The sequence below is a fragment of the Somniosus microcephalus genome, chromosome 4, assembly GCF_052327205.1.
Source record: "Somniosus microcephalus isolate GS21.2 chromosome 4, FLI_Smic_1.0, whole genome shotgun sequence".
NCBI classification, from domain to species: Eukaryota; Metazoa; Chordata; class Chondrichthyes; order Squaliformes; family Somniosidae; genus Somniosus; species Somniosus microcephalus.
In genome coordinates this window covers 51,565,566-51,637,452 of record NC_140990.1, presented here as the reverse complement: position 1 = coordinate 51,637,452, position 71,887 = coordinate 51,565,566, and the positions used below count along the sequence as shown (strand labels likewise).

The window sequence follows — 71,887 nt, the reverse complement described above, 5'->3', positions numbered from 1 at the left end:
TCCTGGGACTGTACATGGGGATTCTAACCCTGGGACTGTACATGGGGATTCTAATCCAGGGACTGTACATGGGGATTCTAACCCTGGAACTGTACATGGGGATTCTAATCCTGGGACAGTACATGGGGATTCTAATACTGGGACTGTACATGGGGATTCTAACCCTGGAACTGTACATGGGGATTCTAACCCTGGGACTGTACATGGGGATTCTAACCCTGGGGCTGTACATGGGGATTCTAACCCTGGGACTGTACATGGGGATTCTAATCCTGGGACTGTACATGTGGATTCTAACCCTGGGACTGTACATGGGGATTCTAACACTGGAACTGTACATGGGGATTCTAATCCTGGGACTGTACATGGGGATTCTAACCCTGGGACTGTACATTGGGATTCTAACCCTGGGACTGTACATGGGGGCGCAGCTCTGAAAGAACAAAAGATTTGCAGTTCTATGGCACCATTCACAACCTTGGACGTCCTAAAGCGATTTATAGCCAATGAAGTACTTTTTGACGTGTAGTCACTGTTCAGTATAGGACAGGCGACAGCCAGTTTGTGCACAGCAAGCTCCCACAAACAGCAATGCACTTCCCCTTCTCCCTTCTCCAAAGTGGATAACCTTGCAGTTATCCACATTATATTGCATCTGCCATGCTTCTGCCCAATCACCCAATCTGTCCAAATCATACTGCAGTTTCTCGGCATCCTCCTCACAGCGCACACGCCCACCCAGCTTTGTGTCGTCTGCAAACTTGGAGATATTACATCTAGTTCCCTCATCCAGATCATTAATATATATTGTGAATAGCTGGGGCCCAAGGACCGATCCCTGTGGTACCCCACTAGTCACTGCCTGCCACTCGGAAAAAGAATCGTTTATTCCAACTCTTTGCTTTCTGTCTGCCAACCAGTTCTCTATCCAAGTCAATACCTTTCCCCCAATCCCATGTGCCTTAACTTTACATGCTAATCTCTTATGCGTGACCTTATCGAAAGCCTTCTGAAAGTCCAAGTACACCACATCCACTGTGTTAAGTCTGTGTGTCCCAGTTATGCTTATTATAAATCACTGGACACAGACCACAAGAATAACTTTTAACAGGTCTTTACTATTCGGAGGTCAGGGCTGAACTGCCCAGTAAATCACTACACAACGCTTATATACCGGTGTGGTCACCACCGGTACTACAGTATACAGCAGCCAAGAGAAAGTAGTACATCTCTTAAGGTAGTTCTCTTAATGTGGAACAGGTTACATACACCACAATTCTCCCTTTTTAGCTTAACAGTTATATCCCCATTTAACATAACATAATAACATATAGATATATATATATACAACTTCATGCAAAACAGTTCAAAGATTCAGTCTCTGAGGAGGCCTCCTGATTCGAGTTGGATAACGCCTTTCAGGGGTCTCTGATTCTCGTTGCTGGGGTGACTCATCTAGTTGATCTCTTATGGATTGGACATCATCCTCAGGTACATTCACTTCTGAGGTAGATGCTTCAGGTTCACTAACTTCTTCCACGGTTGTCTCTGCCGTAACCCTGGGTTCGACCCTTGTTCTCGATTCTACCAGTTGGTCAGCATGACGCCGTATTACATTTTCACCAATATCTACCGTGTACATCAGGGGTCCTTGTCTGGCCCGAATTGTTCCAGATTGCCATTTCTCGTTTTTATAGTCCCGGGCTAACACTGGTTGTCCTATTTCGAAACTCCGAGTGGTCTTGTTATTTATATGCTGGAACTGTTTGTTTTCAACTTCCCTCCGCACATTTGGTTTTAACAAGTCTGTTTAACCTGGACCGCAACCTCCTGTTATAGAACATCATGGCAGGACTTTGGTTTGTCACTGCATGAGTGGCGTTTCGATATGCCAGCAGGAATTTGTCCACCTTGTGTTGCAGTGGAATCTGATCTTCGCTCATGGCCTTTATTGCTTTTTTGAATGTTTGTACAAATCTCTCAGCCAACCCGTTTGTAGCCGGATGATATGGGGCAGGGGTATAATGTTTCACCCCATTCTTCTTCATGAATTTCTGGAATTCTTCTGACACAAACTGCGGTCCGTTGTCTGAACATATTTGTTCTGGCAATCCATTTCTTGCAAATATCGTTCTTAGCACCGCGATCGTCTTTTCCGAGGTAGTGGTAGTCATCTTAATCACTTCTGGCCATTTAGAATGTGCGTCCACCGCAATTAAAAATATGGAGTCCATGAATGGACCAGCAAAGTCAATATGTACACGTTGCCATGGGGTTGAAGGCCATTCCCATGGATGCAGCGGTGCAATCGGAGGTGCATTTTGCACTTTTTGGCACCCTGAGCAGCTTTTCATCAGATCCTCTATCTGTTGGTCGATACCCGGCCACCACACATAAGCCCTAGCAAGGCTTTTCATCTTGACTCCCCCCAGATGATCTTCATGCAGTTCCTTTAGAACTCTCTCTCTTAACTTAGGAGGAATAATCACCCTTGTTCCATACATCAATGTTCCTTGACAGACGGACAGCTGTTCTCGTCTTGCTGAGAATGCCGGTAACAGTGGATCACCATGTGCTGGCCATCCCTTCACTGTCACTTCGTAGACCCGGGACAGTGTCGGGTCGTTCCTGGTTTCTCTTTCAATACTTGCATTGGTGACTGGTAAACATTCGATGATGGTCGAGTGAAATAACTCAACAGGGTCAACCATCGGTGCCTCCTCCTCTGTAGGTGGTGGCAGGCGCGACAGCCCATCAGCGTTACCATGCTGCTTTGTACCTTTGAATTCAATCTGATATTGATGTGCCCCTAGGAAAAGGGACCATCTCTGGAGTCTCTGTGCCGTCATCACCGAAACACCCTTCTTAGTGTTAAAAATGGATACCAACAGCTGGTGGTCTGTCAGAAGCGTAAACTTTTGGCCCTGCAGGTAATGATTAAACTTCTTTACTCCCCACACAAGGCTGAGAGCCTCCCTATCTATCTGAGCATAGTTGCGCTCAGCGGAGGTCAATGATCTGGATGCGAATGCAACTGGCCTCTCCAGGCCATTTGGCAACTTGTGTGAGAGTACTGCCCCAATACCATATGGAGAAGCATCACAAGCCAAACGAATAGGCAGCGTTGGGTTGAAGTGAGCCAACACTTCCTATGAGGTGATCAATGCCTTGCTTCTGTGAAAGGCTCTCTTACAATCCTCGTTCCACTTCCATGGTACTCCCTTCTGCAAAAGAGTGTTCAGCGGGTGCAGCACCATGGATAAATTTGGCAGAAACTTATGGTAATAGTTAATCAACCCTAGGAACGACCTCAACTGGGATACATCATCCGGAGCGGGAGCCTTCACAACAGCTTCGATCTTGTCAGGAGACTTATGAAGCCCCTCCTGGTCAATAACATGACCACAGTACGAGATCCGCTTCTGAAAGAACTCGAAGTCCATATTCTTTCAATCTGGTGAGCACCAGTTCCAAATTTGCAAGGTGTTCCTCGTCATCATCTCCTGTAATCAGAATATCGTCCAGGTAACATTGTGTGCCTGGAATTCCCTGTAATACCTGCTCCATGGCCCTCTGCCAAATTGCTGGAGCCGATGCCACTCCAAAAACCAGTCTATTATACTGGTACAAGCCTCTATGCGTGTTGATCGTGAGATACTGGCGTGACTCTTCCTCAACTTCCATCTGTAAGTACGCCTGCGCCAGGTCTATCTTGGTGAAGTGTTTCCCGCCAGACAACGAAGCGAAGATATCCTCAATCCGCGGAAGCGGATACTGCACCGTGTGAAGCATCGGATTAACAGTGATCTTGAAATCTCCACAGATGCGAACCTTCCCCGGTTCCCCTGGCTTGTTGCTCGATGAACGCTTCATGACGGGAACAATGGGCGTGGCCCACTCACTCCAGTCTACCTTAGACAGTACTCCTGAATGTTCTAGCCCTTCCAGCTCAGCTTCCACAGCAGGTCGTATTGCATAAGGTACCGGTCTGGCTTTGAAAAATTTCGTGTTTGCATGTTCTTCAACCTTGATGTTTGCCGTAATTCCTCTCAGTGTTCCCAGTCCCTGTTGGAACACCTCTTTAGCATCGTCCAATATTCTGGACAATCGTTTAGGTTTGACATCTTTTTTACCGGAATCTACCGTTAGTGCTTTTAAGGAATGCCAGTCCATATTTATTTTCCTAATCCACTCCCGTCCCAGTAGTGGTGGACCTCCCTCAGGTAGCACATATAAGTCCATTCCTCGGCTTTCTTTGCCCTTGTGGACCACCTTTACCTCTATCTTCCCGATGGGGTATACTCTTTGCCCCGTGTATGTTTTCAATACAATCTCCGTATCCCGTAGGGGAATATGTGGGAATAACCTTTTGTAATCTTGCTTATTCATGACCGTCAATGCCGATCCAGTGTCCAATTCCATCTTCACTTGGACTCCTGCTATCTGAAGTGTGACCCAGATTGTTTGGAGGTCTGCTTCATTACCAACATTGTGTACTCTTAGACTACCCAGTTCATTACTGCTGGAGTCTGAATTTGGCTTCTGTTCGTTCGAACTGTTCTCTGTCACCTTGTGTACCTTTCTGTACTTTTCCTGCGGTGACTTTTTGTTGCTGGTCTTCTTTCCTGACCGGCATACTTTAGCTATGTGACCAAGCCTGCCACATTTTCTGCATTCCTGATTTTTGAACCAGCACTGGTTCTGATCGTGCGTTGTCTTTCCACAATGATAACATTTTACTGTACCCAAGACCATTTGATTGGTGCTGAGTTCCGGTGACCGTAGCTGCATTTCCACAGTGCCTCTCGCTGCGGCTTCGTACGATGCTGCAATAGTGACAGCTTTATCAAGCGTAAGATCATTCTCTTCAAGCAGTCGCTTTTGTGTTCCTTCTTTTAACAATCCACACACAAATTTATCTCTCAGCGCATCTGCTAGTCCTGTTCCAAACTGACAGTACTTTGATAGCTTACGCAGTTCAATTAAAAATTCAGCATTGCTTTCGTCTTTCAGCTGCGTTCTTCTGTAAAATTTAAATTGTTCCGCTATCATCAGCGGCGTGGGGTTTAAATGATTTTTCAGGACAGTGACAATATTCGCGAAAGTCTGATCCGTCGGTTTATCTGGTGATAGAAGGTGCTTCAATAGCCTGTATGGCTTCGCACCCATTGAGCTTAATAAGGTTAGTGCTTTCTCATCATCTGGTACCTTATTTGCTTTACAATAAACTTCCATGCGTTCTACATACGTGGTCCAATCTTCGATATCGCTATCAAAGGTATTAATGTTCCCGTGTTTAGGCATCCTTGCAAGTTTTTAAAATTTTTCTTTCTCAAAATGGCGGCTTCCCGCGCTTGTCTTCTTCCCCCGCCTACTAAAATGGTGGCTTCCCGCGCTTGGCAGTCTTTCCCGCGCTCGTCTTCTTCCCCCGCCGACTACAATGGCGGATTCCCGCGTTTGCCTTCTTCCCCCATTGGCTGCAATGGCGATTGCCGTGCTGCTGCCGTTCTTGCCTCCCCAGCGGTTCTCAATTCCCCGACGCTGCTTTTACTCCCCCGCGGGTCCCGTGGGCATTCACGCTTCCCCTGCTGTTGCGCCTCTCAGCCCCGCATGCAGCCCGGTCCTTTACACCGGCTGCGTTTGAGTTCTCCGCGGCTCTCGTGCCTTAAGCTGCCCCAGTCGCTGCGCCTCTCGGCCTCAATTGCAGCCCGGCCCTTTTCACCGGCCGTGGTCGAGTTCTCCGCCCTTTTTCCTCCGTTTTCCCTCCCCCACTCCACAGTCAACGCGGCCGACTTTCTGCTTGTGTCGCTGATTGGCTTACCCACCACCGTGGTAGAAGGGATGATCACTGCCTGTCGCTGATGGAGGGCTTCGTGGTCAGAATTTTTCTTTTTAACCCGGGCTCTCGATGCCTCCCGTGTGATGGTGCTCAGCAGGATGATGAGGGCGGATGCCTCTTCTCGACGCCCGTTCTGAGGACGAAGCTGCCTTGGATGTAAAACTGCCGCAGGGTAAGATCGGACTCGTCGCCACTGTTAAGTCTGTGTGTCCCAGTTATGCTTATTATAAATCACTGGACACAGACCACAAGAATAACTTTTAACAGGTCTTTACTATTCGGAGGTCAGGGCTGAACTGCCCAGTAAATCACTACACAACGCTTATATACCGGTGTGGTCACCACCGGTACTACAGTATACAGCAGCCAAGAGAAAGTAGTACATCTCTTAAGGTAGTTCTCTTAAGGTGGAACAGGTTACATACACCACACACTGGTTCTCCCTTATCTATTTTACCAGTTACTTCCTCAAAAAATTCCAGTAGATTAGTCAGGCATGATTTACCTTTTGTAAATCCATGTTGACTTTGTCCAATCCTGTCACTGTTTTCCAAGTGCTCTGCTATTATATCTTTTATAATGGACTCTAGCATTTTCCCCACTACCGATGTCAGGATTACCGGTCTGTAATTCCCCGTTTTCTCTCTGCCACCTTTTTTGAATAGTGAGGTAACATTAGCTACCCTCCAATCCATGGGTACTGTTCCAGATTCTATCGAATGTTGGAAGATGATCAGCAATGCATCTACTATTTCTAGGGCCTCTTCCTTAAGTACCCTAGGATGTCGATTATTAGGCCCTGGGGATTTATCGGCCTTCAATCCCGTTAATTTCCCTAACACCATTTCCCTACAAATACTGATTTCTTTCAGTTCCTCCCTTTCATCAGACCCTATATTCCCCGACATCTCTGGGAGGTTATTTGTGTCCTCCTTCATGAAGACAGAACCAAAATATGTATTTAATTGGTCAGCCATTTCCCTGATTCTGACTGCAAGGAACCTACGCTTGACTTAACCAATATTTTTCTCTTCACATATCTATAAAAGCTTTTACAGTCAGTTTTTATGTTCCCTGCAAGCTTACTCTCATACTCTATTTTCCCCTTCTTAATTAATCCCTTTGTCCCCCTTTATTGAATCCGAAACTGCTCCCAATCCTCAGGTTTACTGCTTTTTCTGGCCAATTTATATTTCCTCTCCTTGGATCTTATGCTATCCCTAGTTAGCCACGGTTGAGTCACCTTTTTTGTTTTATTTTTATGCCAAACTGGGATGAACAAATTCTGTAGTTCATCCATGCGGTCTTTGAATGTTTGCCATTGCCTATCCACCGTCAACCCTTTGAGTGACATTCCCCAATCAATCCTACCCAACTCGCGCCTCATACCATGTAGTTTCCTTTATTTAAATTCAGGACCCTAGTCTCTGAGTCAACTACTTCACTCTCCATCTTAATGAAGAATTCTGTCATATTATGATCGCTCCGACCCAAGGGGCCTCGCACAACAAGATTGCTAATGAATCCTTTCTCATTACATAATACCCAGTCTAAGATGGCCTGATCTGCAGTTGGTTCCTCGACATATTGGTCCAGGAAACCATCCCGTATGCACTCCAGGAATTCCTGCTTCACAGTATTGTTACTAATTTGGTTAGCCCAATCTATATGTAGATTAAAGTCACCCATGATAACTGCTGTGCCCTTATTGCACGCTTCTCTAATTTCCCTTTTAATGCCATCCCCAACCTCCGCATTACTGTTTGGAGGTCTATATACCACTCCCACTAATATTTTCTGCCCCTTGGTATTTCTCAGTTCTACCCATACAGATGCCACATCATCAGAGCTAATATCCTTCCTTACAATTGTGTTAATCCCCTCTTTAACCAGCAATGCTACACCACCTCTTTTTCCTTTTTGCCTATCTTTCCTGAATATTGAATATCCCTGGATGTTGAGTTCCCAGCCTTGGCCACCCTGGAGCTATGTTTCCGTAATCCCAATCAAATCATATTTGTTTACCTCTATTTGCACAGCTAATTCATCCATCTTATTATGAATGCTCCTCGCATTAAGACACAAAGCCTTCAGGCTTGTTTTTTTAACGCTCTTAGACCTTTTAGAATTATTATTTACTGTGGCCATGTTTAATTTAAACCGTTGATTTCTCTGACTGCCACTTTTGTTTTTCTCCTTCCTATTTTTTGCTTTTATCCTTGTTTCCCTTTCCTCTGTCTCCCTGCTCAGGTTCCCAACCGCCTGCCATTTTAGTTTACACCCTCCCCCAGAGCACTAGCAAACACTCCCCCAGGACATCGGTCCCGGCCCTGCCCAGGTGCAAACCGTCCGGTTTTTGCTTGTTACCAGAAACAATGTAAGGAGTTGAAACAGAAGGGAGAGGGGGAAAGGGAAGAGAAAGAAGTAACAACTCCCAAACCAAGAGGGAAGGGACACCCCGGTGGCGGCGGCCAGCTCCAGCAGTACGCCCGTATACCCAAAACTACCAGAAGAAGGTAATATAGATGGGGGTGGGTTAGAAAAGGAAACAGCAGGAGACAGTAAGGAGAGGGACTGGCCGGAGCCACCACCCTGGCCAGAAGAAAATAATCTCCCACCACCCTATAATCCGGTGTACCGCGCGGTAAAAACAGCCCCGGTAAAAACTGAAGTAATCCCAGGACACCCAGAGATCCCCGGTACCGCCATGGTCCCCACGGCAGGAGGAAACCCGGAAATCCCAGCATTCCCCACAGTTCCGGCAAGACCCCAGATAATTCGAACCACCGACCAGCCCTTCAAACCCTTAGAGAGACAAATGCTGGTGGATAAATGACCCCAGCTGCAACATCGAGGGAATAACTACCCATTTTGGCAAAAGATGAGGGAATTGAGGATCAGTCATAATTTACACAATAAAGATATAAACCAGTTGGTGCGAGCAAAAATTTCGGATGACCGTTGGGACCAATTACCCTTGAATTTCAGGGACGGAACTTGGTGCCTAGCGTATAATCCCGCCCCACAACAGTCAGACCAAAACTACGAGGCCTTCAAGTGAGCAGTAGAGGAGGTTATGGGACAGGCCCCAGTAAATTGGGCAGCTATAACCAATATAACTCAGGATAAGGGGGAATCTGCTGTAGACTATAGTAAACGGAAATGGGAAAGGTTTGTGGGATGTTCTGGCATCCTAAACCCCACTACAGAGAACCAATGTTTCCTGCAATCATGTAAAGCCGGACTCGGTCCCGCACATCAGGCAGCCATACGATGAGGAGTTGTTACAATGAACAACTATGAGGATTTAATTAGGTGGGTGACCGAAGTGGATAACATTCAAAAGGCTAAGATAGCTGCTGCAGAGGAGTTGGGGGAACAAGAGGAAGCAGTGGGGATAGCAAGCTGTTATGCTTGTGGTGAAGAGGGACATTTCGCTAAAGAATGCAAACAGACACAGAGAAGAGATGTCCGACCAGCATCGGACCCAAAACCAACTTGTTATAATTGTAACAAGCCAGGACATAAGAAATCAGACTGTTGGAAGAAAGGGGGAGGAAGGGAAGGTCAGGGGCCAAAACAAAGGGGGGGGTCCCCAAAGAGGACAGCCCGGAGGAAATGGGGGAAGGGAGGATTTTAAAAGATGGATGAGGGAAGAAAAAGAGGAACAGGAGGAAAGGGAGAGACAGAGATAGAGATAGGGAGAGACAGCGATGAAGGGATAGGGAAGAAAGGGAGCTTAGGGAATATAGTAACTGGACAAATACCCGGGGTGAGAGGCGATATGGGTCTGATTCAGAGGACGGGGAAGAGAAAGGAGAGCAGGAGGATAGAGATAGAGAGAGGCAATACCAGAGGGAGTATAGGGAATATAGTAACTGGACAAATACCCGGGGTGAGAGACGATGTGGGTCTGATTCAGAGACGGGGAAGAAGGCGATGTATGCACTACGAGGCAAATGAGAGACATGATGAAGAAGTTGAATATTAAATAAAAGGTAGCGGCCCTCGGGGAGAATGGTGAGGAGGATCCAAGGATGTTTGTTAACGTATTGGTAGGGGGACGGCAGTGCAAAATGTTAATAGACACCGGAGCCTCAATCTCGCTGACAGATTTACCCTTGCCTCGAACTAAACTTTCGCTTAATGTGGCGGTAATAGGGGGAAGGCGACTTAAGGCTTATAAGAGCGAAACAATTCTATTAGAAATTGGATGTATAATAATACCTACACATTTGTGGGTATGCGAAAATACTGAAGGAACAATCCTAGGGATAGACTTACTGCGGGAAGTAGGAGATTTAATCGACCCTAAAGCGAATAAAGTGATCTGGCCACCGGATCATAAGTCAAACAAACAAACAGCCCCGGGAAACAAAACAGATCGGGTAGGAGCAATTAAGATTATAGACCCGGAATGGGATAAGAAGGGACTATGGGTGATCCCATGCAGAGAGTATATTGGGGTGTGGGCAACACATAAACAAGATTGTGGATTAGTCCAAACCCCCCCGGTAAAAATACCGGGACCACTGCATCGCCCACATAAACAATATCCTTTAAAGGAGGAAGACAAAGCAGCAGTACGGGACACAGTGTTGGAATTAACCAAACAGGGAATCTTACGAGAAACTATATCCGAAACTAATTCCCCGGTATGGCCAGTAAGGAAACCAGATGCATCATATCGACTGACAATAGATTATACGGCACTAAATAAGGTGACCCCAAAGGAATACCCGATAGTGACAAGCCCTGCTACAATTTTTAATGGGCTAAAACCCGAACACAACATTTTTACAGTCCTAGATATTGCAAACGGATTCTGGTCCATAGCATTGGACAACGAATCGCAAGAGAAATTTGCCTTCGCACTAGATGGGAAACAATATACTTGGACGAGGGTCCCTCAAGGGTTCCATAATAGTCCAGCTATATTCCACCGACACATGGCCAAGGCCCTGGAGGAAGTAGAATTAGAGGAGGACGGCAGGACGGTGTTGCAGTATGTCGACGATCTACTGATAGCCTCCAAGATCACCCAGGGGCATGTTAAAGCATTGTCCAAAATTCTGAAAGCACTCGGGATGCAGGATTTAAAGTAAACCCCATCAAAGCTCAAGTAGGGAAATCAGAGGTAACCTCTCTGGGCTATAATATCAGCATGGGCAAGAGAGCCATGCCAGAGGGTCGGAATGCGCCATAAACGATAGGCCCAAACCTGTAACTGTAAGGGGAGTGCGACAACTCCTGGGACTATTCAATTATAGCAGAAATGTTATTGAAGGATTCTCACAACTAGCTGCGCCTTTGTATGAATTGACCAAAGGGGGAAAAGCTGCAGAGGAACCCACTGAATGGACAGAGTTACAGGCGGAAGCCTTCACTAAATTAAAACAAGCACTGACTGCCGCACCAGCCTTGGGATTACCCGATATGGGGAGGCCATATCATATCTCCTGTCACAATCACGGGGGACATTATAGTGCAGTTGTAGCACAAAAGCATGGGGATTACATGAGACCCGTAGCCTACTATTCGACACGAAGATCCCCAATAGGGGCCGGTATGCCAAGATGTGTCGCCGCGATTGATTGTGCACGGTGGGCAGTCAAAGTGAGTGAAGCTGTAGTAATGACGGGGGAGATAGTGTTACATACACAACACACCTTAGTGGAATTGTTAAACACCAGATGATTAAAAACCGTCTCAAATGGCCGGAAGGCTGCTTGGGAGGCTGTCCTGTTGCCTAAAGATAAATCTATACAGATAGTTAGAGACATGAGCCAGAACCCCGCAGCTATGATGGGAATGGAAGGAGAGGAACACTGTTGCACCAGTGAAGAGGAATTAGAGCATGTAGACAAGGTCAGGGAATTACCTTTGACAGAGGCAGACCTAGAGCTATATGTGGACGGGTCCCGTAAATATATTAACGGAACACCATGAACAGGTTGGGCTGTGGTGACGGGAGACGGCACCGTCCAGAGGGAAGGAAGATTACCAGGGGGTAGTTCAGCACAGGTTGGGCTGTGGTGATGGGAGACGGCACCGTCCAGAGGGAAGGAAGATTACCCGGGGGTAGTTCAGCACAGGTTGGGCTGTGGTGACGGGAGACGGCACCGTCCAGAGGGAAGGAAGATTACCAGGGGATAGTTCAGCAATGGTTGCCGAGTTAACAGCATTGACAGAGGCATTAAAATTGGCAGAAGGAAAACAGGTGAATATCTATACCGATAGCCGCTATGCTTTTGGCATAGTACATGATTATATGGCAGCCTGGAGTAGAAGGGGGTACATCGCCTCAGGGGGCAAACCCATACAGCATGAGGACTTAGTAAAGAAATTGATAGCTGCCTCAGGGTTACCCACTGAAACAGCGGTAATAAAGGTAAAAGCCCATCAGCGAGGGAATTCCCCCACAGAAAAAGGAAATAGAGCCGCGGATCGTGCAGCCAGAAAGGTGGTAGAGCAACAGACTGCAGCGGTAAACAAGATCAAAATACAACCAGAAACGCAGATAGACATAGCTGCTATAACTGCATTACCAGAGGATAGAGACATATCCAAATTACATAAGGAAGTCTCCCAGGAGGAGAAGCAGCTATAGGAATGAAGGGGTGCAAGAGAAAGGGCGGGAGGAATATGGAGGAAAGAGCAGCAAATATGTACACCAAGCTGTATACAACAAGAATTAATGAAAATGTACCATGGTAGACAACACACAGGTATATCCAATATGTTGAACAACCTCCAGCGATGCTGGTGGTGACCCGGAATGAAACAAGCTGTGGACAGATTCTGTAGACGCTGCCCCATATGTGCGCAGTATAACATAGGGAAACCTGTCAAGGTAAAGTGGGGACATCAGCCGAGACCAAGAGGCCCATGGGAGAAGTTGCAGATAGACTTTACTGGACCTCTACCGAAATCAAAGGGAAGAATGTACTGTTTGGTAATAATAGATCAATTTACTAGATGGGTTGAAGCATTCGCCACTAGAGATTGTACGGCAACAACAGTAGCACGAATAATGGCAGAGGAGGTTGTACCACGATGGGGGGTCCCGCTGCAGATTGATTCAGACCAGGGAACACACTTTACAGGGAAGGTTATAAAGGAAACATGCACATTATTAGGTATCAGACAAAGGTTCCACATACCATACCACCCTCAGAGTTCAGGGATGGTGGAAAGGATGAACCGGACTTTGAAATTATCCTGAGCTAAAGCAATAGAAGACACAGGGAAGGGATGGGCAGAGTTACTCCCGAGTATACTGATGAGACTTAGAGCGACTCCGAATAGAACTACGGGGCCGACACCTTTCGAACTAATGACCGGACGAGCAATGACACTGCCGGAAGGAGTCACTACCGGGGGTGAGGATGTCGGGCCCCTGAAGGATAGAACTAGGAGATTTATTAAACAATTGTGTACACAATTACACGTTCTCAGACATGAGGCCAAAGACCAACAGGTTATACGGGATCTAGAACAGGATACACGGGATGACCAGAAGGAGGTCCCAGCAATAGGTAGTAAGGTGATGGCAAAAATAATACCAGCTAAACCAGGGCTAGCACCCAGATGGTCAGGACCATACGAGGTATTGATGAACAGTGACACATGCGCTTGTATAGATGAGTCCGGAACGGGTAAAGGAAGGTGGAAGCACTGGACTCAGTTAAAGATATATAACAAGGACAATGAGTAAGCCAGAGATGGTGCCTTTTGAGGAGAGTGAGGAGTATGCTCGAAGGTATAAAGAATGGGAAGGGGAGTTTCTACATATATCAATGATAGGGCTGTGCGTGATGTTAATATTATACACCGTGGTCTGCATCTTCAAGTATATCTGGAAACAGAGCCACAGACCAAGAAACGAACAAGATGTACAACATCTTGAATTGATAGAACAAATAAGAATAGAATAATTCTAACCGGCTGGTGATGACTGGCCCCTTTATCTATCTTTACAGGAACAATAAACTCGTAGAAAGATGAAGTGGAGCATCGTTCGCGCTCTCATCGGGATTATATGGCTAAGTATAAGCACTGAGTCTAGTGGGAGACGCGAGCAACTCGGGATTTTATGGTTAAGTATACGCCCTGAGTCTGTTGGGAATAAAGAGGGAGAGAGGTGCTGTCCAGCAGAATTTACAGTATGTAGTAACGAAATCTGTACATACGATGAGAGTGGTAGGGGGATCAGATACGGTGATGGATCACGCAGGCTACCACTGGAGTGTGTGGTTAAGATGATCCCCGGACAATGGGGCGCGTGTTTAAATGGCACCTTCTGTGTGGAAGACATAACAAGTACAACAACCATCCCGCCACCATCCACAACCCACTAACGTGCCCGTCAATGGAGAAAGGAGCAGGAGGGGGTTTAATAACAAGAAACACAGGGTGAGGTGTATCTCAGTGTAACACAGGGTGAGGTGTATCTCAGTGTAACACAGGGTGAGGTGTATCTCAGTGTAACACAGGGTGAGGTGTATCTCAGTGTAACACAGGGTGAGGTGTATCTCAGTGTAACACAGGGTGAGGTGTATCTCAGTGTAACACAGGGTGAGGTGTATCTCAGTGTAACACAGGGTGAGGTGTATCTCAGTGTAACACAGGGTGAGGTGTATCTCAGTGTAACACAGGGTGAGGTGTATCTCAGTGTAACACAGGGTGAGGTGTATCTCAGTGTAACACAGGGTGAGGTGTATCTCAGTGTAACACAGGGTGAGGTGTATCTCAGTGTAACACAGGGTGAGGTGTATCTCAGTGTAACACAGGGTGAGGTGTATCTCAGTGTAACACAGGGTGAGGTGTATCTCAGTGTAACACAGGGTGAGGTGTATCTCAGTGTAACACAGGGTGAGGTGTATCTCAGTGTAACACAGGGTGAGGTGTATCTCAGTGTAACACAGGGTGAGGTGTATCTCAGTGTAACACAGGGTGAGGTGTATCTCAGTGTAACACAGGGTGAGGTGTACCTCAGTGTAACACAGGGTGAGGTGTATCTCAGTGTAACACAGGGTGAGGTGTATCTCAGTGTAACACAGGGTGAGGTGTATCTCAGTGTAACACAGGGTGAGGTGTATCTCAGTGTAACACAGGGTGAGGTGTATCTCAGTGTAACACAGGGTGAGGTGTATCTCAGTGTAACACAGGGTGAGGTGTATCTCAGTGTAACACAGAATGAGGTGTATCTCAGTGTAACACAGGGTGAGGTGTATCTCAGTGTAACACAGGGTGAGGTGTATCTCAGTGTAACACAGGGTGAGGTGTATCTCAGTGTAACACAGAATGAGGTGTATCTCAGTGTAACACAGGGTGAGGTGTATCTCAGTGTAACACAGAGTGAGGTGTATCTCAGTGTAACACAGAATGAGGTGTATCTCAGTGTAACACAGGGTGAGGTGTATCTCAGTGTAACACAGGGTGAGGTGTATCTCAGTGTAACACAGGGTGAGGTGTATCTCAGTGTAACACAGGGTGAGGTGTATCTCAGTGTAACACAGGGTGAGGTGTATCTCAGTGTAACACAGGGTGAGGTGTATCTCAGTGTAACACAGGGTGAGGTGTATCTCAGTGTAACACAGAGTGAGGTGTATCTCAGTGTAACACAGAGTGAGGTGTATCTCAGTGTAACACAGGGTGAGGTGTATCTCAGTGTAACACAGGGTGAGGTGTATCTCAGTGTAACACAGGGTGAGGTGTATCTCAGTGTAACACAGGGTGAGGTGTATCTCAGTGTAACACAGGGTGAGGTGTACCTCAGTGTAACACAGGGTGAGGTGTATCTCAGTGTAACACAGGGTGAGGTGTATCTCAGTGTAACACAGAGTGAGGTGTATCTCAGTGTAACACAGGGTGAGGTGTATCTCAGTGTAACACAGAGTGAGGTGTATCTCAGTGTAACACAGGGTGAGGTGTATCTCAGTGTAACACAGGGTGAGGTGTATCTCAGTGTAACACAGAGTGAGGTGTATCTCAGTGTAACACAGGGTGAGGTGTATCTCAGTGTAACACAGGATGAGGTGTATCTCAGTGTAACACAGGGTGAGGTGTATCTCAGTGTAACACAGGGTGAGGTGTACCTCAGTGTAACACAGGGTGAGATGTATCTCAGTGTAACACAGAGTGAGGTGTATCTCATTGTAACACAGGGTGAGGTGTATCTCAGTGTAACACAGAGTGAGGTGTATCTCAGTGTAACACAGGGTGAGGTGTATCTCAGTGTAACACAGAATGAGGTGTATCTCAGTGTAACACAGAGTGAGGTGTATCTCAGTGTAACACAGGGTGAGGTGTATCTCAGTGTAACACAGAGTGAGGTGTATCTCAATGTAACACAGGCTGAGGTGTATCTCAGTGTAACACAGGGTGAGGTGTATCTCAGTGTAACACAGAGTGAGGTGTATCTCAGTGTAACACAGGGTGAGGTGTATCTCAGTGTAACACAGAATGAGGTGTATCTCAGTGTAACACAGGGTGAGGTGTATCTCAGTGTAACACAGGGTGAGGTGTACCTCAGTGTAACACAGGGTGAGATGTATCTCAGTGTAACACAGAGTGAGGTGTATCTCAGTGTAACACAGGGTGAGGTGTACCTCAGTGTAACACAGGGTGAGATGTATCTCAGTGTAACACAGGGTGAGGTGTATCTCAGTGTAACACAGGGTGAGGTGTACCTCAGTGTAACACAGGGTGAGATGTATCTCAGTGTAACACAGAGTGAGGTGTATCTCATTGTAACACAGGGTGAGGTGTATCTCAGTGTAACACAGGGTGAGGTGTACCTCAGTGTAACACAGGGTGAGATGTATCTCAGTGTAACACAGAGTGAGATGTATCTCAGTGTAACACAGAGTGAGGTGTATCTCAGTGTAACACAGAGTTAGTGAGCTCGCTGTTAATAGGAGTACTTTTGAAATGCCCGCGATGTGTAACAATCATACAAAACAATTATGGGACTCCCTGTGGGTAAAACAATTAGAGGGTCCACAGGGAAAATCTATCTTACAAAGATGTAAGAAACGGGGAGTATTGGAAATGGCCGGAGCAGGGTAGGCGGCTGGGTTAGCAACAGTTAATAGCCTGGACACAGAAGGAGTAAACGAAGGAGAAGAAGAACTACAAGCAAAGATAGAGAAGTTACTAAAACAAGCCACTGGAAATAGCCAGCAATTGGCACTGGCAGGAAAACAAACAATAATGCAATTGTTGGGACTGGAAGAGATAGTAGCCCCCCATACAGAAACAATCAATACAATTATTGATTGACTTAAAAATGCTTCTCGCCAAACTCATAAGGAATTAGTATGTGCCATGTATGGCTCATGGCTATTGTCAAATGCTCAACATAACATGAGGCAAATAGATAATGGACAAATCCCTGATTGGATTACTAATGAGGATCTGGAACCTTGGATTGACACAAATAAAAGCCTATGTACGGGGTGTAAAATGGGACAAGTATACCGGGCAGGCGATTGTCTGACCCCATGGACTAAGGTGAGTGGCTTTGTACTGGCCATCCCGCAACTCCCAGGAGAGGGACAGCCCCTATACGATGTGATTAATATAGGAGAGGTACAAAGGGAGAGCTGGGTTAAATATCACGATGTCCCCACCAAGGCACTTTGGGAAAGGGATGAAGATAATAAACAGAAGAATGGAATCTTAAGGGGGGTGGCAATGGACGGGTGCCACCACAAGGGAAGGACATGGGTGTGCACACCCCCCCCCCACCGAGGGAGACACAGCCGAGTGTGGATTTACAAAATCCACCAATTGCACCCTTGAGGTACACCCAAGGGGAATACACCGGACAAGGGTAGCACCGAGGAACAACGGGACATTTTGTGTCACCACAACTGAACAGAAATATGAATATCAAGATCTGACTTGTCCCATTCCCCAACCAAACTTTTGTTTTTATCCAAAGATATCTACACAGATAGGGCACCAATATATACACCCACCAAGACCACAGGAAGAGAAAACCTGGTCACTTCATAATATGGGACTTAATAAAGAGGTTGAAACTTATGTCATACCGGAGCCCAAGGCAATTCCTAAGTTAGAGGAAGAGAAAGCTTGGAAGAAATTACAGCAGAAAATGAAGGAAATTTTAAGTACATTATCATAAAATAGAAGAAGACTCAAAGAAACAACAAAAAGACATTAGTACAACATTAGCAGAAACTCCTTGGTACAATAAGATCTGGAACTGGGGGCTAAATGTCAATATACTCCCCTGGATAAGGATCATATCACACGTGTTGGTAGTTGTGCAAGGCGCCGTATTAATGATCCTTTTGTTATTACTTTGTGGATATTGCCGGTGGCGGAAGAACCAAACCCTTGCACAAGCCGTAACCAAACAAATAAAGAAGGAGAGAAAGAAAGACTGTTGCTAACCATTAACAAACAAGGGGTAGGGTGTGAGAGGAATTATGATGAAAACTGTGTTTAGGATTGTGGAAGTATGAGCACTAGACACCCTGGGCTGGTACCACCAGGGCGACGGGAACTCATAGCAAACAATCTTAAACTGTAGCATATTGGCCATATTGGGTCAAGGTGACCAATGGGCCACAAGGGGGGACAGCACTAACCAAATTAATATCATACTTTAGTTTATGTTAGAATATGTATAATGTAGCACCAGTGTACAGGGTGGAGGTAGTGAATTAATTCATACCCTGAGTTAAACGGTATATAGGTCTGTATTTATTGTACTTATCCAGCTAAGCTCTAAAAACATGATTAATTGACTGAGAGGCTCGTGGGAAGATTGGGGAGGATGTCTGTTCAGCCAGGCAAGGCAGCACGTATACAAGATAACATACATAAGAATTGAGTAACAAGGCGGCCTTCGCTTGTTTGTGAAGCTACAACATGGTTGTCTAAAAGACAAAATGGCTTACATCAAAGTCTGGTGGAACTAATTACAAATATGCTTGCCTTGCAGAAGTAACATGAGCAGGTTGCAAGGTCAGAATCTGTGCTTTGCAGATAGTTCGGACCAGTAGGCCGATTGAACAAGAACTGTTATCTTGTGAAAACATGTTACTGAGCCGGACCATCTGGCAGATACAATGGACGACTGTGGCTCCAGGCTACAAGAGTAGATAAGAAGAAGGCCATGGTGATAGAGGAGTTGGAATAAGTCAAACAAGCAAAAAACATGATTAACTGCGGGATATGGGGAGAATTATTTAAACTTATAAAATTGTAGCAGGACTAGACAGACTAGATGCAGGAAGGATGTTCCCAATGGTGGGGGAGTCCAGGGGTCACAGTCTAAGGATAAGGGGTAAGCCATTTTGGACAGAGATGAAGAGGAATTTCTTCACCCAGACAGTGGTGAACCTGTGGAATTTTCTACCACAGAAGGCTGTAGAGGCCAATTCATTTAATATATTCAAGAAGGAGTTAGATATATTTCTTAAGGCTAAAGGAATCAAGGGATATGGGGAGAAAGCAGGGACAGGGTACTGAATTTGGATGATCAGCCATGATCTCATTGAATGGCAGAGCAGGCTCGAGGGGCCGTATGGCCTACTTCTGCTCCTATCTTCTATGTTTCGATGTCTATGAAGCATAAAAATATCACGCGGTAGAAGCAATGGATATAATGGAATACTAGAGACTATGATTGATAGATTTGTACCCACCCATAGGGCAGGATATGACTGATAAGATTATGTATAAGAATATAACTAACTAAACTTTCGGTGGAGTCGGATCTGAGAGCGGTCTCAGAAGGTTCTCCCCAGTCCTGTGAATAAAGACTGTTTTGAACCTCCGATCGAAGTCTCTCATCTGTACTATAGCTCAGCGTCAACCTTGTATATCACTTGGTCCGCCTGTAGCTTACATCACTGAGGTACTGAATGAGTACTGAGCATCTGTCTTCACAAGAGAAGAGGATGAAATTAATGTCGCAGTAGAGGAGGGGGGAGTAGAGAAATTGGATAAAAATGGATAGAAAGGAGGCGCTAAATAGGTTGTCATCACTCAAAGTTAACAAGTCACCCGGTCCAAATGCGATGCATCCTAGATTGCTGAGAGAAGCTAGTGTGGAGACAGCAGAAGCTCCGACCACAATCTTTCAATCCTCCTTGGATATGGGACTAACCTGATTGAGTTCTTTGATGAAGTAACAGGGGGTTGATGAAGGTAGCGCAGCAGATGTTGTATACATGGACTTTCAAAAGGCATTTGATAAAGTACCACATAAGAGACTTACTCGGAAAATAGAAGCGCAGGGAATTAAAGGGCTGATGGTAATTTGGGTATATAATTGGCTAAGGGAGAGGAGACAGTGAGCAGTGCTGAGGGATGTTTTTCTGACTGGAGGGAAGTATGCAGTGGGTTCCCCCAGGGGCCGGGATTAGGACCATTGCTTTTCTTGTTATATAGAACTGACCTGGACTTGGGTATAGGTGTACAAGTTTGAAGTTTACAGATGATACAAAACTTGGCAACGTAGTAAATAGTGAGCATAGTAGTAGCAGACTTCAGAAGGACAGAGACAGACTGTGAAATGAGCAGACACAAGGCAGATGAAATTAAATGAGGATAAGTGTGAAGTGATACACTTTGGGAGAAACAACAGGGAGAGGCCGTATAATCTAAATGGGACTATTTTGAGGGGGTGCAAGAGCAGAGGGACCTGGGGGTCCATATTCACAAATCTTTGAAAGTGCCGCGGCAAGTTGGTGAGGCGGTTCAGAAAGCGTATGGGATACTTGGCTTTGCAAACAGGGCCATTGAATACAAAAACAAGGAAGTTACACTAAACCTTTACAAATCACTAGTTAGGAACATAGGACAGGAGGAGGCCATTCAGCCCCTCGAGCCTGTTCCACCATTCAATGAGATCATGGCTGATCTGCGACCTAACTCCATACACCCGCCTTTGGCCCATATCCCTTAATACCTTTGGGTAACAAAAACCTATCAATCTCAGATTTAAAATTAACAATTGATCTCGCGTCAGTTGCCATTTGTGGAAGAGAGTTCCAAACTTCTACCACCCTTTGTGTGTAGAAGTGTTTCCTAATTTCACTCCTGAAAGGTCTGGCTCTAATTTTTAGACTATCTCCCCAGTCCTAGAATCCCCAACCAGCAGAAATAGTTTTTCTCTATCCACCCTATCTGTTCCCTTAATATCCTGAAAACTTCGATCAGATCACACCTTAACCTTCTAAATTCCAGGGAATACAACCCTAATTTGTGTAATCTCTCCTCGTAACTTAACCCTTGGAGTCTGGGTATCATTCTGGTAAACCTACGCTGCACTCCCTCCAAGGCCAATATATCCTTCCTAAGGTGTGGTGCCCAGAACTGCTCACAGTACTCCAGGTGTGGTCTAACCAGGGTTTTGTACAGCTGCAGGGTTTTGGCCTCAGCTGGAGTCTTGTGTACAGTTCTGGGCACCACACTTTAGGAAGGATGTCAAGGCCTTGGAGAGGGTACAGAGGAGGTTGACCAGGATGGTACCAGGGATGAGGGACTTCAGTTATGTGGAGAGATTGGAGAAGCTGGGATTGTTCCCCTTAGAGCAGAGAAGGTTAAGAGGAGCCCTAATAGAGGTGATCAAAATGATGAGGGGTTTTGATCGAGCAAGTAGGGAGAAACTGTTCACTCTGGCAAGTGGGTCGGTAACCAAAGGTCACAGATTTAAAATAGTTGCTAAAAGAACTAGAGGGAAATGAAGAGAATTGTTTTCACACAGAGGGTTGTTAAGATCTGGAACGCACCATCTGAAAGGATGCTGGAATCAGGTTCCACAGGAACTTTCAAACAGTAATTGGACATGTACTTGAAGAGGACTAGTTTGCAGCATTCTGGGGATAAAGCTGGGATTTGGGACTAAATTGGACAGCTCTTTCAAAGAGCCAGCACAGACACGATGGGCCGAATCACCTCCTTCTGTGCTGTTAGATTCGATGATCAGTGTGAAGTCGCTGGTGTCTCTTAAGGTTCTTAGAGCTTTTAAAGCTCTTCCCACAGTCAGAACATTTAAAGAGTCTCTCGTCAGTGTGAACAAGCTGGTGTGACAGGAGGGTGGATGACTGCGTGAATCCCTTCCCACACACGGAGCAGGTGAATGGACTCTCTCCAGTGTGGAGGAGCCGGTGTTTCTTCAGCTCCCCGGAGCTTTTAAAGCTCTTCCCACAGTCAGAACATTGAAAGGGTTTCTCATCAGTGTGAGCTCGCTGGTGTTCCTTCGGTTCCCTGGGGCTTTTAAAGCTCTTCCCACAGTTAGGACACTGAAATGGTCTCTCTTCAGTGTGAACAAGCTGGTGTCGCTTAAGATCCCTGGAGCTTTTAAAGATCTTTTCAGTCAGAACAGTTAAACGGTCTCTCAACAGTGTGAACAAGCTGATGTCCCTTCAGATCCCTGGCACTGTTAAAGCTCTTCCCACAGTCAGAACATTTAAAGGAATTCTCTCCAGTGTGAACAAGCTGGTCTGCCAGCAGGTGGGATGACTCAGTGAATCCCATCCCACGCACGAAGCAGGTGAACGTCCTCTCATCAGTGTGAACTCGCTGGTGTCGCTTCAGCTCCCCGGAGCTTTTAAAGCTCTTCCCACAGTCAGAACAGTTAAAGGGTCTCTCGTCAGTGTGAACAAGCTGGTGTGACAGTAGGGAGGATGACTGAGTGAATCCCTTCCCACACACGGAGCAGGTGAACGGCCTCTTCCTAGTGTGTAGGTGTTGGTGTCTCTTCAGCTCCCCGGAGCTTTTAAAGCTCTTCCCACAGTCAGAACATTTAAAGGGTCTCTCTTCAGTGTGAACAAGCTGGTGTTTCTGCAGGTTGGATGATTCAGTGAATCCCTTCCCACATTCAGAGCAGATTAACAGCTTCTCCCCAGTGTGAGCTCGCTGGTGTTGCTTCAGATCCCCGGGGCTTTTAAAGCTCTTCCCACAGTCAGAACACTGAAATGGTCTCTCATCAGTGTGAACAAGCTGGTGTCCCTTCAGATCCCCGGCGCTTTTAAAGCTATTCCCACACTCAGAACATTGAAATGGTCTCTCATCAGTGTGAACAAGCTGCTGTTTCTTCAGTTCCCCGGGGCTTTTAAAGCTCTTCCCACAGTCAGAACACTGAAATGGTCTCTCGTCAGTGTGAACTCACTGGTGTGTTTGCAGGTGGGATGGACAAACAAATCCCTTTCCACACACGGAGCAGGTGAACGGACTGTCCCTGATGCGACTGCGCCGTTGAACTTCCAATGCAGATGGGGAACTGATTCCCTGCCCGCCGTCCCCACCTTTACCCGGTTTCTCCCCGGTGTGACGGTGCACATGTCTCACCAGGTCAGGCAATCGGCTGAATCCACGTCCACACACTGAACACGTGTGCGGTTTGTCATCGCTGCGATCACTGCTTTCTCCTTCCATGTGCAAAGGCCGATGATATTCAAGTCCTGATTAATCGAGCGACTCTGTCAGATCTTGGCGTGATGTTTGGTCTGAGCTTCCCGCCTGTAACTGTCCACTTCTATAACCCTGTAAATTGAGATCAGAAAAGGATCAGAGGCAAACTGTTGTTTAATTTTCCCCTTTCCGACCCTAGGGGCAGTGAAGCTGATTTTCAGGCCCCAGCTGCTGCACAGGTTGTTTGGAAGGATCAGCAATAATGGCTGCTGTAATGCCCACAAGCTCCCGTGCTCCAGAAAGCGCTCTGTTGACACTGAGTCCCGCGCATGAACTCATGGCCCCCGCGCTCTCCCTCCTGCTCCACAATCGCCCCTCCCGATCGGTCCACAACACGCATGCTCAGCACACAAAACCGCGTGGTTGGAACATCGGGCGCACATGCGGAGCCGCAACATCTGGTACGCGTGCGTGGCTCAGGTGGGGGCGAGTCGGTATTTCGCCTCAGCCGCCAGGGAGGTGTGCATGTACAGAACGACCCAACATTCTTCCTGTCAGCAATCACTCCCTCGTTTCTGTAATAAAAACAGAAAATGCTGGAAATACTCAGCAGGTCAGGCAGCATTTGTGGAGACAGAAATAGAGTTAACGTTTCAGGTTGATGACTCTTCGTCAGAACTGCTTGTTCTTTAGTGTCAGCTGTGACTCAGTGGGTAGCACTCTCGCCTCTGAGTCAGAAAGTTGTGGGTTCAAGTCCCACTCCAGAGACTTGAGTACAAAAATCTAGGCTGACACTCCAGTGCAGTGCTGAGGGAGTGCGGCACTGTCGGAGGTGCCGTCTTTCGGATGAGATGTTAAACTGAGGCCCCGTCTGCTCTCACAGGTGGATGTAAAAGATCCCATGGCATTATTTCAAGAAAGAAAGACTTGCATTTATATAGTGCCTTTCATGACCACCAGATGTCTTGAAGTGCTTTACAGCCAATGAAGTACTACAATGAAGTAGTCACTGTTGTAATGTGGGAAAGACCAGGGCAGTTATCCCCAGTCTCCTAGCCAATGTTTATCTCTCAATCAACATAAAAAGATAGGTTATCTGGTCATAATCACATTGCTGTTTGTGGGAGCTTGCTGTGCGCTAATTGACTGCTGCGGTTCCTACATTACAACAGTGACTACACTTCAAAAGTACTTCATTGGCTGTAAAACACTTTGGGATGTCTGGTGGTGGTGAAAGGCGCTATATAAATGCAAGTCTTTCTTTCTTCACTGGTCTCACCAGCGACCTCTTCTAGCTGATGGTTGATTGACATTACAAGAGGATTTGAGTACAGGACTAAAGAAGTCTTACTCCAATTATATCGGGCCTTGGTGAGGCCACACCTGGAGTACTGTGTACAATTTTGGTCTCCTTACCTAAGGAAGGATATACTTGTCATAGAGGGAGTGCAACGAAAGTTCATGAGGTTGATTCCTGGGATGGCGGGACTGTCGTATCAGAAGAGATTGAGTAAACTAAGCCTGTATTCTCTTGAATTCAGAAGAATGAGAGGGGATCTCATTGAAGCATACAAAATTATTACAGGGCTTGATAGGGTGGATGCTGGGAGAATGTTTCCCTTGGCTGGGGAGTCTAGAACCAGGGGCCACAGCCTCAGGATAAAGGGTCGGCCATTCAGGACTGAGATGAGAAGAAATTTCTTCACACAGAGGGCGGTGAATCTTTGGAATTCTCTACCGCAGAGGGCTGTGGAGGCTCAGTCATTGGGTATATTCACAACAGAAGTTGATAGATATCTGACCAGTAAGGGCATCAAGGGATATGGCGATAGGGCCGGTGAATGGAGTTGAGGTGATGATCAGCCATGATCTCATTGAATGGTGGAGCAGGCTCGAGGGGCCAAATGGCCACTCCTGCTCCTACTGGGGACAGCGAGAGTCCGCGCATGCGCACGCGGGATGGCGGTTTGGGCCGAGTCTGGCACAGCGACCCCTCCATGTCACCAAGGGTAACAACCGCGCATGCCCAGAGGACACCAACCCCCCTCCCCCCACTCGGAGCTGCGCTTGCGCACTCGGATCCTGCCGGACAGAGTTGGCGCGGGACATTCCGGGGAAAGGCCTTGGTGTCGGTTACAGAGTCGCGATCGGTGACGCAAAGTGAGTTTTCTCCGCTCCGATTGGGTGGAGAATCATGCGGGGTGGGGGGAGGGGTGGATCGGGAGAGAATAAAGAGAAATAGAAAAACCTGAGAGTCCGCGAGGCCCCGGACCGAGCGGCGTCAGTTGGACAGAGCACGTGATCTCCTCGGGGACACGTGACCCGGACCCACGGCCTGATTGACGGGAGCTTCCGACCAATAGGCAGCGAGCGGGGCGGGGCTGGAGGAGCGAGCCGGCGGCGGGTCCTCCAACCAATCGGGGAGCCCGAGGGGCGGGACTAGCGCCGGCTGATTGTCTGATCCGCAGGGCAGCGAGTTTCTCCAGTCCCTTGTTCAGGGCCCGGGGCCAGGGGAGGCTGTGGGCCTTTATTCCCCTTATTGGACACAAGGCTCTTTGTCTCACAACACACTGGCTCAGGTTTTAATAGAGACTTTTTTAATTCATCAATAAAAGCAGATAAACGTCGTGCTTCTGTGGAACAAACTTTCTAATATTTTATGGAATCATAAAATGGTTACAGCACAGAAGGAGGCCATTTGGCCCTTCGAGCCCGTGCCGGCTCTCTGCAAGATCACTTCAGTGAGTCCCACTCCCCGCCCTTTCCCCGTAACCCTGCAAATTACTTTACTTCAGGTACTTATCCAATTCCCTTTTGAAAGCCGTGATTGAATCTGCCTCCACCACCCTTTCAGGCAGTGCATTCCAGATCCTAACCACTCGCTGAGTAAAAAAGTTTTTCCTCATGTCGCCTTTGGTTCTTCCGCCAATCACCTTAAATCTGTGTCCTCTGGTTCTCGACCCTTCCGCCAATGGGAACAGTTTCTCTCTATCTACTCTGTCCAGACCCCTCATGATTTTGAACACCTCCATCAAATCTCCTCTCAACCTTCTCTGCTCTAAGGAGAACCACCCCAGCTTCTCCAGTCTATCCACGTAACTGAAGTCCCTCATCCCTTATCCCTGGAACCATTCTTGTCAATCTTTTCTGCACCATCTCTAAGGCCTTGACATCCTTCATAAAGTGCGGTGCCCAGAATTGGACACAATACTCCAGTTGAGGCCGAACCAGTGTTTTATAAAGGTTCGTCATAACTTCCTTGCTTTTGGACTCTATGCCTCTATTTATTAAGCCCAGGATCCCGTATGCTTTTGTAACCGCTTTCTCAACCTGCCCTGCTACCTTCAACGATTTGTGCACACATACCCCCAGGTCTCTCTGTTCATGCACCCACTTTAGAATTGTACCCTTTAGTTTATATTACCTCTCCTCGTTCTTCCTACCAAAATGAATCACTTCGCACTTTTCTGCATTAAATTTTATCTGCCACGTGTCCGCCCATTCCACCAGCCTGTCTATGTCCTCTTGAAGTCTATCACTGTCCTCCTCACTGTTCACTATACTTCCAAGTTTTGTGTCATCTGCAAATTTTGAAATTGTGTCCTGTACACCAAGTCTAAGTCATTAATATATATCAAGAAAAGCAGTGGTCCTAGTACCGACCCCTGGGGAACACCACTGTGTACCTTCCTCCAGTCCGAAAAACAACCGTTCACCACTACTCTCTGTTTTCTGTCACTTAGCCAATTTCGTATCCATGCTGCCACTGTCCCTTTTATTCCATGGGCTTCAACTTTGCTGGCAAGCCTATTATGTGGCACTTGTCAAACGCCTTTTGGAAATCCATGTACACCACATTAACCGCATTGCCCTCATCAACCCTCTCTGTTACCTCATCAAAAACTCAATCAGAATCAGAGCGGCCAGGCCCGGCGGATGTGCGACCAGGGCCCCAGCACCAGGAAACCCAGGGTGCAGCGCCTCCCCCAGACAGGAGAAACCACAACTGGATCGACAAAGCAGAGCCGCCAATCCAGAGCCGGCTTGTATCAGGGCGGGCGCTGGATGTGGAAGTCGGTCCCTGGCCGCCTGTGTAGGTCTTTTTGTTGCTTCAGTTTGAGGTGGAGTGGAGATGGAGGAGAAGCTGCTGGGTTTAACCCCCAGTACTTCTGAGCCCAGGAGGACACAACAATTTCCAATGTGAGACTGTCAAGGGAGGTGGATTCTGGGGGAGATTAAGTTGCTAAGCAGACACTGTCCGCACAATGTAAAAGAGTATTGTTTTAGGAACAAGTATTTCTGTATAGGCTTTTAATCCAGTTTACATCTACAGATTTGTTTTAATTCATTCTTGGGATGTGGGCGTTGCTCGCAAGAGCAGCAAATATGGCCAATCCCCAGTTGCCTGTTGAGAAGGTGGTGGTGAGTCGCCTTCTTGAACTGCTGCAGTCCGTGTGGTGAAGGTACTCCCACAATGTTGTTCGGTAAGGAGTTCCAGGATTTTGACCCAGCAACGATGAATATATCTAAGTCAGGATGGTGTGTGACTTGGAGGGGAACTTGGAGATGATGGTGCTCCCATGCAGCAGCTGCCCTTGTCCTTCTAGGTGGTGGAGGTCGCGGGTTTTGGAGGTTCTGTCAAAGTTCTGGTGGAGTTGCAGATGTATAAAGTTCCTTTCCTTCGCCCACTCCCCCCCCACTCCCACCTCTCTCCCTCGCTCCTCCCATAGAGGCCAGAGTCCGGGTGGCGAATTCCCTTCCCTGAGGGACATTAGTGAACCAGTTGGGGTTTTACGACAATCCAGCAGCTTTCATGGTCACTTTTTCCCTAGTGCCGGCCCCACAAATGACCAGAATCATTCAGCTCAATTTCACAACCTGCCTCTTTAGTGGGCTCTCACTCATGCTCCCTGTTTTATATTAATTTTACAGGGTATTAGAAGGGGAGGATTTGCAGACGGTAATCTCAGACCAAACATCACGTCAAGATCTGACAGAGTCACTCGATTCATCAGATCTGAATATCACCGGCCTCTGAACATGGAAGCAAAGAGCACCGTTCACAGTGGGGAGAAACCATACATGTGTTCTGTGTGTGGACGAGGCTTCAGCCAATCCTCTGGCCTATCGAGACACAAGCGCAGTCACACCGGGGAGAGGCTGTTCACCTGCTCTGAGTGTGAGAAGGGATTCACTCAGTCATCCACCCTGCTGAGACACCAGCAAGTTCACACTGGGGAGAGGCCGTTCACCTGCTCTGTGTGTGGGAAGGGATTCACCGAGTCATCCAACCTGCTGAATCATCAGCGCGCTCACACTGATGAGAGACCTTTTAACTGCTCGGACTGTGGGAAGTGCTTTAAAAGTTCCAGGGAACTGACATGTCATCAACATGTTCACACTGACGAGCGACCATTCAAGTGCTCTCACTGCGGGACTGGGTGCAGGCAGTCACCTGACCTCACTGTACACCAGCGCACTCACACTGGGGAGAGGCCGTTCACCTGCTCTGTGTGTGGGAAGGGATTCACTCAGTCATCCAACCTGCTGAGACACCAGCGAGTTCACAAGTGACTGCAGGGGTTGGATTCTGCTGTTATTGCTGCTGTTAATCACATCCAGGACTGAACCATGTTCATTCTGACAGTTGGGGTTTGTTTCTGCTGATGTTAATAACTCCTGTAACTGGGCTGGAATTTAATATTCTGGATAGATGTCAAATAAACCAGCTTTATTTTAAACATATTGTTGCAGATATTCTTCCTTCCCACCTGAGTGTTTAGCATCACCTGGCTGGAGCTCAGAAAGGACAATCTGGGAGAGGATCGTACAGCGGGAACAGAACTTCAGCCTGGACACAGTCCTTCAGGGCCACACTGAGAGGGGCAAACGGCACTTTGGTCTTTCTCGTCTCTCTTCACTGACAGCAAAGTCACCATGCGGGTTAATCTCGAGGCCTGTGAGAAACGTGTCCCAGCCGCTCTCTGCCATGGTTCAGAGCTCCTAGGCATGGAACAGAAGGCTCCTTTAGGAATGTATCCCAGTGCTTTTCTTTTAATGGCCTTATTAACCTGTGTCGCTACTTTTAGTGATTTGTGTATCTGTATCCCGGGATCCCTCTGCTCCTCCAGCCCATTTAGACTCTTAGGGGAAATTTGGTGGCGCCCCCTTTGGGTCGCTAACGTCGCTGGGGCTAATTTTAGCCCCCCGAAAAAGTTAGCACCCCTGTGCATTAAATTGAGTGGTAGCGCCCCAAGCAGGAGGCGGGGTGCTACTGGAAGCGCTCCCCTCCCTCTTGAGGCGCTACCAGTGAATTTCGCTTCGTGCAACAGCACCACGCCCGTCGGCACATAGCACCACGTCACAGCAGACCTCTCTCCCTGATTAAAGGGGAGGGGCCTAGCACTGCGCACACCGGGCCCTGCTGGACCACTGGGGAGTGGGGTGTCGGATCAAGAGGAGCGCCGGGCTGAGCGATTGCGGCCGACACCCCGAAGAAGAAAGGGGAAGGGGGCAGGTGCTGGCAGTCGGCCAAAATAAAAAGTAGCCACCCGACACCTGCCCTTTAAGTGGCGTTGCCGCGGCTGCAGTAATGACCCCTGACCCTGTCGGACATATGGTCCGGCGATAGGTCAGGGGTTGCAACCCAAGGTTGCAGCCAGGCTGCTGCGCACGGCGATGACATCATTGCCGGCGGTGCAGTGCCACAGGGAGCTACCGGCTACCGCCGCCGCTAACCTCCCGCTGAATATCGCGGGAGGCGCAAAGCAACCCAATTTCACCCCCTTGTTGTCCAAGTAGTGAGTGGCCTCCTTATTCTTCCCACCAAAACACACCACCTCACACTGATCTACAGTGAAATTCATTTGCCAATTACACGCCCATTCTGAAATTTATTAATGTCTTCTTGCATTTTGTCTTCCTCAGAATTAACTGTACCTCCCAATTTGGTGTCATCAACAAACTTTGAAATTGTTCTTCTGATACTCGAGTCCAAATCGTTTATGTAAATGGTGAACAACAGTGGTCCCAGCACCGATCCCTGTGAAACACCACTTTCCCACCTTCTGCCAGTCTGCGTAGCTACTCCCAACCCCTACTCTCTGTTTCCTGTTTTGAAACCAGCTTGCTATCCATAAACAGTATGTAAGATCGACAAGATGACCCAGGTCAGGCCGTGTGGAGTGAAGGGCCAGGCAGCAGAATGGATGGAAAGATGGCTACATAACAGAAATCAGAGGGTTGGAGTTAAGGGAAGTTTGTTGCGATCTTTCCATCCATTCTGCTGCCTGGCCCTTGACTCCACATGGCCTGACCGTGGTTATCTTGTAGACCGTACATACTGCAGACACAGTGCACCAGTGGTGGAGGGGGTGGATATTGAGTCCTGTGGCAGGGGCGCCCCTGACAGGGTTACAGACCCTCCAGCCACTGGAGAGACATGGAGAGCTGAGCTCGGCAGCATTAGTCCTGTTTTGTCTCCTTTGGAGACCAGGTGTACGAGCAGGGTGAGCGCAGCCTTCACAGCAACCACAATAAAATTGTTACAGATGTGAAGGAACTTTGTGCACTGGACCACAAACAAAGTATGTGTGTCGATTATTGTCTGACTACAATAATGTTACATTTTAAAAGTGCTATATAAAGGTAAGTTGTTGTTGTTGGTCTGAGTTTGCGGTGTGTAAATGCTGCCCTTCTCACAGCCTGTAAAAGGAGTTTACAAAAGCCATCACTGAGTCCAGGATAGAAATTGACAAGATTCTCCACTCCTGGTTCCTGGCCAAGGGGGCCGCGCATGCGCCCTGCTGCCCACTGAGCCTCTCAAGATGGCGGCCGTTACCCCGGGCCTGTCACCGGGAGAAAGCCCCGCAGCTGCCGCCCCGCTCGGGGCAAACGCCCGGCCCGGAGGTTCTTGTTCGGGGCCTGAGGCCCACCCCGGGTGTTTGTGAAGCGGATAATGTTGAGTGTTTTAATAATGGGGCCTGGGGCCGCACTCGGGGTGTGAGCAGCCCGCGTCCCCCCAGGGTTCATTTTTTAAAATTAAACATATTTATTTAAATATGGTAGTACTTGTTACAACTCATCAATTGCATAATAAATCCATTACATTCATTAGCCGCAATAAAACAAAGCCTCAAAAAGCAGCTTTATGGTCAACAATATAAATACAATAATAAATTTTTACAGGTAAATCAATAATGTTTGCAGTACAAACTGCCACTATTTAATAAACCAAGAAAAGAAAGAACCCGTATACGCCAGTCCTACTGGCATCGCTCAATCATTCAGTCATTCATTCCTCCGTTCGTTCGCTCAAGCGTAAATTCCATTGTGCATGTCTGCGTGCGTGCGTGTCATTTGTCTACCTGCGTGCATGCGTGCGTTCATTCATCCGTCCAGACAGGCCTCACGCTCACCCAATAGGATGCCCACTTTCATCCTGGGGAGCGAGGGCCCTTCATTCGGTCGAACGTAAGTTCCATTGTGTATGTGCGTGTATGCGTGCGTATTATTTGTGTCCGCATGTGTGCGTTCACTTGAGCGTTCGTTCATTCGATCGTTCGTACATTGAGGAAAGCTTTAACACTAAATAACACCACAATACACAAAGTCCCATAACCATATCAGAAATCAATTAAAACTTCAAGTGAACTACTTTTAACCAGAAACCCGAAACTTCTTCAACAAAACAAGTAATACCAGTTCTACGCCAGTCCTATTGGCACTCTAATAACTCCTCGTCTTCACTTGATGTTATCTAACCATATAATGTCACGATCCTTGTCCACAGTCTTCAACTTTTCCACAGAAAAAAAGCCGACCACATTCTCAAATCCCGTAAAAGAAGAAAACGACTCCTCAAATTTCCTTCTTCTTGCTGTTATCACTCACAGGACCCAGCCATCAAGACATTCATTATTCCTTGCCGATATTACTTTATTTTCCTCTTTTTCTTTTATCCCGTTCTCTTTTCCCATCTTATGGCCGCTCAAGCACCATACTATAGATGGAAACAGTCTGTCTTTCCTCCACCAAAATGGCGGCACAAACCGGCCCCCATCACCGAGAAAAGGCCTCACAGCTGCCACCAGATGGAGCACAGGCGGGGCCGCTGGAGCTCATTCGGGCCAGAGACCGTTCTTCACCTTTAGAAACCATGCAGCATGCTCACCCACGGCATCTCCCGCCTCCGCTTCTGTCGACCAGCCGCTCCGCCCTAGGCCCCCCTGCCTGGGGTCCTCCGTGCTGGGCCTCCCGCCTAGGACACTCTCCTCTGGGTCTTCCACCCTGGGCCTTCTGCGCTGGGCCCTCCGCAGTGGCATTCCCCGTGAGCAGCCGGGGTGTGGAGCAGCCCGTTCACACAGCACCGAGCAGAGCTGAGCTGCTGAGAATCTCGCAGCCTCCCCCCAGGGTTCATGAACCCGCTCCCTGAGCTCGGGGTGTGAGCGGCCCGCGTCCCCCCGGGGTTCATGAACCCGCTCCCTGAGCTCGGGGTGTGAGCGGCCCGCGTCCTCCCGGGGTTCATGAACCCGCTCCCTGAGCTCGGGGTGTGAGCGGCCCGCGTCCTCCCGGGGTTCATGAACCCGCTCCCTGAGCTGGGGGTGTGAGCGGCCCGCGTCCCCCCGGGGTTCATGAACCCGCTCCCTGAGCTCGGGGTGTGAGCGGCCCGCGTCCTCCCGGGGTTCATGAACCCGCTCCCTGAGCTCGGGGTGTGAGCGTCCCGCGTCCCCCGCGGGTTCATGAACCCGCTCCCTGAGCTCGGGGTGTGAGCGGCCCGCGGCCCCCCGGGGTTCATGAACCCGCTCCCTGAGCTCGGGGTGTGAGCGTCCCGCGTCCCCCCGGGGTTCATGAACCCGCTCCCTGAGCTCGGGGTGTGAGCGTCCCGCGTCCCCCTGGGGTTCATGAACCCGCTCCCTGAGCTCGGGGTGTGAGCGGCCCGCGTCCCCCTGGGGTTCATGAACCCGCTCCCTGAGCTCGGGGTGTGAGCGGCCCGCGTCCCCCCGGGGTTCATGAACCCGCTCCCTGAGCTCGGGGTGTGAGCGGCCCGTGTCCCCCCGGGGTTCATGAACCCGCTCCCTGAGCTCGTGGTGTGAGCAGCCCGCGTCCCCCCCGGGGTTCATGAACCCACTCCCTGAGCTCGGGGTGTGAGCGGCCCGCGTCCCCCCGGGGTTCATGAACCCGCTCCCTGAGCTCGGGGTGTGAGCGGCCCGCGTCCCCCGCGGGCTCATGAACCCGCTCCCTGAGCTCCAGGTGTGAGCGGTTCGCGTCCCCCCGGGGTTCATGAACCCGCTCCCTGAGCTCGGGGTGTGAGCGTCTCGCGTCCCCCCGGGGTTCATGAACCCGCTCCCCGACCTCTCACCTGATGTGTCAGCGGCTGCTGCCAAGGCCCGCGCATTCTCAGCTCACACTGCCCGGGTGATTGACGGGAGCTCCGGACCAATAGAAAGAGCGGGGCGGGGCTGGAGGACCGAGCGGGCGGCGGGTCCTCCAACCAATCGGAGTGTGTGAGGGGCGGGGCTTGCGGCACCCAGTGGGCGGGGCTCAGCCCGGAGCTCCCTCATTGGCTGAAACTCTACATCATTTTCAAACCTGATTTCTCTCAAACTCCAGGAGAAAACTGGGCCTTTCTGTTGTGGCTTTAATGTAAGACAGTTCGCGGAGTCAGGCATCATTCACCCCTAGACCTACGCTGGCCGGTAAAACCCCAGACGATTCCTCAGTAAGGATTCCTCTGGTTCCTCACCATATATTTGTCAGGATACTGAAGCCCAGCTTTCTTACCATCCACTCCTGGAGGCCCCACTCCCTGAGCCTACAACCTTCAGCAGGGTCAGTGCTGGAGTTCCACAGCGGGAGTGATCCCAGAGTAACTGTCGGGATCACACCCCGTGGATGTTCCGGGTCGTGTATTTTTAGTTATCCTGGTGTCTAACACACACACATCAATAAAACAGGGAATTCCTGGAAACACGCTGCAGGTCCTTCTTTATCTGGAGATCAAATGTCTGTTGTATAATTGTACCAGCAGTTAACAGGCTCCTGTGAACTCCTCCCTCTGCTATTTTAATGCAGACTTTCACCAACTTATTTTAAATGGGTTTATTTTAAATGGGTTAACGCCTGCCTTAAAATGGTAGACTGAGGACTGTCACACAAACACGTTAAAACTACGTAGAATAATTACCAGTCATTTTTAGACTGGAAACTTAAACCTGCCGTTTCACTTTCAGTCAGGAACAGATCGCAGTTTGACACCAATCTCTGATTTTACAGCACGTTTCCAGCATTCACCGTTGTTCTTCCCGACTCTAAACACAGTTGTAAAGGAGCCTTCTGTTCTGTGCCTAGGAGCTCTGAACCATGGAAGAGAGCGGCTGGGACACATTTCTCACAGGCCTCAAGATTAACCCACACGGCAACTTTGCTGTCAGTGAAGAGAGACGAGAAAGGCCAAAGTGCCATTTGCCCCTCTCAGTGTGGCCCTGAAGGACTGTGTCCAGGCTGAAGTTCTGTTCCCGCCGTACGATCCTCCCCCAGATTGTCCTTTCTGAGCTCCAGCCAGGTGATGCTGAACACTCAGGTGGGAAAGAAGAAAATCTACAACAATGTGTTTAAAACAAAGCTGATTTATTTGACATATATCCACAATATTAAACTCCAGCCCAGTTATTGGGGTTATTAACATCAGCAGAAACAAACCCCAACTGTCAGAATGAACATGGTTCAGTCCTGGATGTGATTAACAGCAGCAATAACATCAGAATCCAACCCCTACAGTCACTTGTGAACTCGTTGGTGTTTAAGCAGGTTGGATGAACTAGTGAATCCCTTCCCACACACACAGCAGGTGAACGGCCTCTCCCCAGTGTGAACTTGCTGGTGTCTCAGCAGGTTGGATAACTGAGTGAATCCCTTCCCACACACTGAGCAGGTGAACGGCCTCACCCCAGTGTGAACTCGCTGGTGTCTCACCAGGTGGGATGACAGAGGAAATCCCTTCCCACACACGGAGCAGGTGAACGGCAAATCCCCAGTGTGAGTGCGTTCGTGTTGTATCAGTTTCCTTTTGCTTTTAAATCTCTTCTCACAGTCAGAACATTTAAAAGGTCTCTCATCAGTGTGAACAAGTTGATGATCAGTGAGGTGGGATGACTGAGTGAATCCCTTCCCACACACAGAGCAGGTGAATGGTCTCTCTCCAGTGTGAGTGCGCTGGTGTACAGTGAGGTGAAATGACTGCCTGAACCCAGACCCGCAGTGAGAGCACCTGAACGGCCTCTCATCAGTGTGAACACGTTGATGGCATGTCAGTTCCCTGGAAATTTTAAAGCACTTCCCGCAGTCCGGGCATTGATAAGGTCTCTCGTCAGTGTGAACTCGCTGGTGTGACAGCAGGTTGGATGAATTAGTGAATCCCTTCCCACACATGGAGCAGATGAATGGCCTCTCCCTGGTGTGAGTGCGCTGGTGTCTCAGTAGACCACTTGCAATTTTAAAGCTCAGTTCACACTTAGAACATTTAAAAGGTCTCTTATCAGAGTGAACAAGTTGGTGTTTCAGCAGGTGCGATGACTGAGTGAATCCCTTCCCACACACGGTGCAGGTGAATGGCCTCTCCCCAGTGTGAACTCGCTGGTGTCTCACCAGGAGGGATGAAAGAGGGAATCCCTTCCCACACATGGAGCAGGTGAACGGCCTCTCCCCAGTGTGACTGCGCCGATGGGATTCCAGCTTGGACGGGGAACTGAATCCCTTCCTACAGTCCCCACATTTCCACGGTTTCTCCATGGTGCGGGTGTCCTTGTGTCTCTCCAGGTTTGACGATCAGTTGAAGCCTCGTCCACACACAGAACTCGTGTACGGTTTCTCCCCGCTGTGAATGGTGCAATGTTTTTTCAGGCTGTGTAACTGGTTAAAGCTCTTTCCACAGTCAGTGCACAGGAACACTCTCACTTGGGTGTGAGTGTCTCGGTACTTTTCCAGTCACACTGATGTTTGAAATCTTTTCCCACAGACAGAACAGACAAACATTTCTCCTTCCACATTCAAAGGCCGATGATATTCAGGTCCTGATGAATGGAGTGACTCTGTCAGATCTTGATGTGATGTTTGGTTTGAGTTTCCTGTCTGCAAATCCTCCCCTTCTAACATCCTGTAAAAGGAGTTTACAAATGTCATCACTGTAGATAGCAACATAGTAACAGGAGTCGGCCATTCAGCCCCTCAAGCCTGTTCCGCCATTCTATTAGATCATGGCTGGTCTGTATCTTAACTCCATTTACCCGCCGCAGTTCTGTAACCTTTAGTACTCTTGCTTAACAAAAATCTAGTACACTCAGTTTTGAAATATTCCATTGACCCTCAGCCTCGACAGCTTTTTGGGGGAGAGAGTTCCAGATTTCCAATACCCTTTGTGTGAAGATGTGCTTCCTAAAATCACCCCTGAATGGCCGAGCTCTAATTGGAAGGTTGTGTCCCCTTGTTGTGGACTCTCCCATCAGAGGAAACCGTTTCTCTCTATCTACCCTGTCAACTCCTTTAATCATCTTAAACACCTCAATTAGATCACCCCGTAATCTTCTATATTCAAGGAATACAAGCCCAGTCTGTGCAGCCTGTCCTCATAACTTTACATCGAGTTACGGACAGGGTAGAAATTCTGAACAGACAGTACTCGTTTCCCTGGAACATTCTTTCCTCTCTTGCCCCTCCGAAGCCATAAAACCCTCGTCCCACACACTCTCTCATCGCCTCATCCTCGCTGTTTGAAATCCCCATTTATCGCAGGCTCGGATTTTTCTCCATTTAAGAACATAAGAACATAAGAAATAGGAGCAGGAGTGGCCATTCGGCCCTTCGAGCCTGCTCCGCCATTCAATGAGATCATGGCTGATCTTCTGCCTCACTTCCATTCACCGGCCCTATCGCCGTATCCCTTGATGCCTTTACTAGTCAGGAATCTATCGACTTCTGTTTTGAATATACCCAATGACTGAGCCTCCAGAGCCCTCTGGGGTAAATTCCAAAGATTCACCACCCTCTGTGTGAAGAAATTTCTTCTCATCTCAGTCCTGAATGGCCGACCCTTTATCCTGAGGCTGTGGCCCCTGGTTCTAGACTCCCCAGCCAAGAGAAACATTCTCCCAGCATCCACCCTATCAAGCCCTGTAATAATTTTGCATGCTTCAATGAGATCCCCTCTCATTCTTCTGAATTCAAGAGAATACAGGCCTAGTTTACTCAATCTCTTCTCATACGACAGTCCCGCCATCCCAGGAATCAATCTCGTGAACCTTCGTTGCACTCCCTCTATGGCAAGTATATCCTTCCTTAGGTAAGGAGACCAAAATTGTACACAGTACTCCAGGTGTGGTCTCACCAAGGCCCTATATAATTGGAGTAAGACTTCTTTACTCCTGTACACAAATCCTCTTGTAATGAAGGCCAGCATACCATTTGCCTTCCTAATGGCTTGCTGCACCTGCGCATTCACTTTCAGTGACTCGTGTACAAGGACACCCAGGTCCCTTTGAGCATCTGCATTCCCCAATCTTTCACCATTTAGGAAATACTCTGACTTTCTGTTTTTTTCTACCAAAGTGGATAACTTCACATTTATCCACATTATCATCCATCTGCCATGTTCTCGCCCACCCACTGAGCCTGGCGAGATCCCCTTGAAGCCTCTTCACAACGTCTTCGCAACTGACACTGCCACCTAGCTTTGTATCATCAGCAAATTTGGAAATGTTACATTTAGTCCCCTCATCCAAATCATTGATATAAATTGTGAATAGCTGGGGCCCAAGCACCGATCCTTGCGGTACCCCACTAGTCACAGCCTGCCATCCTGAAAAAGACCCGTTTATCCCTACCCTTTGTTATCTGTCTGTTAACCAATTCTCAATCCATGCTAGTATATTACCCCCAATTCCATGTGCCCTAATTTTGTTCACCAACCTCTTGTGTGGGACCTTAGCGAAGGCCTTCTGAAAATCCAGATACACCACATCTACTGGTTCCCCTTTGTCCACTCCACTAGTTACATCCTCAAAGAACTCCAATAGGTTTGTCAAACAGGATTTCCCTTTCATAAATCCATGTTGACTCTGCCCAATCTTACTATTAGTTTCTAAGTGCCCAGTTATTGCATCCTTTATAACAGGTTCCAGCATTTTCCCAACTACTGATGTGAGGCTAACAGGTCTGTAGTTCACTCCTGAAGGTGCTGTGTGATGGTGGGGTTCGGCCCCAGTCACTGTCTGCCCTCCAGTACCTCACCAAGTAGTAATTCTGAGCTGTGAGCCTATACTGAAGGTGCTGTGTGATGGTGGGGTTCGGCCCCAGTCACTGTCTGCCCTCCAGTACCTCACCAAGTGGTAATTCTGAGCTGTGAGCCTATACTGAAGGTCCTGTGTGATGGTGGGGTTCGGCCCCAGTCACTGTCTGCCCTCCAGTACCTCACCAAGTGGTAATTCTGAGCTGTGAGCCTATACTGAAGGTGCTGTGTGATGGTGGGGTTCGGCCCCAGTCACTGTCTGCCCTCCAGTACCTCACCAAGTGGTAATTCTGAGCTGTGAGCCTATACTGAAGGTGCTGTGTGATGGTGGGGTTTGGCCCCAGTCACTGTCTGCCCTCCAGTACATTGCTAATTCTGAGCTTATGAGCCGATACAGCGAGCTGCCAACATTTCGACCATGGGGAGCAGCACAGCCGCCGGCCGTGGATGATTCTGTCTGGCAAAGCTCAAGCCAATGGTAGCACAACAACAACTTTCATTTACATAGCGCCTATAATGAAGTAAAACCTTCACTAGAGCGGAATCAGTCAAAAATGGACACCGAGACAAAGGAGACTTTGGACAATGTGGAAAAGTGCCGAGGTAGGTCCTTTCCACAAAAAGCAGGGCAAATCCAATCCAGCCAATTACCGCCCCATCACTCTGCTCTCAATCATCAGCAAAGTCATGGAAGGTGTCGTCGACAGTGCAATCAAGCGGCACTTACTCACCAATAACCTGCTCACTGATGTTCAGTTTGGGATCCACCACGACCACTTGGCTCCAGACCTCATTACAGCCTTGGTCCAAACATAGTCAGAAGAGCTGAATTCCAGAGGTGAGGTGAGAGTGGCTGCTCTTGACACAAGGCAGCAATTGACCGAGTGCAGCATCAAGGAGCCCTAGTAAAACTGAAGTCAATGAGAATCAGGCAGAAAACTCTCCACTGGCTGGAGTCACACCTAGCACAAAGGAAGATAGTTGTGATTGTTGGAGGTCAATCATCTCAGCCCCAGGACATCGCTGCAGGTCAGCTGTTTCACCAATGTCCTTCCCCTTACCATAAAGGTCAGAAGTGGGGATGTTTGCTGCTGATTGCACAGTGATCAATTCCATTCACAACTCCTCAGTTAATGAAGTAGTCCGTGCCCGCATGCAGCAAGACTTGGATGATATAAGTGGCAAGTAACATTCGCGCCACACAAGTGCCAGGCATTGACTATCTCTAACAAGAGAGATTCTAACCACTGACCCTTTACATTCAACGGCATTACCATCACTGAATCTCCCACCATCAACATATTGGGGGTTACCATTGACCAGAAACTTGACTGGACCAGCCACATAAATACTGTGGTGACAAGAGCAGGTCAGAGGCTGGGTATTCTGCGACAAGTGTCTCACCTCCTGACTCCCCAAAGCCTTTCTACCATCTACAAGGCACAAGTCAGGTGTGTGATGGAACACTCTCCACTTGCCTGGATGAGTGCAGCTCCAACAACACTCAAGAGGCTCAACACCATTCAGGACAAAGCAGCCCGCTTGATTGGCACCCCATCCACCACCTTAAACATTTACCCCCTCCACCACCGGTGTACCATGGCTGCAGGGTGTACCATCTACATGATGCACTGCACCAAGGCTTCTTTGACAGCACCTCCCAAACCCGTGACTTCTTCCACCTAGAAGGACAAGGGCAGCAGGCACATGGGAACACCACCACCTGCAAGTTCCCCTCCAAGTTACACACACCATCCTGACTTGTAAATATATCGCCATTCCTTCATCGTCGCTGGTTCCAAATCCTGGAACTCCCTCTATAACAGCACTGTGGGAGCACCTTCACCACACGGACTGTAGCGATTCAAGAAGGCAGCTCAAGGCCAGCTTCTCAATGGCAACTGGGGATGGGCAATAAATGCTGGCCTTGCCAGCGATGTCCACATCCCAATTCAATTAAAAAATCTAAATAGTAAACCTTTAAGAGGAGTAGAGGAGCAGAGAGAAGTGGGTGTTAGATTCCAGCTAACGCCTTGTCTTATTATTTAATTAATAGGTCCAAGAGTTGAGTGTCAACAACTTTAAGATGAGCAGATTCTCCGTCCTCTACCGTATCTTATATTGATCCATCAAGCAAAGTAAACAGGCAAGTCTCATGTCCGACTAAGGCAAGTTTGTAGGATGCGACCTTCTTTTCCAGAAGCTGTATTTCTAATGGATCCTTCCCTGTCCCAGTGACCATAAACAGCATCTCTCAGGATCCCTTCAAGCATCTTCCCTCTAATCGAGACCACACTAATTCCAGGCGCTGACTTCTCCCTGTTTTGAAAATGGGAATGACGAGAGCTACCTCCAATCTCAGGAAACAATCCCTGACTCTATTGAGCTGTTGATGATACAGGCAAGGGGCTCACAGAGCACTGTCCCAGCTCTTTAAACACCCGTGAGTGGATATCATCTGGACCTGGAGCGCCATCTAATTTCAGATCTCCTATTTTATCCAAGGTGACAATCCCTTTCTATTTTAATGCTTATGATGTTATTGCTCCCTGACCAGTCCCCATTTCTCCCTCATTTACAGACACGCCCTGACCAGTCTCCATTTCTCCTCTATTTACAGATGCTCCCTGACCAGTCCCCATTTCTCCCTCATTTACAGACGCTCCCTGACCAGTCACCATTTCTCCTCCATTTACAGACGCTCCCTGACCAGTCACCATTTCTCCTCCATTTACGGACGCTCCCTGACCAGTCTCCATTTTTCCTCCATTTACAGACGCTCCCTGACTTCCTGTCTGTCCCGGAGTTTGGCGCGGGGCCCCTTTGCTGAGCGAATCGGGAGAAACCGGGAAGCGGCGGGCGGATAATGTTGAGTGTTTTAATAATGGGGCCTGGGGCCGCACTCGGGGTGTGAGCGGCCCGCGTCCCCCCGGGGTTCATGAACCCGCTCCCTGAGCTCCGGGTGTGAGCGGCGCGCGTCCCCCCGGGGTTCATGAACCCGCTCCCTGACCTCTCACCTGATGTGTCAGCGGCTGCTGCCAAGGTCCGCGCATGCTCAGCTCACCCTCTGTTGTTCAGGTTTAAAGGTCCAGCCCCGCCCCTCTCACACTCCGATTGGTTGGAGGACCCGCCCCGCTCTTCCTATTGGTCCGGAGCTCCTGTCAATCACCCGGGCAGTGTGAGCTGAGCATGCGCGGACCTTGGCAGCAGCCGCCGACGCATCAGGTGAGAAAGCTCAGGGAGTGGGTTCGTGAACCCCGGGGGGACGCGGGCCGCTCACACCCCGAGCTCAGGGAGCGGGTTCATGAACCCCGGGGGGCCGCGGGCCGCTCACACCCCGAGCTCAGGGAGCGGGTTCATGAACCCCGGGGGGCCGCGGGCCGCTCACACCCCGAGCTCAGGGAGCGGGTTTATGAACCCCGGGGGAACGCGGGCCGCTCACACCCCGAGCTCAGGGAGCGGGTTCATGAACCCCGGGGGGACGCGGGATGCTCACACCCCGAGCTCAGGGGGTGGGTTCATGAACCCCGGGGGGACGCGGGCCGCTCGCACCCCGAGCTCAGGGAGCGGGTTTATGAACCCCGGGGGGACGCGGGCCGCTCACACCCCGAGCTCAGGGAGCGGGTTCATGAACCCTGGGGGGACGCGGGCCGCTCACACCCCGAGCTCAGGGAGCGGGTTCATGAACCCCGGGGGGACGCGGGCCGCTCACACCCCGAGCTCAGGGAGCGGGTTCATGAACCCCGGGGGGACGCGGGCCGCTCACACCCCGAGCTCAGGGAGCGGGTTCATGAACCCCGGGGGGACGCGGGCCGCTCACACCCCGAGCTCAGGGAGCGGGTTCATGAACCACGGGGGGACGCGGGCCGCTCACACCCCGAGCTCAGGGAGCGGGTTCATCAACCCCGGGGGGACGCGGGACGCTCACACCCCGAGCTCAGGGAGCGGGTTCATGAACCCCGGGGGGACGCGGGCCGCTCACACCCCGAGCTCAGGGAGCGGGTTCATGAACCCCGGGGGGCCGCGGGACGCTCACACCCCGAGCTCAGGGAGCGGGTTCATGAACCCCGGGGGGACGCGGGACGCTCACACCCCGAGCTCAGGGAGCGGGTTCATGAACCCCGGGGGGACGCGGGCCGCTCACACCCCAAGCTCAGGGAGCGGGTTCATGAACCCCGGGGGGACGCGGGCCGCTCACACCCCGAGCTCAGGGAGCGGGTTCATGAACCCCCGGGGGGACGTGGGCCGCTCACACCCCAAGCTCAGGGAGCGGGTTCATGAACCCCGGGGGGACGCGGGCCGCTCACACCCCGAGCTCAGGGAGCGGGTTCATGAACCCCGGGGGGACGCGGGCCGCTCACACCCCGAGCTCAGGGAGCGGGTTCATGAACCCCGAGGGGACGCGGGCCGCTCACACCCCGAGCTCAGGGAGCGGGTTCATGAACCCCGGGGGGACGCGGGCCGCTCACACCCCAAGCTCAGGGAGCGGGTTCATGAACCCCGGGGGGACGCGGGCCGCTCACACCCCGAGCTCAGGGAGTGGGTTCATGAACCCAGGGGGGACGCGGGACGCTCACACCCGGAGCTCAGGGAGCGGGTTCATGAACCCCGGGGGGACGCGGGCCGCTCACACCCCGAGCTCACGGAGCGGGTTCATGAACCCAGGGGGGACGCGGGACGCTCACACCCGGAGCTCAGGGAGCGGGTTCATGAACCCCGGGGGGACGCGGGCTGCTCACACCCCGAGTGCGGCCCCAGGCCCCATTATTAAATCACCCAACATTATCCGCTTCACAAACACCCGGGGTGGGCCTCAGGCCCCGAACAAGAGCCTCCGGGCCGGGCGTTTGCCCCAAGCGGGGCTGCAGCTGCGGGGCTTTCTCCCGGTGACAGGCCCGGTGTAACGGCCGTCATCTTGAGAGGCTCAGGGGGCAGCAGGGTGCATGCGCAGCCCCCTTGGCCAGGAACCAGGAGGAGAGAATCTTGTCAATTTCTATCCTGGACTCACAGTGATGGCTTTTGTAAACTCCTTTTACAGGCTGTGAGAAGGGCAGCATTTACACACCACAAACTCAGACCAAACATCACATCAAGATCTGACAGAGTCACTCCATTCATCAGGACCTGAATATCATCGGCCTCTGAATGTGGAAGGAGAAATGTTTGTCTGTTCTGTCTGTGGGGAAAGATTTCAATCAGTGTGACTGGAAAAGCACCGAGACTCTCACACCCGAGTGAGAGTGTTCCAGTGCACTGACTGTGGAAAGAGCTTTAACCAGTTACACAGCCTGAAAAATCATCGCACCGTTCACAGTGAGGAGAAACCATACACGTGTTCTGTGTGTGGACGAGGCTTTAACCGATCGTCCAACCTGGAGAGACACAAGGACACCCGCACCACAGGGAAACCGTGGAAATGTGGGGACTGTGGGAAGGGATTCAGCTCCCCGTCCCGACTGGAAACTCATCGGCGCATTCACACCGGGGAGAGGCCGTTTACCTGCTCTGTGTGTGGGAAGGGATTCAGTCAGTCATCACACCTTCTGACACACCAGCGAGTTCATACTGGGGAGAGACCGTTCAGTTGCTCTCATTGCGGGAAGAGATTCGGGCAGTTATCTAACCTCACTGACCACCAGCGAATTCACACGGGAGAGAGGCCATTCAGTTGCTCTCAGTGCGGGAAGAGGTTCGGGCAGTCATCTAGTCTCACTGACCACCAGCGAGTTCACACTGGGGAGAGGCCGTTCACCTGCATTGTGTGTGGAAAGGGATTTGCTCGATTAGCCAACCTCTCTAAACACCAACTTGTTCACACTGAAAAGAGACCGTTCAAATGTTCTGAGTGTGAGAAGAGCTTTAAAAGCACAAGAGATCTACTGACACACCAACACACTCACACTGGGGAGAGGCCATTCACCTGCTCTGTTTGTGGGAAGGGATTTGCTAATTCATCCAACCTGCTGACACACTATCGAGTTCACACTGGGGAGAGACCGTTCACCTGCTCCATTTGTGGGAAAAAATTCATTCAGTCATCCCACCTGCTGACACACCAGCGAGTTCACACTGGGGAGCGGGCGTTCACCTGCTCCATGTGTGGGAAGGGATTCAGTGATTCATCCACCCTGCTGAGGCATCAGCAAGTTCACACTGGGGAGAGGCCATTCACCTGCTCCATTTGTGGGAAAAAATTCATTCAGTCATCCCACCTGCTGAATCATCAGCGAGTTCACACTGGGGAGAGACCATTCACCTGCTCCGAGTGTGGGAAGGGATTCACTCGGTCATCCCACCTGCTGAAACACCAGCGACTTCACAAGTGACTGCAGGGGTTGGATTCTGCTGTTATTGCTGCTGTTAATCACATCCAGGACTGAACCTTGTTCATTCTGACAGTTGGGGTTTGTTTCTGCTGAAGTTAAAAACTTCTGTAACTGGGCTGGAGTTTAATATTCTCGATAAACGTCAAATAATTCAGTTTTGTTTCAAACACGCAGTGTGTCGAGTATTTGTTTCCTCCAAGATGAGAGGAGATGAACAGAACTGGAAAATGTTGGAAAAGTAACAGATTTTTAAGCAACTTTTTCCATTTCTGATGAAGGGTCATTGACCTGAAACGTTAACTCTGTTTCTCTCCCCACGATGCTGCCTGACCTGCTGAGTGTTTCTGGCATTTTCTGTTGTTTCAGATTTCCAGCATTCACAGTATTTTGCTACAGAAAATCATCTGGTGGATGCTGATTCGCTCGGATGCTGATTCACTCAATTCCTTCAAGCGAGAGCTGGACCTGTTTCTGGCTGGGGCGAAAATCACCTCTTACAGAAGGTTAGTACTGCAGGGATTTCAGGGCCAGTGTGATCTCCTGGACTAGTTGCGATCACCTAGATGGGTCGGACAGGAATCGGGAAGATTTTTTTGGCCTGGGTTTTTACCTGTATTTTTGCCTCTCCCAGGAGCTCACGTGATTTCGGGAGGGGTGGAGTGTATATATTGTGATACACAAGGTATCGCCAATGTGTGGGACTGGCTGGATGGACCAGAGGGTCTTTACCTGTCCCTCATTGTTCGGATCTTCCATTCACTAATCTGGTCTTTCAAAGGCGGGGCTTTTACCCAGCATTCCCCGCGGTGGGGAATGTGCCGCACCCAGACTGCAGGAGCCCAGTGCGCAGGCGCGGTACCGGACTATGTTTGGAGCATGCGCAGTAAGTGTGCCGGGGAAGGACAGAGGTTGGACACGGGGTCCTTGCAGCGCGGAATAGACGGCAAAGCGGAGCGGAGTAATGGAACGGCAAGTGGGCGGGGCGGGTTCATAAACAACTGGAGAAGGCCGCAAGTACTGGATAATAACCCAAGGATCCCACGTTTGCAGCTACAGGACTTTCTCCGGGTGACTGGCCCAGGTTAACGATCGCCATCTTTGTGCAGCAAAGCGTAAAGATTCAGTGCGCCGCCGTCATGATTCAAAACGTATCAGAGCGACTGCGCGGCCATCTTAGTATAGAAAGATAAAGGTTTGATGGTCTGTTCCCAACCAGGTCCCAGTGCCCGGGTGAGAGAATCATTGCTTCATTTATTTTACCCTTATTCTCCACACACAGCGTCACGATCTGACAGAGTCACTCGATTGATCAGGACCAGACTATCATCGGCCTTCGAACGTGGATGAGAAATGTTTTAACGAGTTACACAGCCTGAAACAACATTGCACCATTCATAGCGGGGAGAAACCGTATACAGAAGAATTCATAAGAAGCAGTAATAGGCCATACGGCCCTTCGAGCCTGCTACATGTTCTGTGTGTGGACAAGGCTTCAATTGATCATCTAACCTGGAGAGTCGCAAGTATACCTGCACCACGGAGAAACTGTGGAAATGTGGGGACTGTGGGAAGGGATTCAATTACCCGTCTCAGCTGGAAAATCATCGATGCACTCACACCGGGGAAAGACTGTTCACCTGCTCCGAGTGTGGGAAGGGATTCACTCGTTCATCCAACCTGCTGATGCACCAGCACATTCACACCGGGGAGAGGCCGTTCACCTGCTCTGTGTGTGGGAAAGGATTTAATCGATCATCCAACCTTCTGATGCACCGGCGCATTCACACTGGGGAGAGGCCGTTCACCTGTTCTGTGTGTGAGAAGGGATTCACTAAGTCATCCGACCTTCTGATACACAAGCGAGTTCACACTGGGGAGAGGCCATTCACTTGTTCTGTGTGTGAGAAGGGATTCACTAATTCATCCGAGCTTCTGATACACCAGCGAGTTCACACTGGGGAGAGGCCGTTCGCCTGCTCCGTGTGTGGACAGGGATTCATTCAGTCATCCAACCTGCTGAGACACCAGCGAGTTCACACTGGGGAGAGGCCGTTCACCTGCTCCGTGTGTGGGAAGGGATTCACTCGGTCATCCCACCTGCTTAGACACCAGCAAGTTCACAAGTGACTGCAGAGGTTGGATTCTGCTGTTATTGCTGCTGTTAATTGCATCCAGGACTGAACCGTGTTCATTCTGACAGTTCAGGTTTGTTTCTGCTGATGTTAAACTCCAGCCCAGTTATAGGGGTTATTAATATTCTGGATATATGGCTGATTGATTTGTTGGGGTTGCAGTGTCCCTTTAAGAACCGCTTTCTGATTTTGCCCCTTAATTCAGGGACTCTCATCAGAAATTTGTTTGCAATAAAATTATGAACTTTTACTTCAATGCTAAATTGAGCTTTGGTACAATATCTACAATTCAATATCTAAAAGGTTTCACTGATTAACATCTCCAATTAGAAAGTGCTGATTAATCCTCGCTGACAGTTCTCACTGACTTGAAGATTACACACAGTGGCACCTTCATTATCCAGCAGAAAGAAGGGGAATGGAATTGGTGGAGAATCGAGAGTCCCCAAATGTTGCCCCTCCCATCTGGTACAGCAATCCCCTCAGCACGGGAATGGAGACCGTACGCAGTACTCCAGGTGTGGTCTCACTAATACCCTGTACAGTTGTAGCAGTTTGAGAGTGATGTAGTCCAATCTAAAACTAAGGTCTTCAATCTAAATAGAGGAAACTACAAGGGTATGAGGGATAAGTTGGCCATGGTAGATTGGGAGACTACACTAAAAGGTATGAAGGTGGACATACAATGGCTAACATTCAAGATAATAATGCATAATTTGCAACAAACATATATTCCTCTAGGGCATAAAAACCCAAAAGGAAATGTGATCCAACCATGGCTAACAAAAGAAATTAAAGCTAGCATTAAGTCAAAGGAGGAAACTTATAAAGTTGTCAGAAAAAGCAGTCAGCCTGAGGATTGGGATCTTTTTAGAAATCAGCAAAGGGGGACCAAGAAATTGATAAAGGGAAAATGGAATATGAGCACAAACTAGCAAAAAATATAAAAACGGATTGTAAAAGCTTCTATAGGTATGTTAAAAGGAAAAGACTGGTGAAGGTAAATGTAGGTCCTTTACAGTCAGAGATGGGAGAATTTATAATGGGGAATGAGGAAATGGCAGAGAAATTAAATAAATACTTTGTTTCTGCCTTCACGGAGGAAGACACAAAAAACCTCCCAGAAATACGAGAAAACCAAGGGTGTGGCAAGAATGAGGAACTTAAAGAAATTATTATTAGTAAAAAAACAGTACTAGCAAAATTAATGGGACTAAAAGTCGATAAATCCCAAGGACTGGATGATCTACATCCTAGGGTTTTGAAAGAGGTGGCCATTGGGATAGTGGACGCATTGGTTGTCATCTTCCAAAATTCTATAGATTATGGAATGGTTCCTGCAGATTGGAGGATAGCAAATGTAACCCCACTATTTAAGAAAGGAGGGAGAGAGAAAACGGGGAACTACAGATCTGTTAGCCTCACATCAGTAGTTGGGAAAATGCTGGAATCTATTATAAAGAATGCAATAACTGGGCACTTAGAAACTAATAGTAAGATTGGGCAGAGTCAACATGGATTTATGAAAGGGAAATCCTGTTTGACAAACCTATTGGAGTTCTTTGAGGTTGTAACTAGTGGAGTAGACAAAGGGGAACTGGTAGATGTGTATTTGGATTTTCAGAAGGCCTTCAATAAGGTCCCACACAAGAGATTGGTGAACAAAATTAGGGGTAATATACTAGCATGGATTGAGAATTGGTTAACAGACAGAAAACAAAGAGTAGTGATAAACGGGTCTTTTTCAGGGTGGCAGGCTGTGACTAGTGGGGTACCGCAAGGATCGGTATTTGGGCCCCAGCTATTCACAATCTATATCAATGATTTGGATGAGGGGACTAAATGTAACATTTCCAAATTTGCTGATGATACAAAGCTAGGTGGCAGTGTCAGTTGTGAAGAGGATGTGAAGAGTCTTCAAGGGGATCTTGACAGGCTCAGTGGGTGGGCGAGAACATGGCAGATGGAATATAATGTGGATAAATGTGAAGTTAGCCACTTTGGTAGAAAAAACAGAAAGGCAGAGTATTTATTAAATGGTGAAAGATTGGGGAATGCAGATGCTCAAAGGGACCTGGGTGTCCTTGTACATGAGTCACTGAAAGTGAATGCGCAGGTGCAGCAAGCCATTAGGAAGGCAAATGGTATGCTGGCCTTCATTACAAGAGGATTTGTGTACAGGAGTAAAGAAGTCTTACTCCAATTATATAGGGCCTTGGTGAGACCACACCTGGAGTACTGTGTACAGTTCTGGTCTCCTTACCTAAGGAAGGATATACTTGCCATAGAGGGAGTGCAATGAAGGTTCACGAGATTGATTCCTGGGATGGCGGGACTGTCGTATGAGAAGAGATTGAGTAAACTAGGCCTGTATTCTCTTGAATTCAGAAGAATCAGAGGGGATCTCATTGAAGCATACAAAATTATTACAGGACTTGATAGGGTGGATGCTGGGAGAATGTTTCCCTTGGCTGGGGAGTCTAGAACCAGGGGCCACAGCCTCAGGAAAAAGGGTCGGCCATTCAGGACTGAGATGAGGAGAAATTTCTTCACACAGAGGGTGGTGAATCTTTGGAATTCTCTACCCCAGAGGGCTGTGGAGGCTCAGTCATTGGGTATATTCACAACAGAAGTGGATATATTTCTGACTAGTAAGGGCATCAAGGAATATGGCGATAGGGCCGGTGAATGGAATTCAGGCAGAAGATCCGCCATGATCTTATTGAATGGCGGAGCAGGCTTGAAAGGCCGAATGGCCCACTCCTGCTCCTATTTCTTATGTTCTTATGAGACCTATGCATGGAGGCAGAGGCCATGCCTGAGGTACTAAACGAGTACTTTGCATCTGTCTTCACCAAGGAAGCAGATGCTGCCAAAGTCATAGTGAAAGAGGAGGTAGTGGAGATACTGGTTGAGATAAGAATTGATAAAGAGCAGGTACTAGAAAGGCTGTCTGAACTTAAAGTTGATAAGTCACCAGGACCTGATGGGATGCATCCTCGGATGCTGAGGGAGGTTAAGGAGGAAATCGCGGAGGTGCTGGCCATAATCTTCCAATCCTCCTTCGATACAGGGGTGGTGCCAGAGGACTGGAGAATTGCAGATGTTACACCCTTGTTCAAAAAAGGATGTAAGGATAAACCCAGCAGCTACAGGCTAGTCAGTTTAACCTCAGTAGTGGGGAAGCTTTTGGAAATGATAATCAGGGACAAAGTTAACAAGTCACTTGGAGAAGTGTCGATTAATTAAGGAAAGCCAGCATGGATTTGTTAAAGGCAAATAAGTTTAACTAACTTGATCGAGTTTTTTGATGAGGTAACAGAGAGGGTTGATGAGGGCAATGCGGTTAACATGATGTACATGGATTTCCAAAAGGCGTTTGACAAAGTGCCACATAATAGGCTTCCCAGCAAAGTTGAAGCCCATGGAATAAAAGGGACAGTGGCAGCATGGATACAAAATTGGCAAAGTGACAGAAAACAGAGAGTAGTGGTGAACGGTTGTTTTTCGGACTGGAGGAAGGTACACAGTGGTGTTCCCCAGGGGTCGGTACTAGGATCACTGCTTTACTTGTTATATATTAATGATTTGGACTTGGGTGTACAGGACACAGTTTCAAAATGTGTAGATGACACAAACTTGGAAGTATAGTGAACAGTGAGGAGGATAGTGATAGACTTCAAGAGGACACAGACAGGCTGGTGGAATGGGCGGACACGTGGCAGATAAAATTTAATGCAGAAAAGTTTGAAGTGATTCATTTTGGTAGGAAGAACGAGGAGAGGTAATATAAACTAAAGGGTACAATTCTAAAGTGGGTGGATGAACAGAGAGACCTGGGGGTATGTGTGCACAAATCGTTGAAGGTGGCAGGGCAGGTTGAGAAAGTGGTTAAAAAAGCATACGGGATCCTGGGCTTTATAAATAGAGGCATAGAGTCCAAAAGCAAGGAAGTTATGATGAACCTTTATAAAACACTGGTTCGGCCTCAACTGGAGTATTGTGTCCAATTCTGGGCACCGCACTTTATGAAGGATGTGAAGGCCTTAGAGAGGGTGCAGAAAAGATTTACAAGAATGGTTCCAGTGATGAGGGACTTCAGTTACGTGGATAGACTGGAGAAGCGGGGTTGGTTCTCCTTAGAGCAGAGAAGGTTGAGAGGAGATTTGATAGAGGTGTTCAAAATCATGAGGGTTCTGGACAGAGTAGATAGAGAGAAACTGTTCCCATTGGTGGAAGGGTCGAGAACCAGAGGACACAGATTTAAGGTGATTGGCAGAAGAACCAAAGGCGACATGAGGAAAAACTTTTTTACACAGCGAGTGGTTAGGATCTGGAATGCACTGCCTGAAAGGGTGGTGGAGGCAGATTCAATCACGGCTTTCAAAAGGGAACTGCAGGGCTATGGGGAAAAAGCGGGGCAGTGGGACTAGCTGAAGTGGTTTTGCAGAGAGCTGGCACGGGCTCGACGGGCCGAATGGCCTCCTGCTGTGCTGTCACCATTCTATGATTCTATATATATGTCAAATAAATCAGCTTTGTTTCAAACACAACGTGTTGAGTCCTTGACGTCCCCAAGATAAGAGGAGACTATTTGATGTCCTGTTGCAGACTGCTCCATTTCTGGGCCTGTTCTCCTTTCTAACTCTAGATTATTTCAGTTCTCATACCTTCGGTTACTCTCATGGACAAGTCCCAGCTCCCCATACATTCCAGAGTGCCTCTCCCAGCCTTGGTATCCAGGGAAGGTATCGGTAACACGCCCGGGATCACTAAACACAAAACCCAGTCTGTTAATCACTTTCAGCTACTGGACTTAGCGTGTGACCCACAGCATCTCTCTCACCTTCGATGTGTGAATAGAACATCACGCCTCAGAAACTGGTTTTAAATTTAAATCCACTCAGCAAATGTATTTAACAAAATACGAACAAATAAACACGTCACGGCCTAATAATCCAGCCCTATGTTCACAGGAGGAAGCCTGTTTTCTAACTCCTCGAGTGGACAAAATAATGAAAGATCCCTAATGTAAGAGTCCCTCGAAGCCTTTGTTAATACCTTTCAAATCCTGAACGGTTCCTGCCTTATTCTAGAATTCCCCATCCCTGTGGGAGTCGATATTGGTCAAAAACTACTAACTGAAAATTTCTCTCTTTCAGGTGTTTCAAGCTGACCAGGTCCTTCACTCAGAGAATCTCCAAGGAGACTCTTTGATTTAAACACAGCTCCCCCCTCTTTTATATCCGGGATTAGTTACCAGGAATTTGAATACCTGACCACTCAAATTTAAAAGGACCCTTCAGTGATATACAGATTGAACCAATCACACAGCTCTGGTGTGGAAGACTGCTAATGTGGTACCCTTGTTTAAAAAGGGAGAAAAGGATAGACCGAGTAATTACAGGCCAGTCAGCCTAACCTCAGTGGTGGGAAAATTATTGAAAAGAATTCTGAAGGACAGGATAAATCTTCATTTAGAAAGACACGGATTAATCAAGAATAGTCAGCACGGATTTGTTAAGGGAAGGTCATGTCTGACAAATTTGATTGAATTTTTTGAGGAGGTAACAAGGAGGATAGATGAGGGAAGTGCATTTAATGCAGTGTATATGGACTTTAGCAAGGCTTTTGTTAAGGTTCCACATGGCAGACTGGTCACAAAGTTAAAAGCCCATGGAATCCAGGGCAAAGTGTCAAGTTGGATTCAAAACTGGCTCGGAGACAGGAAGCAGAGGGTAATGGTTGATGGGTGTTTATGTGACTGGAAGACTGTTTCCAGCGGGGTTCCGCAGGGCTCAGTACTAGGTTCCTTGCTTTTTGTGGTATATATCAATGATCTAGACTTGAATATAGGGGGTATGATTAAGAAATTTGCAGATGATGCTAAAATCGGCTGTGTGGTTGATACTGAAGAAGGAAGCTGTAGATTGCAGAAAGATACCAATAAATTGGTCGGGTGGGCAGAACAGTGGCAAATGGAATTCAATCCGGAGAAGTGTGAGGTAATGCATTTGGGGAGGGCTAACAAGGAAAGGGAATACACATTAAATGGTAGGACACTGAGTAGTGTAGAGGAACAAAGGGACCTTGGAGTGAATGCCCCTTTATCAACTTGTCCTCCAACTTTTAAAGGTTTGTGTATCTGAACCGCTTGTAGGTTTTAGAGATATTAACATAACATGGTTAAAAATACATTAGCATAAAATGACAGAATGTGTATTTTGGGAAAGAGAAGTTTAGTCTGAGTTAGAAACTCAAACAGGCGTTTCACTTCAGACAGGTCGCCATGGCAACACTGATAAGACATTCCATTCACTGAATCGACTGGTTGGAATCTGTAATCAGATCAGGAGAAAGAACAGAGTTTTTCTGTTACTAACCACAATATAAGCTTAAACCAGAGTGAGTAATAGAATAGATTATATTATAATGTGTGATGTTTATACCTATAATTGTGAAACTATAAGAAATAACATAATTAACAGCAGGCAGGGTAGTTTAGGGAAAAATGAGAAAATTACTGAAGAAAAGTAACTGCTGGGAACCAGGGAATGTGTCCTTGTAAATCACAGATTAGAGAAATTCCAGCTGTCTTTTCCTCACTTCCTGCCAAAGCCCAGAGTCCGGTGCCAGAGATGGATCACTGCAGGGTATAAAAGTGAGGGGATCCTGATGTAAGGGGGCAGTCGGGACTGGAGATCAAGCTCAGGGCGCCCGAGGTTCCATCCAGTGGGCTGACCTCGTGTAAGTTACTGTGGACACGCGGGACTTGTATGTTTACTCTGATAGAGGATCAATATAAGGTACGGTGGAGGACAGAGAATCTGCTCATCTTATATTTCTTAGTAAGGTGTTAAAGTTGCTGAGACTAGACTCTCAAACCTGCTAATTAATAAGACAAGGCATTAGCTAGAATCTTACACCTCTTTACTGTTCTGCTCCTCTACTGCTTTTAAAGCTTTTCCATTTAATTTACTTTTCCTACTATTTTCTTCCTCCCAAAATGTATCACCACACATTTGTCAGTGGTAAATTTCATCTGACATCTACCTGCCCCATTTACTAACCTGTGTAACTGAAGTCACTTAACATTATCCGCCTCCCCACAACTGCCCGCCAGTTTAAGACACAAACTCCAGGACAACCAGGAAATGCTGGGAATTCCCCAGCGAGTCAGGGAGCATCTGTAAATGGAGGAGAAATGGTGACTGTTCAGGTAGCGTCTGTAAATGGAGGAGAAATGCTGACTGGTCAGGGAGCGTCTGTAAATGGAGGAGAAATGCTGACTGGTCAGGGAGCGTCTGTAAATGAAGGAGAAATGGTGACTGGTCAGGGAGCGTCTGTAAATGAAGGAGAAATAGAGACTGGTCAGGGAGCGTCTGTAAATGGAGGAGAAATGGTGACTGGTCAGGGAGCGTCTGTAAATGGAGAAATGGTGACTGGTCAGGGAGCGTCTGTAAATGGAGGAGAAATGGTGACTGGTCAGGGAGCGTCTGTAAATGGAGGAGAAATGCTGACTCAGGGAGCGTCTGCAAATGGAGGAGAAATGGTGACTGGTCAGGGAGCGTCTGTAAATGGAGACTGGTCAGGGAACGTCTGTAAATGGAGGAGAAATGGTGAGTGGTCAGGGAGCGTCTGTAAATAAAGGAGAAATGGGGACTGGTCAGGGAACATCTGTAAATGGAGGAGAAATGGAGACTGGTCAGGGAGCATCTGTAAATGAAGGAGAAATGGAGACTGGTCAGGGAGCGTCTGTAAATGAAGCTGAAATGGTGATGCATTAGGAGCATGTAAAGAAGTAGAAATAGTAAACAGGAGGACATAGATGGACTGGTGGAATGGGCAGACACATGGCTGATGTAATGCAGTGCAGTGCAGCGAAGTGTAAAGTAATGCATTTTGGAAGGTCGAAAGAGGAGAGGCAATATAAACTAAATGGTACAATTTTAAATCGGGTGCAGGAACAGAGAGACCTGGGATTGTGTGTGCACGAAACATTGAAGATGGCCGGACAAGTTAATTGTTAAAATAGCATACGGGATCCTTGGCTTTATTAACAGAAGCATAGAGTACAAAAGCAAGGAAGTTATGCTGAACCTTTATAAATCTCTAGTTCGAGTATTGTGTCCAATTCTGGGCACCACACTTTAGACAAGACCTCAAGGCCTTGGAGAGGGTGCAGAGGAGATTTACTCAGATGGTGCCAGGGATGAGGGGGTTCAGTTATCTGGAGAGACTGGAGATGCTGAGATTGTTCTCCTTTGTGCAGAGAAGGTTAAGGGGAGATTTAATAGGGGTGTTCAGAATTATGAGGGGTTTTCATAGAGTCGATAGGATAGTAGATGTTTCCACTGGCAGGAGGGTCGGTAATCAGAGGACACAGAATTAAAATAATTTGGCAAAAAGCCAGGGGGGAGATGGGGAGAGACTTTTTAAATCAGTGACTTGTTGTGATCTGGAATGCACTGCCTGAAAGGCTGGTGGAAGCAGATTCAATAGTAACTTTCTAAAGGGAATTGGATAAGTACTTCCCAAGGAATATTTTCCAGTCTATGGGGAAAGAGCCGGGGAGTGGGACTAATTGAATGGCTCTTTCAGAGAGCAGCACAGGCACGATGGATGAATGGCCTCCTTCTGTGCTGTAGGATTCTGTGAAATGGTGATGGTCAGAGAGAGCCCAGCACCAAAACAGGGAGATATTACAGATGGACAGGGAGGGCTGGAGTGTTGGAAACAAGGGGAGAGAGCACAGACACCCAGCCAGAGTCAGCACCTTCAGGGGAGGAGAGAGAGGGGAACCAATGAGTGTAGAACTGAACCCATCCAGAGTCAGCACCTTCAGGGGAGGAGAGGGAGGGGAACCAGTGAGTGTAGAACTGAACCCAGCCAGAGTCAGCACGCTTAGGGGAGGAGAGAGAGGGGAACCAGTGAGTGTAGAACTGAACCCAGCCAGAGTCAGCACGTTCAGGGGAGGAGAGAGAGGGGAACCAGTGAGTGTAGAACTGAACCCAGCCAGAGTCAGCATCTTCGGGGGAGGAGAGAGAGGGGAACCAGTGAATGTAGAACTGAACCCAGCCAGAGTCAGCACGTTCAGGGGAGGAGAGGGAGGGGAACCAGTGAGTGTAGAACTGAACCCAGCCCGAGTCAGCAGCTTCAGAGGAGGAGAGGGAGGGGAACCAGTGAATTTAGAACTGAACTAGCCAGAGTCAGCACCTTCAGGGAGGAGAGAGAAGAGAACCAGTGAGTGTAGAACTGAACGCAGTCAGAGTCAGCACCTTCAGGGGAGGAGAGGGAGGGGAACCAGTGAGTGTAGAACTGAACCCAGCCAGAGTCAGCACGCTTAGGGGAGGAGAGAGAGGGGAACCAGTGAGTGTAGAACTGAACCCAGCCAGAGTCAGCATCTTCGGGGGAGGAGAGAGAGGGGAACCAGTGAATGTAGAACTGAACCCAGCCAGAGTCAGCACGTTCAGGGGAGGAGAGGGAGGGGAACCAGTGAGTGTAGAACTGAACCCAGCCCGAGTCAGCAGCTTCAGAGGAGGAGAGGGAGGGGAACCAGTGAATTTAGAACTGGACCCAGCCAGAGTCAGCACCTTCAGGGGAGGAGAGGGAGGGGAACCAGTGAGTGTAGAACTGAACCCAGCCAGAGTCAGCACCTTCAGGGGAGGAGAGGGAGGGGAACCAGTGAGTGTAGAACTGAACCCAGCCAGAGTCAGCACCTTCAGGGGAGGAGAGGGAGGGGAACCAGTGAGTGTAGAACTGAACCCAGCCAGAGTCAGTACCTTCAGGGGAGGAGAGGGAGGGGAACCAGTGAGTGTAGAACTGAACCCAGCCAGAGTCAGCACCTTCAGGGGAGGAGAGGGAGGGGAACCAGTGAGTGCAGAACTGAACCCAGCCAGAGTCAGCACCTTCAGGGGAGGAGAGGGAGGGGAACCAGTGAGTGTAGAACTGAACCCAGCCAGAGTCAGCACCTAGAATTGTCTGTTCTGATTTTCTATCCTTGCTTTGCAGTGATGACTTTTTTTACAGGCTGTAAGACCACAAACTCAAACCAAACATCAGGTCAAGATCTGACAGAGTCACGTCATTCATCAGGACCTGAATATCATCGGCCTCTAAATGTGGAAGGAGAAATGTTTGCCTGTTCTGTCTGTGGGGAACGATGTCAAACTTCTGTGTGACTGGTAAAGCACCGAGACACCCACACCCGAATGAGAGTGTTCCAGTGCACTGACTGTGGAAAGAGCTTTAACCAGTTATACAGCCTGAAAAAACATCGCACCATTCACAGAGGGGAGAAACCGTACACGTGTTCTGTGTGTGTGGACGAGGCTTCAACTGATCATCCAACCTGGAGAGACACAAGGACACCCGCACCATGGAGAAACCCTGGAAATGTGGGGACTGTGGGAAGGGATTTAATTACCCGTTCCAGCTGGAAACTCATCAACGCAGTCACACCGGGATAGAGACCATTCAGTTGTTCTCACTGCCTGAAGACTTTCAAAGAATCATCAAACGTGCTGAAACACCAGCAAATTCACACTGGGGAGACGCCATCCACCTGCTCATTGTGTAGGAAGGGATTTTCTCAGTCTACCCACCTGCTGAGACACCAGCGAGTTCACAGTGACGAGAGACCATTCAGGTGCTCTCACTGTGCAAAGACATTTGCCCACTCATCCAACCTACTGAAACACCAGCAAGTTCACACTGGGGAGAGGTTGTTCACTTGCTCCGTATGTGGGAAGGGATTCACTCATTCATCCAACCTGCTGGCACACCAGCGAGCTCACACCAGGGAGAGGTTATTCTCCTGCTCCGTATGTGGGAAAGAATTCACTCGTTCATCCAACATGCTGACACACATGCGAGTTCACACTGGGGAGAGGCCGTTCACTTGCTCCGTGTGTGGGAAAGGATTTGCTCATTCTTCCCACCTGCAGACACACCAGCGAGTTCTCACTGAGGAGAAGCCGTTCACCTGCTCTGTGTGTGGGATGAGATTCACTCAGTCATCCAACTTCCAGACACACCAGCTTGTTCACACTAAGAGACCTTTAAAATGTTCTGAGTGTGAGAAGAGCTTTAAAAGCACAAAGGATCTGCTGATACACCAGCGAATTCACACTGGGGAGAGGCTGTTCACCTGCCCCGAGTGTGCAAAGGGATTCACTAATTTATCCAACCTGCGGACACACCAGCGAGTTCACACTGGGGAGAGGCCATTCACCTGCTCTGTGTGTGCGAAGGGATTCACTCAGTCATCCAACCTGTAGACACACCAGCAAGTTCACAACTGACTGCAGGGGTTGGATTCTGCTGTTATTGCTGCTGTTAATCACATCCAGGACTGAACCATGTTCATTCTGACAGTTGGGGTTTGTTTCAGCTGATGTCAGTAACCCCTATAACTGGGCTGGAGTTTAATCTGTATCAATGTCAAATAAATTAGCTTTGTTTCACACACACGCAGTGTGTCGAGTCCTTGATATCTCGACAATAAGATGAGCTGATTGAGGACTTGTTACAAACTGAGTGGAATCCATCTGAGAACTGAGATTCCACAACTTGTTAAAAGATGGATCTACAAGATGTCCAAGTCTGACAGGACAGAAAATTCTATTATATCACAGGGTCCACTTCAACCATCCAGGGCAGTGAGCCCCTGTAACATTGGATTTTAACCTATGGGAAATATTCTGATAATCTGTTATTGTCACGGGGCAAAGCAGCATTGTTACTTTAACATCAGTTTAATCAAACTCAATGGACAAACCGATCTCCAAAGGGAAACATCTCCTTAAAGCTGACGGTGTCGGCAGTTATGCAGCTCATTTCTCTGTGAGCGTGTCAGAATGAAAAGCTTTAACAACAGCCGATGTTTCACAAAGGGAGACCTCACCCGACCAAAGGCCATTGGTGGAGCTTAATGGGTTGTTTGTGTCACTGGGCTACAGGAGGCCATTTTTAATCGAAGGAAAACTGGTCACAGCAATTTCAACTTCAATTTTATTTGCCATTTCTAACTAGTACAATGGAATGCTTACTCCCTGATCACTCCCACAATAAGCTGTGGGAGCTCACAGAGACACGTCGCTATTCTCCAGCGCCATGTTCAGAAAAAGTCAATTCAATGGCATCCAATGGCAGTGGGAACGCGATGTCCCTAAGCCGCTCCATCACCGCGGCCTCCTCCTCACTGTTGCCGGCTCCACGATGTGGTGGCCTGCTTCTCACGGTCCGGCCTCTGGCCACCATGCCCGGCTCTCCCTCATCCCAGTCGGACTGTTATCCATCTCTTAGGAGCTAGCTATAAAACAGCACCGGCAAAGACTCAGAAGCAAGTCTCCAGCATGTCACCCTTTTCAGAAGAAGCAAATAGTGGTGGGAAACTTCAATTTCTTCTTTCTCAACAGACTGTCCCTGGTCCACTCGAACCGCCACCTTCTCTCTCACTATTTATGGGCACTGCTGCAGTAATTGCTCCTCTGACCTTTCCTCTCTCGTCCCTCCTACACCCCTAATACACGGCCCGACACAATCTCCCTCCCCCTACATCCTCTCTGTGCTGGAATCCACACCAGTCTCCCCATCTGCTCCTTGTTCTCTCCCTGGATCCTAAAACTACTGAACTCACTCTTCCCCTCCTGAAGTCTACAGGCTCTAATACTGAAGCTTGGTGTCCCTCAGTCCCGACTCCTTGATTTACCTCCCCTTCTCCCCTCCTCTTTCCCCCTTGGTTGTGTTCCACACTCTGGGCCTTGGGCCTTCCCCGGGGATTCTCAGTATGAACAGGTGGGATGTGTTTGGAGACAGGGTGTCCCGGCTCTCCACCTTTAAAGGGACAAGGAGACGACCAGCTGGGCTGAATGGCCCTGCTTTATGACATCACTGCAGTGCCTAGCAACCAGCCTCCCTGGGCCCTGCTCATTATGGGCTGGGTTTAGCTCAGTGCTGTTATAGGAAGGGAAACAGGAGCAGGATTCGCCCCGTGTGGAGCCCAGGATTAATGGGGAGAGGTACAGGATCAATTTATACCTTATTGAGTGAGAAATGTCATTGTCCCGGACACTCCCTGTCCCTCGGTATCTGTGTCGGGGAGTGGCTGATGGGTTTACTCTGTATCTAACCCGTGCTGTACCCGACTGGAGAGTGTTTGATGCTGACACTAGGGGCTCAGCTCCACGAGCACAACATTTAACCCAAAGATGATCTGATAAACCCATCAGCTTCTCCCCTGGACACAGGTCCTGAGGGACAGGGAGTGTCTCTGATATTTTGGTCGGTGTCGTTGATCAAGTTTAAACACCTCGCTCACATCTCCTCTCACCCTGCTTTGTTCTAATGAGAAGTGCCCCAGTTTCTCTCGTCTCTCCTCCTGGGAAAGAGAAGTTCGCCTCAGTTAGAAACTCAAACAGGCGCTTCACTGCAGACAGGTCATCATGAGGAAACATTTCTTTACCCAGCGAGTTATTATGATCTGAAATGCACTGCCTGAAAGGGTGGAGGAAGCAGATTCAAATATAACTTTCAAAATGGAATTGGATAAATATTTGAAGGGAAAACATTTACCGGGATATGGGGAAAGAGCAAGGGAGTGGGACTAATTGGATAGCTCTCCCAAAGAGCTGGCACAAGCATGATGGGCCGAATGGCCGCCTTTTGTGCTGTTTCATTCTCTGATTCTTTGATAACTAAAGCCTCTCATCCATGGTATAACCTCAGTGAATTTATTCTGCAGCCTCTCTGGCCCTGACATCCTTCCTAGTGTAAGATGCCCAAAACTTATTCTAACTGCAGCCGAACTGATGGTTTTGTTTTCTACGCCCCATTTATAAATGACCTTAGGTAACATTTTTAAACTACTTTATCAACTTGTCCTCCAACTTTTAAACATTTGTGTATCTGATCTCCCTGTAGATTTTAGAGATATTAACATAACATTGTTAAAATACATTGACATCAAATGTCTGATAAAATGTGTATTATGGGAAAGAGAAGTTTAGTCTGAGTTAGAAACTCAAACAGGCATTTCACTGCAGACAGGTCGCCATGGCAACACTGATAAGACATTCCATTCACTGAATCGACTGGTTGGAATCTGTAATCAGATCAGGGGAAAGAACAGGTTTTGTCTGTTATTAACCACAATATAAGCTTAGAATCATAGAATAGTTACAGCACAGAAGGAGGCCATTCATCTCGTCGAGCCCGTGCCGGCTCTCTGCAAGACCACTTCAGCTAGTCCCACTCCCCCACCCTTCCCCCATAGCCCTGCAGCTTTCTTTACTTCAGGTACTTATCCAATTCCCTTTTGAAAGCCGTGATTGAATCTGCCTCCACCACCCTTTCAGGCAGTGCATTCCAGATCCTAACCACTCGCTGCGTAAAAAATTTTTCCTCATGTCGCCTTTGGTTATTCCGCCAATCACCTTAAATCTGTGTCCTCTGATTCTCGACACTTCTGCCAATGGGAACAGTTTCTCTCTATCTACTCTGTCCAGACCACTCACGATTTTGAACACCTCTATCAGATCTCTCAACCTTCTCTACTCTAAGGAGAACCCCAGCTTCTCCAGTCTATCCACGTAACTGAAGGCCCTCCTCCCTGGAACCATTATTGTAAATCTTTTCTGCACCCTCTCTAAGACCTTCACATCCTTCCTAAAGTGCGGTGCCCAGAATTGGACACAATACTCCAGCTGAGGCCGAGCCAGTGTTTTATGAAGGTTCATCATAACTTCCTTACTTTTGTTATAACAACATAAGAAATAGGAGCAGGAGTAGGCCAATCGGCCCCTCGAGCCTGCTCCGCCATTCAATAAGATCATGGCTGATCTGATCCTAACCGCCAATCTACTATCACAGAACTGTCTCCTGAATCTAACAGAATTAGACACACGAAATAGGAGCAGGATCAGGCTACACGGCCCCTGGGCCCGCTCCGCTACCCACAGGGCCATGACCGATCCAAACCTAGACTCATGTCCAAATTCCTGCCCGCTCCCCGTAACCCTTAATTCCCTTTACTTCTAGGAAACTGTCTATTTCTGTTTTAAATTTATGTAATGATGTAGCTTCTACAGCTTTTTGGGGCAGCATATTCCATGGACCTACCACCCTCTGAGTGAAGTAGTTCCTCCTCATCTCAGTTTTGAAAGAGCAGCCCCTTATTCTAAGACTATGCCCCCTAGTTCTAGTTTCACCCATCATCGGGAACATCCTCCCCGCATCCAACCGATCCAACCCCTTCACAATCTTATATGTTTCAATAAGATCGCCTCTCATTCTTCTGAACTCCAATGAGTAGAGTCCCAATCTACTCAACCTCTCCTCATATGTCCATCCCCTCATCCCCGGGATTAACCGAGTGAACCTTCTTTGTACTGACTCGAGAGCAAGTATGTCCTTTCTTAAGTATGGACACCAAAACTGTACGCAGTATTCCAGGTGCGTTCTCACCAATACCTTGTACAACTGAAGCAATACCTCCCTATTTTTATATTCTATCCCCCTAGCAATGAAAGCCAACATTCCATTGGCCTTCTTAATCACTTGCTGCACCTGCATACTAACCTTTTGAGTTTTGTGCACCAGGACCCCCAGATCCCTTTGTACTTCAGTACTTTCCAGTTTCATGCCATTAAGATAATAACTTGCTCTATGATTTTTCCTGACAAAGTGCATAACCTCACACTTTCCAGTATTGTATTGTATTCCATCTGCCAAATCTCTGCCCACTTACTTAGCCTGTCTATGTCCCCTTGCAGGTTTTTTATGTCCTCCTCACTCACTACTTTCCCTCCCATCTTAGTATCATCTGCAAACTTTGATATGTTACACTCGGTCCCCTCCTCCAAATCGTTAATATAGATTGTAAAGAGTTGGGGACCCAGCACTGACCCCTGCGGAACATCACTAGTTACTGATTGCCAGTCTGAGAATAAACCATTTATCCCAACTCTCTGCCTTCTGTTAGATAGCCAATCCTCTATCCATGCCAGAATATTACCCCCAATCCCGTGATTTTTTATCTTAAGCAATAATCTTTTGTGTGGCACCTTGTCAAATGCCTTTTGGAAGTCTAAATACACTACGTCCACTGGTTCCCCTTTATCCACCCTATATGTTACTTCCTCAAAGAACTCCAGCAAATTTGTCAAACATGACTTCCCCTTCATAAAACCATGCTGACTTTGTCCTATTAAATTATGATTATCCAAATGTCCTGTTACTGTCTCCTTAATAATGGACTCCAAAATTTTACCTACCACAGATGTTAGGCTAACCGGTCTATAGTTTCCAGCCTTCTGTCTACTGCCCTTTTTAAATAAGGGTGTTACATTAGCAGTTTTCCAGTCTGCCGGGACCTTTGCCGAGTCCAGGGAGTTTTGGAAAATTAGTACCAATGCATCCACAATCCCTACCGCCACTTCCCTCAAGACCCTAGGATGTAAGCCATCAGGTCCAGGTGATTTATCCGCCTTGAGTCCCATTATTTTACCGAGTACCACTTCCTTAGTGATTTTGATCGTGTTTAGCTCCTCCCCCCCATAGCCCCCTGTTTGTCCAATGTTGGGATATTTTTAGTGTCCTCTACTGTAAAGACTGATACAAAATATTCATTCAGTGTTTTTGCCATCTCCATATTTCCCACCATTAATTTCCCGGTCTCATCCTCTAAGGGACCAACATTTACTTTAGCCACCCTTTTTCTTTACATATAACTATAAAAACTCTTACTATCTGTTTTTATATTTTTTGCGAATTTACTTTCATAATCCATCTTCCCTTTCTTAATCAATCTTTTTGTTATTTTTTGCTGTCTTTTAAAGTTTTCCCAATCCTCTATCCTCCCACTAGATTTGGCTACCTTATATGCCCTTGTTTTTAGTCGAATACTATCCTTAATTTCTTTACTTATCCACGGATGGCTGTCTTTTCTTTTACACCCTTTTCTTCTCAGTGGAATATATTTTTTTTGGAAGTTGTAAAATAACTCCTTAAATGTACACCACTGATCATGTATTGTCTTACCCTTTAATCTATTTTCCCAATCCACTCTACTCAATTCCGCTCTCATACCTTCATAGTCTCCTTTATTCAAGCTTAGCACGCTTGTTTGAGATCCAACCTTCTCACCCTCTAATTGAATATGGAATTCAACCATGTTATGGTCACTCATTCCAAGGGGATCCTTTACTAGGACATTTTTAATTAATCCCGTCTCGTTACACAGGACCAGATCTAAGGTTGCTTGCCTCCTGGTCGGTTCAGTTACATACTGCTCAAGAAACCTGTCCCTAATACACTCAATGAACTCATCCTCAAGGCAGCCCTGCCCAATTTGATTTGTCCAATTAATATGATAGTTAAAATCCCCCATAATTATAGATGTTCCCTTATTACAAGCCTCAACTATTTCCTGATTGATACTCCGTCCAACAGAGTTGCCACTGTTCGGAGGCCTATAGACTACGCCCACTAGTGTTTTTTTCCCCTTATTATTCCTTACCTCCACCCAAACTGTTTCATTATCCTGATCTTTTGACCCAATATCATTTCTCTGTATTACAGTGATTCCTTCCTTTATTAACATAGCCACCCCACCTCCCCTTCCTGCCTGTCCTTCCTGATCGTTAAATAGCCTGGTATGTTTAATTCCCAGGCATTGTCACCCTGCAGCCATGTTTCTGTAATGGCCACAAGATCATACCCATATGTAGTTATTTGTGCCATTAACTCGTCTATTTTGTTACGAATGCTACGTGCATTCAGATAGAGAACTTTCAAAGATGTTTTGTGACAGTTAGTTCCTGCTTTTGCCCTTTTTATTACTTTACCTTTTACTCCATACCTTCTGCCCCTTCCTGACACGCTCTGGTTTTTAATTTCCCCACTGCTACCTAAGTCTATGACCTTCTCTGTTGTCATTTTTATTATTTGCTCTCTAGGAACCTCCCCCCCCACTAGTTAGTTTAAAGCCCTCTCTACAGCCCTAGTTAAATGATCCGCCAGGACTCTAGTCTCAGCACTGGCCAAGTGAAGCCCGTCCCAACGGAACAGCTCCCTCCTGCCCCAGTACTGGTGCCAGTGTCCCAGGAAGCAAAACCCATTTCTCCCACACCAGTCTTTGAGCCACACATTTAACTCTCTAATTTTATTTGTCCTAGCCAAATTCGCTCATGGCTCAGGTAATAACCCTTGTGGTTCTGCTTTTTAATTTGGCCCCTAGCTGCTCAAACTCCCTCAGCAGAACCTCCTTCCTTGTCCTATCTATGTCGTTGGTACCAACATGGACCACGACAACTGGATCCTCCCCCCTCCCACTCCAAGTTTCTCTCCAGTCCAGAGGAGATGTCCTTAACCCTGGCATCGGGTTCGCTCTTGGCTGCAAAGAACACTATCTATCCCCCTAACGATACTATCCCCTGCCACTACAACATTTCTTTTAACTCCCCCCACTTGAATGGCCCCCCGCTCCACGGTGCTGTGGCCAGGTTGCTCATCCTCCCCGCAGTCCCTGTTCCCATCCTCACAGGGAGTAAGAGCCTCGAACCTGTTGGACAAGTGCAAGGGCTGCGGCTCCTCCAACACTACCTCCTGGATCCCCGTACCTGCCTCACTTCTAGGCACACCATCCTGACCCTGGCCACGGACTACATCTGAATTAATTAATCTAATTGGTGTGAATACCTCGTGATACACAGAGTCCAGGTAGCTCTCCCCCTCCCTGATGTGTCTCAGTGTTTGAAGCTCGGACTCCAGCTCTTCAACACGGAGCCGGAATTCCTCGAGCAGCCAACACTTACTGCAAATGTGATCACCGTGAGCATCAATGGTGTCCACCAGCTCCCACATATTGCAGCAGCAACACATCACCTGATCTCCCATTCTATGTAATTAAGTAAATTTATTAATATTATTCTTAAATACCCTCTGCCCCAATTCTAGATGGTGAATATCACACCTTAGAAACTATAAACCACAGAGATTTAAGCTTAAAAAGGGAGAAATACTTACTATTCTGCCCTCGCAACACGATCCTATGCAGAGCTAGACAGATAGCGAACAACTCGATATCTTCCAATAAAATCACAAGGCTTGACTTTTCTTGTAACGCTTTACTGAAAGATTCTTATTGTAAAACTGAAATACAACACAGAAATGGAAGGACACATTAGTATACAGACGCATAATTGATATGTATACACAAATTTAGGTACGCCTGGGCAACACGGTACATCTGGCAACGAATTACATTTAGCAAGCTGGAAGGCATTCTCTTTAAATTAGCCCTGTACATAGTGTATCAAATACGGCTGCTAGTTAACCAGCTAGACAGAGAAAGTTACAACTAAACATTTTCCACAACATGCAGTGTACGGTAATCGTCTATAGCATTCTAAATACTCACAGACAAACAATTTCCAAGACTGAAGCATGGGGACAATACAACCGAGGAGCACCGTGGCGCAGGTCTTGTTCCGTGGTAGCTCCACGAGGAATGAACTTGCAGTGCCGTGGGGAGCGTGGTGACCTCATCACGCTCGGGGTCGTGACGTCGTCGCGTTTGCCGGTAGTTGCGTCGCTGGCCGTTGGGGCCTAGGTCGAGAGCAGGAGCTGGAGGCCAGGCTGGGCCGGTGCTTGCCGCGGGAGCGGAAGATAGCGGCGCTCCCGGCGGCTGCTCGATGCGGCCGAAGACGCTGGGCCGGGCTGTGCCGGCGGCCTTTCTGGAGAGCCGGGTCGGGCTGCCTGACGCACGTCACGTTGTACGTGGCGTGACGTCATCACGCTCGGGCGCGTCTTAAAGGGGCAATGGCCCTAAACGGTGAGTTAAAGGGGCAACGGCCCTAACAGGTAAGTTATACATATATAAGTGGGTTATGTACATACAGTAAGGGTAAGTTAGAGGGAGAGACAGCACACTCCCCGCTTGGTACGATTCCATTTGTACCACTACAGATACAAAATAACCTGAAGAAAACGTCCTTTGGCTGCCACACACTCAGAGTCCGTTCTCTAGATTTTTTCGGAAAGGAGGACTACGATCTCTGAGACTGGCCTCAGAAACACCTTGACAGTCTCTTCCTTGACGATCTTCACCTCCACCTTGCGGACCCTCTTGTCCCTGCTCGGCAGAGTTTTGACGGCCAGTCCCACTGGCCGTTCGTTTGTGTGCTTGGCTGTCTTTAGGTTGGGCAAATACTCTCCTCTCCATCTCTTCCAAGAAGTGTCTGCACGACACTGTACTTGCTTCCACTGCTTCCTGTGCAGCTCGACCGTGTCGAAGTTTCCAGAGGGAGCTGAAATAGCACTCATCTTTTGAGTCAGGAGCATCGCTGGGGTGGGGACTGCCGGCATGTCTGGGTCGGTGGACACCGGCACCAGGGTTCTCCTGAGCGGGCAGAGGCGCCCCGCAGCATGCTCCCCGCTACTCGGAAGACGGCATCCAGGAGAGCGAAACGGCAGGGGTGCCGCCCAGCTGTGTCTATCGTCCTTGGACCTTTCAAACACTGAGCATCCTAGGCCATCTGTGCTCACAGTGGGGCCTGCCTCTTCCTCACAGGCAGAGGAGGTTGACCTATGATGCTGCGTCACGTCGTCGTAGTCCTCCTTTACCTGGATCCTGTTTGGGCGTGGGCTGAGACAGGATGTGCGACCGTTGCGCAACACGTTTGCTTTATAGACGCTGACATCCGCTGGTTTGTGGACTGTTCCCAGGCAAACTCCACCCACGAGGACCCATCCCAAGTCAAGCCGCTGCGCATAAGGAGCATTGTGGGGCCCGTTGATTTGCTCACGCACCTTGTGCACCCTTAAGATGTCTCTTCCCAAGAGCAGGAGGATTGGAGCGTCCGGGTCCACAGCTGGAATCTTGTTGGCAATTGGCTGTAGGTGGGGCTGATGGCGTGCGACCTCTGGGGAGGGGATTTCTGTCCTGTCCTCTGGCATCATGTCGCACTCGATCAAGGTGGGGAGGGGAAGCTGTAGTTTCCCATCCATGGACTCGATCATGAAGTTCCCAACCCTCCTATCCGTAGTCTCTGTTGTCCCTGCACAGGTTTTTAGCGTGTACGGAGCGGTGCTGGCCTTGACGTCGAAGAGATTGAAGAATTCCGTCTTTGCTAGAGACTTGTTACTTTGCTCGTCGAGCACTGCATACATTTTGATTGCCTTCTCCTTTCTCCCTGCAGGATATGCTTTAACCAAGCAGATTTTGGAGCATGAGCGTGGGCTGCTTGCATTTCCGCAAACCTCTGTACACTTGGAGGTGACTGAAGATGTGCTTTCGCTTTGCTCCCCGCTATCCTCTTTGTCAACCGCGGCACTCTCGGTGGTTGACGGAGGAGGACCTGGATGTAGGGCTGCTATGTGTTTTTCGCTGTTGCACTCAAGGCACTTGATTGTCGCCTTGCAGTCTTTTGCCATGTGCGTAGTCGACCCACAACACCTGAAGCAGATGCGGTTCTCTTTCAGGTATGTGCGCTCATCAATGGGCTTGTCTCTAAAGCTTCGACACTTTTTGAGTGGGTGGGGCTTCTTGTGTATAGGACACTGACGATCTGGGTCATCCACTTCATTCCCAGCAGAACTGGATTGGTTGACTGAGGGTTCGGCTGGAACATCTGTTTTGTGCACACTCACAGAGGCTTTGTTGCTGTCCTTTGTGGGTTTCTCTGTTCTCGAAGGAGCGTAACTGCTGGAGGTGGAGAAAGTGAAACTTGGATCATTCCTCACCCTTGCCTGTTGTTGGACAAACCTGGAGAAGAGAGAGAAGGGGGGAAATGCCACTCCATTGTCCTCCTTGTACTTGGATCCCTTAGCTATCCATTTCTCTTGAAGATTGTGGGGGAGCTTTTCCACTATTGGGTTTACCCCGCGAGCCGTATCCAAATACGAGAGGCCGGTCAGGTAACCTTCTCCCTTGGCACACTCCAGTTCGAGGAGAATGTCGCCCAGTTCTCGGAGCTCAACATTATCCTTGTTGGTTAGCTTCGGGAAGTCCTCAAGCTTCTTGAGCAGTGCGTGTTCGATGACTTCTGGTGTCCCATAACAGTCGTTGAGACGTTGCCAAACCAGGTTGAGGCCTGCTGTGGGATTGAGGACGTGCGCTGAGCGAATTCTCTTCGCCTGCCTTGACGACTCGGCTCCGAGCCACTTTATCATCAAGTCTAGTTCTTCTCTGGCTGACAGATTCAAGTCCTTGGTGGTACTCAGGAAGGATGCTCTCCATGACCAATAATTTTCAGGACGGTCGTCGAATTCTAGGAGGCCTGAACTTAATAATTCTCGGCAATTAAGGTACCTGGCGAAGTCTTGTGCGCCTTGCGGCTCGGGCGAGGACTGCTTAGCTGGATTGGCCGAGTGTTGTGGAGATCTCTGCAGGTGAGTCTTACTCGTTTCTTCTCTTTTAAGCTCAGTGTCTCCGAAAACGGGCTGTTTGTTGCTGGGGTGAGTAGCTAGTTCTACGTCGAGATACCTGAATGTTTCCTTTGAGGACACTTTGGAGTGTTGTTGGACATACTCATTTGTACGTTGCACTGGACCAAGGGGCTGTTCCAGGTCATATGTTTCCTGGCTGGGCTCCCCGCGTTCGCTCTCCTCATCTTCTTCGTAAGCTGCGGCTTCGGCTTTAGCGGCAGCGGCAGCTCTCTGGCTTTGGAGAATGTGGAGAATGGCGGCGAGATCAGCTCTCTGCTTTTCGAGGTCGGCTCTCTGCTTCATGAGGTCAGCTTCTTTTTCAGTGAAGGACAATTGCGCCTGGGTGGCCTTTGCCTTGGCACGTGCTTTGGCGGCTGTAGAAGCTGTCGACGACGACGGTTTGCTGGACCGCCGAGATGACCTGGAGGATACTTCAGAGAACTGTGACTTGGCATCGTTTGCTGGGAGAGCTGTCGGTGACGACGGTCTGCTGGACCGCCGAGATGTTCTAGAGGCTGCTTTAGAGGACTGTGACTTGGCCTCGTTTGCTGGGAGAGGCTCATTCTTCTCGATTGGCTGGTCGACTTCCTCTAGAGTATATTGTTTTCCTGAGCGTAGACTCATGGTAGCTGAGTGGTATCTTCCTGTGCTTGAGCCCGCTGTGCTGCTGTCTTTTTACTGTTCTGCCCTCGCAACGCGATCCTATGCAGAGCTAGACAGATAGCGAACAACTCGATATCTTCCAATAAAATCACAAGGCTTGACTTTTCTTGTAAAGCTTTACTGAAAGATTCTTATTGTAAAACTGAAATACAACACAGAAATGGAAGGACACATTAGTGTACAGACGCATAATTGATATGTATACACAAATTTAGGTACGCCTGGGCAACACGGTACATCTGGCAACGAATTACATTTAGCAAGCTGGAAGGCATTCTCTTTAAATTAGCCCTGTACATAGTGTATCGAATACGGCTGCTAGTTAACCAGCTAGACAGAGAAAGTTACAACTAAACATTTTCCACAACATACAGTGTACGCTAATCGTCTATAGCATTCTAAATACTCACAGACAAACAATTTCCAAGACTGAAGCATGGGGACAATACAACCGAGGAGCACCGTGGCGCAGGTCTTGTTCCGGCGGCAGCTCCACGAGGAATGAACTTGCAGTGCCGTGGGGAGCGTGATGACCTCATCACGCTCGGGGTCGTGACGTCGTCGCGTTTGCCGGTAGTTGCGTCGCTGGCCGTTGGGGCCTAAGTCGGGAGCAGGAGCTGGAGGCCAGGCTGGGCCGGTGCTTGCCGCGGGAGCGGAACATAGCGGCGCTCCCGGCGGCTGCTCGATGCGGCCGAAGATGCTGGGCCGGGCTGTGCCGGCGGCCTTTCTGGAGAGCCGGGTCGGGCCGGCAGCCGCCTGACGCACGTCACGTTGTACGTGGCGTGACGTCATCACGCTCAGGCGCGTCTTAAAGGGGCAATGGCCCTAAACGGTGAGTTAAAGGGGCAACGGCCCTAACAGGTAAGTTATACATATATAAGTGGGTTATGTACATACAGTAAGGGTAAGTTAGAGGGAGAGACAGCACACTTACCAACCAATCACTTACCCGCTTTCTGGTGACGTCACACTTGGATTACTTTTTACCTCTCTCCTTCCCTCCAAGTTACCAGACTGGAGACTGGTGAACCTTACCTGGTCTCTGGGACTTTTATAGCCCCGCTGCTGCCGCTGAGTTCCCGCCAACGCACTGAGGCCTTACCTGGGCTCTGGGACTTTTATAGCCCCGCTGCTGCCGCTGAGTTCCTGCCGATGCTCTGAGGCCTTACCTGGTCTCTGGGACTTTTATAGCCCCGCTGCTGCCGCTGAAACACCCGCCGACGCACTGATGCCTTACCTGGTCTCTGGGACTTTTATAGCCCCGCTGCTGCCGCTGAAACACCCGCCGACGCACTGATGCCTTACCTGGTCTCTGGGACTTTTATATCCCCACTGCTGCCGCTGAATTCCAGCCGACACTGTGAGGCCTTACCTGGTCTCTGGGACTTTTATATCCCCACTGCTGCCGCTGAATTCCAGCCGACACTGTGAGGCCTTACCTGGTCTCTGGGACTTTTATATCCCCACTGCTGCCGCTGAATTCCAGCCGACACTGTGAGGCCTTACCTGGTCTCTGGGACTTTTATATCCCCACTGCTGCCGCTGAATTCCAGCCGACACTGTGAGGCCTTACCTGGTCTCTGGGACTTTTATAGCCCCACTGCTGCCACTGAGTTCCCGCCGATGCACTGAGGCCTTACCTGGTCTCTGGGACTTTTATAGCCCCGCTGCTGCCGCTGAGTTCCTGCTGATGCTCTGAGGCCTTACCTGGTCTCTGGGACTTTTATAGCCCCGCTGCTGCCGCTGAGTTCCTGCTGATGCTCTGAGGCCTTACCTGGTCTCTGGGACTTTTATAGCCCCGCTGCTGCCGCTGAGTTCC

General features: G+C 48.6%; 2 protein-coding genes and 1 pseudogene across 3 annotated transcripts; 1 reads left to right on the top strand and 2 right to left on the bottom strand.

Annotated features, from left to right (window-relative positions):
• The first annotated feature begins 11,620 nt into the window (after positions 1-11,620).
• LOC147118861 (uncharacterized) lies at positions 11,621-57,833 on the top strand (annotated as a pseudogene). The gene is made up of 5 exons (XR_015077870.1): positions 11,621-11,707; positions 28,418-28,801; positions 43,739-44,839; positions 46,352-47,050; positions 56,989-57,833. The product of XR_015077870.1 is annotated as an uncharacterized LOC147118861 (transcript).
• LOC147118862 (uncharacterized) lies at positions 34,869-41,585 on the bottom strand. The gene is made up of 3 exons (XM_085984636.1): positions 41,537-41,585; positions 39,251-39,421; positions 34,869-36,392 (listed from the first exon to the last, which is right to left on the bottom strand). The coding sequence occupies exon 3, from the start codon at positions 36,026-36,028 to the stop codon at positions 35,018-35,020; it is 1,011 nt and encodes a 336-aa protein (XP_085840762.1). The 5' UTR covers positions 36,029-36,392; positions 39,251-39,421; positions 41,537-41,585; the 3' UTR covers positions 34,869-35,017.
• Positions 57,834-58,971: 1,138 nt separating the features above from the next.
• Positions 58,972-71,486, bottom strand: LOC147118860 (uncharacterized). The gene is made up of 4 exons (XM_085984634.1): positions 70,479-71,486; positions 66,398-70,210; positions 66,004-66,129; positions 58,972-59,290 (listed from the first exon to the last, which is right to left on the bottom strand). The coding sequence occupies exon 2, from the start codon at positions 70,027-70,029 to the stop codon at positions 67,003-67,005; it is 3,027 nt and encodes a 1,008-aa protein (XP_085840760.1). The 5' UTR covers positions 70,030-70,210; positions 70,479-71,486; the 3' UTR covers positions 58,972-59,290; positions 66,004-66,129; positions 66,398-67,002.
• Positions 71,487-71,887: the final 401 nt, after the last annotated feature.

Bases quoted from the DNA above. Each gene is read 5' to 3' on its own strand.
- LOC147118862 (XM_085984636.1), bottom strand. From the start codon at position 36,028: ATGGAGAAACCGTGGAAATGTGGGGACTGTAGGAAGGGATTCAGTTCC.
- LOC147118860 (XM_085984634.1), bottom strand. From the start codon at position 70,029: ATGAGTCTACGCTCAGGAAAACAATATACTCTAGAGGAAGTCGACCAG.